A 72,089-nucleotide genomic window follows, 5' to 3' on the forward strand; every position below is an offset into this window, starting at 1 on the left:
GCATGAGGATTGAAAACATTAAAAAGAGAATTACCATATGATCCCAAAATTCCATTTCTGACTGTAAGGATTGAGAGTGAGGTCTCAAAGAGATAGTTGCACCTCCAGGTTCACAGCAGCACTATTCACCCAGAGACCACTCCAGGATTAAACAACGTGTTTGTTGAAGGAAAAAGGAAATTCCTGGACCAACTCCAGGGCCCATGGAGGAGGAGGAGGAGGAGGAGGAGGAGGAGGAGGAGGAGGAGGAGGAGGAGGGAGGAGGGGGGAGGAGGGGGGAGGAGGGGGGAGGAGGGGGGAGGAGGGGGGAGGAGGGGGGAGGAGGGGGAAAGGAGAAGGGAGTAGAGTGGAAACTTCTGATTACCTACATGGGCCCATAGGAATCACCTGCCTGAACCTTTGCAGGTGCAGTCTCCACACTTTGCGAAACACACATTCCGATCAGGGTGAGCCTGCCCATCAACATATCCAGTAGGTCATTTATATCTCCCTGCTTTTCCCCCACCAGGCCAGTCAACATATCAGGCTAGGTCCCTCAACATTTTCCTCTGGGAACAGCAAAGTCCATTATCATTTCCTATGGGAGGAGCTAGAACAAGGATGATTTGCATACAGTTTATTTGCATACATCAAAAGTCCAGGTGGGTATTCCAGCTGCCTCCATGTTCTGACAACTACAACATGGACAAACTTGAAGACATGGTAACACATGAAATAAACCAGTCACACACACACACACACACACACACACACACACACACCCCAAACGCAAATACTGCATGATTCCAGTTATACAAGGTACCTAGAGTGATCAAATTTATAGAGACAGAAAGTAGAATGGTGTTTGCCAGGGGCTTGGCAGAGGGGGGAATGGGGAGTTAGTGTTAAATGGACACAGTTCCAGTTTTGCAGGATGAGAAAGTTCTGGAGATGGATGGTGGTGACACAATTTGAATATATAATACTTAATGTTTTGAACCGTACACTTAATAATGGTTAGGATGATAAATTTTATGTTATGTTTATTTTATCATAATTAAAACCACTAAAAAGAATAAACAGAAAACTCAAGTTATTTTATAATTATTAAAAAAATTAAGTCAATGATAATAGCAAATGAATGGCACTTGCTATGGTCTGGGCACTATTCTAAATGGTTTAGACATGTTAAATCATTTGAGGTAGGTGATCACATGACTCATTCCTATTTAATGTTGAGTATACTAAATCAGAGATCAAGTAACTTGTCTGAAGTGGCATGGCTGGTAGCAGGCAAAGCTGGAATTTGAATGCAGATGGTTTAGCTTTGAGGCATATTCTCAGTAGGTAAAACAATTGTTCTTCCAAGAAAACAGCAGTCCCAAATGACCACAGCAGAGTTCTTCCACAAATTCAGGGAATAAGTCACTCTAGTTCTTCAGAAACTGTTACAGAACATTCACAAGAGTCAACATTGAACCCTGCATTTACCCAAGGAACATGAGCTCCATTTAACTTTAGATTGTCTGTGAATGTTATTTATCATTTAATGGATCCTTTCATAAATTCAGAAATATATTTGATTCTAAGTCCACATTCACAATAAAAACCTTTGCAAACTCAGAATGGAAGGAAACTTTCATAACCTGATGAAGGTAAAGATTAAGCAAGACAGTGTGGGAAGCCTGTCCCATGAAAGCAGGAATGAGGCAGGTGTGTGCCACTTCCCAACCACTCAGCATCGTCGGATGTCCTGACTCGGGAGGGACATCGGCGAAAGGCAGACCACCGGAACTGATACACAGAATATGGAAGGTAAATTGCAATTGAAAAATAAAGTTAAAAAATAAAAATAAAAAGGAGAAAGAAGAAGCTCTGAATGCTGTGGCTCAGTGGATTGAGCGTCGGCCTGCGAGCCAAGTGTCGCTGGTTCGATTCCCAGTCAGGGCACATGACTAGCTTGCCCGCCAGGTCCCCAGTTGGGGGCGCGAGTGAGAGGCAACCACACAGTGATGTTTCTCTCTCTCTCTTTCTCCTTTCCCCTCTCTCTAAAAATAAATAAATAAGTAAACAAACAAATAACTAAATAAATTAAAAAGAAAAAAGAAGAAAGAAGAAAAGGCAGACAAAATACAGGTAATGGAAAAGGAGAAACAAAATAGTTGCTAGTTGCAGGTGATATAATTGTGCATATGCAAAAGTCCAAATGATTCTACAGATAATTTCTTAGAATTGATAAAAGTTTAGGTTTCTAGGTGTAAATTTGGTGTGAAAAAAACCCTATTACATTTATATTTACTAGAAACAAAGGTAAATTAAATTATGTACAGTATAATAAGATCAAGAAATAAAATACCTCAAATAAATCTTCCAAAATATGTGCAAGATCTACTTGTACAAAGCACCTGGATTGACCCTAAGAGACCAGAAATTGTATCATTATCATTATTTTTTTAAACTAAAAAAAAAAAAAAAATCCTCACCTGAGGATATGTTTTTTGACTTTTGAGAGAGAGGTGCCCTGACTGGGGATTGAACTGCAACCTTGTATGTGTCCTGATGAGCATCGAACCTGCAACCTTTTGGTGCCCAAGAAGATGCTCCAATTAACTGGGCAACTGAGCCACCTGGTCAGGGCTCATTATTATTTTTAAAGAGAAATCAGTTTACTTGTTAAGAAAATTAATCAAATTCATGTAGCGAACCTTAGGTTATAAGGCAACAGTCCCAGTCTCTTGGTGACTGTACACTCCAGGAAAGACTTTTCCTTTCGTGCTCCCCTCTTCTTTCCTCTCTCCTCCCTCTCTCCAATAACCCCACAAATCTATCAGGTTTCACTTTGATGTTTTTCCTTTTGTTAGTTTTCATACTTCAACAGATGCCCCCTGCCCCTACCATTGTGTGATGCTCCTGGGAGCTGCTGTCTGGGTACCACTATGTGTGCGGGTGCAAGGCCCCTTCAAGCACAAGATTACCGAGAATGTGCCTAAACCATGATTCTACTATCTTGTACCTTAGAAACTTCTTATTTTAATAAGGGAAGCCACATTGCTTTCAGCAAGTGTGTAGATAATTGGGAAAAATGAGGGGGAATGGGTCATTTCATTTTCAGATGAATTCATTTTGGATAAAGGAAATTCAGGCTTTGTGCCTTACTGCTCACCAAATGCCTTCTACCTATCTTGACACTTTGCCGTCCAGACAGACACCCTTTTTGGGAAGGAGTCAGTCTACTTAAAAAAAAGGTCCGCTGAGCCAGTAGGAGCCCTGTCTACCCCTGTGGATCTTTGGAGACTTGCCTCCCACAATTAAACCATCAAGCAGGACTGGATCTCCCTTCATCCTGGTTTGAGCTTAATTTAGCCAGACCTGAGTAACCATTCTGGACTCACTGGCTGGCAGTCATGCTGGTGCCCCAACACTTGTTTGCAACCTGCCCCAGAGCTGACCCATGTACTATTTCCTTTGAGTGCTTCTTCAGCTTTTGAGTGTTGGTTTAAATCTCACATTATTCTTTAAAAAAAAAAACTAAACAAAAAATTCTCACCCAAGGATATGTTTATTGATCTGAGAGAGAAGAGAGAGAGAGAGAGAGGGAGACCGATTGCCTCCTGTATGCACCCCAGCACTCCAACTGTGGATCAAACCTGCAACCTAGGTATGTGCCATGACCGGGAATCAAACCCACAACCTTTTGGTGTTTAGGATGATGCCCCAACCAACTGAGCCACCTGGCCAGGGTTCGTATTATTCTTTTGTTGCAGATGTAGACATGCATTTCTAGTTGACCAGGGAGTATTACTTTTTAAGATTAATAGGCAAGATAAATAGTTAAAATCAACTTTACTGCAAGGTGATAATAAACGTGATTGAGTTATGATCTAAATTTCCTCTTACTTCTTGTGTGTTACCGTTGTATGTTTTATTTTATTCTTTTGTAATTAAATGACATGTAGTAGGGGAGGAATCTGAATATTAATGAGCTAGCTGAAGACATGTTGTAGCTCTGAGGTTAAACAATGTGTGGTTGAGTCACGAGTTAAGAAGGACTTGGAGACGCAGTAGGGGACTAGTAGGAGGACTCAAATCCAGATCTTTGGGAAGAAATCAAGCCACCTTCTGCTGCCTGTGACGCTTTCTGTTTATCCACCACTCTTTGATATTTTGCAAAATTCAGTATCATCTTAAATTTCCATATAACTTAATCTGCTTGGACATAAAGCAAATATCTTAAGTATTTATTCATGCTTTTATTCCTCTTGAAATTATACACTCATGTTTTATTTTTGTCTACGATGCCTTTAGGGCTGGGAGTTCAGAAGGCACTGAGGCTTTGAAGTCTCCATGCCATAAATCTCCCCTCACCACCTCCTTGGATGCAAGTCAGGCCTTTTCTTTGTCTCTCACCTGCTTGTCCTTGAATTCGTGGCATTACATTCAACAAAAACCTCCCAAATAGCCCTTTAAACAAAGGGTCTCTCCATTGACACTCACATCTAGATTTCTGCCTCAAATTGGAACCTCACTGAAGCCTAGAACCTGGATCTGATTTGGCAGTAACTCAGCTTCCACGTGTGGCATGAGAGGCGAGTGCAGTTGAACTAAATGACCCCTTTTCACTCAATCAGAACAGAAGGGCTTGAAGGAACCCACAAGGTCTGGACCTCAGTAAGCAGGATGAAATCTTTGTCATGTAATTTTTATTATGAGAAATCTCAGCATCACAGTGGAGAGAGTGGACAGCCTTATCTAGTTCCTAATTTCAAGGGGAATGCTTTCAGTTTCTGTCCATTGAGTATGATGTTGGCTTCAGGCTTCTCATATATAGCCTTAATTATGTTAAGGTATGCTCCCTCTATTTCCATTTTGCTGAGTGTTTTCATCATAAATGGGTGTTGTACTTTATCGAATGCTTTTTCAGCATCTATTGATATGATCATGTGATTTTTGTCTTTCATTTTCTTTAGGTGATGTATTATATTTATTAATTTGTGAATATTAAACCATCCTTGCATCCCTGGGATGAATCCCACTTGATTGTGGTGTATGATCTTTTTGATGTATTGCTGGATCCTGTTTGCCAATATTTTATTAAGGATTTTAGCATCTATGTTCATCAGTGATATTGGCCTGTAGTTTTCTTTCTTTGTTGTGGCTTGACCTGGTTTTGAGATTAGGGTAATACTGGCTTCATAGAACGAGTTTGGGAGTCTTCCCTCTTCTTGGATTTTTTTGGAATAGTTTGAGGAGGGTAGGAGTTAGTTCTTCCCTAAATGTTTTGTAAAATTCACCTGTGAAGCCATCCGGTCCAGGGCTTTTGTGTGCAGGGAGATTTTTGATTACTGTTTCAATTTCCTTCTTTGTTATTGGTCTGTTGAGACTTTCTACTTCTGCTTGATTCAGTTTTGGAAGGTTATATGTTTCTAGAAATTTTTCCATTTCTTCTAGGTTGTCAAATTTCTTGCCATACAGTTGTTTGTAGTAATTTCTTATTATTGTTTGTATTTCTGTGGTATCAGTTGTGATTTCTCCTCTTTCGCTTCTGATTTTGTTTTTTTGAGTCTTCTCTATTTTTTTCTTGATGAGCCTGGCTAGAGGTTTGTCGATTTTGTTTATTTTTTTTGAAGAACCAGCTCCTAGTTTTGTTGATCTTTTGGGTTGTTTGTTTAATCTCTATGCCATTTAATTCTGCTCTGATCTTGATGATGATCCTTCTTTCTTTTTGCCCTAGGCTTTGTTTGTTGTTGTTGTTCTAGTTCTTGTAGCTTTAGGGTTAGATTTCTTTATTTGAGATTCTTCTATCCTTTTCAGATATGCCCGTATTACTATGAACTTCCCTCTTAGGACTGCTTTTGCTGTGTCCCATAGGTTTTGGGTTGTTGTGTGTTCATTTTCATTAGTTTCTAGAAATTTCTTGATTTCCTCTTTGATGTCATTGTTAACCCATTCATTATTTAATAGCACGTTATTCATTCTCCATGAGTTTGGGTGTCTTTGATTTTTTTCTCTGAGGTTGATTTTTAGTTTCAAGGCATTGTGGTCTGAAAAGATGCTTGATATAATTTCAATTTTCTTGAATTTGTTGAGGTTTGTTTTGCGTCCTATCATGTGGCCTATCTTTGAAAATGTCCCATGTGCATTTGAAAAGAATGTATATTTTGCTTCTTTGGGGTGGAAAGTTCTATATATATCAGTTAAGTCCATGTGGTTTAGTGTGTTGTTTAATGCCTGTATATCCTTGGTGTTTCTTTGTTTTGATGATCTGTCTATTGTTGATAATGCAGTGTTGAAGTCCCCTACTATGAGTGTGTTGTTGTTAATATCTTTCTTGTGGTCTTCTAGTATTTGCTTTATGTATTTGGGTGCTCCTATGTTGGGTGCATATATGTTTATCAGTGTTATATCTTCTTGATGGATTATTCCTTTAAGTATTATGAAATGTCCTTCTTTGTCTCTTTTTATTGCCCTTGCTTTGAAATTTGTTTTGTCTGATATGAGGACTGCTACCCTGGCTTTTTTTTCAGGTCCGTTTGCTTGGAATATTTTTTTATATATCTTTACTTTCAGTCTATGTAAATCTTTTGTTTTGAGGTGTGTTTCTTGTAGACAGCAAATATGTGGGTCCTGTTTTCTTATTCATTCCGTTACCCTATGTCTTTTAATTGGAGCATTTAATCCATTTACATTTAAGGTTATTATTGATGTGTATTTATTCATTTCCCTTTGTACCTCTGTTCCTCTCCTCTCTTTTTTTCTTCTTCTTTTTTTTCTTAGAACATTCGCTTTAGCATCTCTTGCAATGCTGGTTTGGCGGAGATGTATTCTTTTAGTCTTCCTTTGTCTGAGAAACTTCTTATTTCACCTTCCATTTTGAATGAGAGCCTTGCTGGGTAGAGTATTCTTGGTTGTAGGCCTTTGTTTTTCATTGTTTGAAATATTTTTTGCCATTCTTTTCTGGCTTGTAGTGTTTCTGTTGAGAAATCAATTGATAGTCTTATCAGAGCTCCCTTGTATGTTATTTGCTGTTTTTCTCTTGCTGCTTTTAGGATTCTCTCTTTGTCTTGGAATGTTGCCATTTTAATTATGATATGCCTTGGAGTGGGTGTTTGGGGGTTCCTCTTCATTGGAACTCTCTGTGCTTCCTGAAGTTGTGTAACATTTTCTTTCATCAAGTTGGGAAAATTTTCTGTCACTATTTCTCCTATCAGTTTTTCTATTCCTTGTTCTTCTGATCCCTCTTTAATTCCAATTATTCTGATATTGTTTTTCCTTATGCTATCCTGTAATTCCCTTATTTCTTCTTCATACTTTTTCAATCTTTTTTCATTTTGCTGTATTGTCTGGGAATTTTTCTCTACATTATCTTCTAACTCGCTAATCTGATCCTCTGCTTCGTTTAGTCTGCTTTTGACTGATTCTACTGTGTTTTTCAGTTCAGAGATTGAATTCTTCATTTCTTCCTGGTTCTTGTTAATAGTTTCTATGTCTTTTTTTATGCTGGTGTAGTTCTCTGCAAGTTCCCTGTAATTTTCTTGGAGCTGCTGGTAACTTCCTTGGAGGTTGTTATAGTTATTTTTAAGGTTGTTGAGTATATTGAGCTTCTTCACCATCATTGTTTTGAATTCTGTGTCTGACATTTGGGCTATGTCTATTTCATCTACCTCTCTTTCTGGGGATTCCTCTTTTCTTTTCATTGAGAGGTTATTTCTGCATCTTACCATGTTGGATTCTTCTTGTTTGTTTCTATTTTTGGGGTTTGTCTGCTTTGCCCCCCACCTTTGTGGTATGAGATTCTTTATGGGAGATCTGGGGGTTTCAGTGGTGCAGTCTCTTTGATCTCCTGAACCTGATGTTCTTGGGTTACCCTTTATGTTGTTTGTTTATGCTGTCTGGTTATATTTCAGATGATCTTTGGTAGGATCTTCCTTCTGGCTAGTTGATTGAGAGTCACTCTATCCACTTTGTCTTCAGTTCTTTTGTGGAGATGCTGTTAAAAACATAAACACACAGCCCAGGCAGAAGACCCACACCCTCAAAAATATCCCCCACCCTCTATCCCGCTATTGTCAGCCAACGAGCCAGTATTAATATAAATGTAGAGAGATTAGAGCTTTTATACTATAGGAAGAATAGATAAGAGTTGTTTTTAGGGAGGAAAATATAATTTTTGAGAGAGGGGATGATAGATTAATAATAGTTGAGACTATGCAAGACAGTAGGTAATATTTACATTGTATGTTAATAACAACAGAAGAAAAGAATGGAAAAATTCAGAATATAGTAAGAAAGTGGGATTGTATAGTATTGGATTTATATAGCAATTATATTCTATTTATTTAGAGTGAAAGGGAGGCTAAACTAGACAGACAAACAAATAAACAATGATTAAAGAGGAAGGATGAGAAGGAGAGATTGTATGAAACAAATTAGAGATAAAGTTCTTTTTTTTTCTCCCCTTCCTCTCTTCTCTTCTTTTTTCCCTTTTTTAAGGAAGGGGAAAAAAAAAAAAAAGGAATGTTTTTACTCAGTTCAGCCTTCGTGTGTCGTCTTCTTTTTCTGCATCCCCAGCTGGTCTAACGTGGCGGGTCAGAGGTTCTTGTTCCTTGCAGCAGCGGTGTGCGCCCGCGGTGGCCGGCACGGCGCACTTTCTTGGTGCCCAATGGGGCCAGCCGAGGTGCCTCTGTGCATGCGCCCCTGCGCACGCAGGGCAGCCCAAGAGCTTGCCTCGGGCCTGCTGAGCTGCTCTCCAGGAGCTGGTCTCTCGCCTCCCAGGGCGGGGCCCCAGACACTTGGGCACAGTGGAAGTGAGCGACTGGAGCCTATTGAAGCCGGCCAAGGTGCTTCTGCGCTCGCGTGCCCGTGTGCACATAAGGCAGCTCGAGAGCTAGCCTCAGTCCTGCCGAGCCTCGTTCCGGGAGTTGGTCTCTCGCCTCTTAGGGTGGGGCCCTGGACACTTGTGCACAGTGAATGTGAGCATCTGTGAGTTGCTGCCACCCACTGTGCCCACACCGCAGCCGCCCACCATTCCCACACCCGCCTGGGTGGGCACAAGCAGAGCTTGAGCAAGTGGTCTGCGCTCCGGCCTGGCGCCCACTGGAGCTGGCCAGGGGTGTCTGCGCATGGTCTTCTGCATGTTCAGTGGGCCGTCCCTGTGCCCGTTGGGGCACTGACCTTATGTCTGTTGGGGTGTGTCTGAGGGGCACTTGGACACGCAGCCCTGCGCACCTGGGCCAGTGAATGAGGGCACTTCCCTATGCACACCTGTGCAACCCAAGGGGAGGGTTGGGGAGTGGACAAGCACACCTCTGTGCCTGCACTCCTCAAGAATGTCCTACCACCCCCAAACTTTCAACCCCTCTCCGCAGTCCAAAAGAGAAAAATATAAAGGAAAATTACATTCTCACTTGCACAGCAGTATGCTGTCTCCTGTTCTTCAGTACAAATGCCACCTGGTTGAGTACTGTCTCTGACAGTGGGCAGAGATCCGCTCTCCTCCCGACTCCTCTCTGGGGAAGCCTGTAGTCGCCAAAAAGCCTTTGTGTACTTCCAGCCGCAGCTCAGGCAGCCACCCCAGTCAGAAATCCCGTCTCGTCCCTTTTTCCTCTGCTATCCTCACTAAACAGGGTGTTCCCACAGGGTTTTCTCTAATCCAGCAGTGCCAAGGCTCAACTCCTGCTAGTGTCCAGCTGTTCACTGAGATGTTCTGCCTGCAATTAGTCCAAACTACAGATGGGTCTCGGGAGTCGGAAAGCGCAGCCTCCCCTCACTCCTCTGCCATCTTCTCTAACCCCATATTTCTATTCTACAGAAAGAATACATGATTATACAAAGATTTATGCTCCAGAATGGAAACTGGAGTCATATTTGTAGCTGAAAATCACAAAAGCCTAGATATTCATTAATGGTGATGATAAGATGGAATGACATGTAGCCATTTAAAAAATACGTGGATTTGGAAGAAAGATGCACATGAAATATTTTTTAAGTAAAAATGGGAAGTGGGATGGGTACGTGGAGTGTACTTTAAAAATTCAAACAGCAAACTATGGGATTTTGGGTAACTTTGGGTACCTTCCTTCAATTATTAAAAAAAGAAAGAAAAAAAAAATCCGAAACAATGCTGCAGGGCAGGATGAAAAACCTAAGGCCAAAGAAAGATGCTTGGGGAAACTTTGAGCCAACACTGCTCTCTGCTGGTAATATTGTGCCATGCACCGGCTTGGTTTGCTGGGCTCCCAGATGCGAGGTACCTGGCGTGCCTGGACCAGACTCGCAGCCGCTGTGAAACGGCAGGGAAGCCGCCGGAAGCGAGTCTAGTTGAGCGACCTTCAGACCTGTGCTGCATGTCAGAATTACTCAGGCTGCACCCAAAGAGAGCCGAACTGAGCAGGTTTGTCTTTGGGACCAGGAATCTGTGTTGATGAAAAATCCCCCAGGTGTTGCTAAAGTGAGATATGGGTTCTTGTCCCCAACCTTCTGAGCCCGTCGCTGAATTTAGTTGTGCCCCGTTACATAGGAGGTTTTAAAATTTTTATTTTATTATTTTATTTTTTATTTTTAGCAGAATCAGGTCTAGAACTCAGATCCCTTGATTCTTAGTTTAGAAAATCCTTTTTAATTCTTCCCCATGTCCTCCCTTGACGTTTGGCTGTGGGAACTGTCCTGTTTCATTTTCCACCCCAAAACCACATTTTGCCAGAAATGACCTTGCCCATCTTGATGGCCTTTCTTTTTCTGGGTGCACCAGGGAGTTTTCTGGACTTTAGCCCTTTGTTCACCTCTTCAGTTGAGCCACAGGGGTCCTGGAGATCCTGTACCGCTAAGTTAGAAATCCAGTCCCCTTTACCTTAGTTTCCTGGAGGCTCCTAGACATAGGCCCCGCATTGGAGGCCTTGGCCAGAATCAGGCTCATTAGCTGTGAAATGTTGGGCAGGAGAGAGCCTTTAAAGTGGTATCATCCGTCATAGGGTGGAGAAAGGGTCAAGTGGGGTAACTTGTGTACCACATCTAGCCTCAGTGTGTGACATCTGGTAACTGTTTTCTCTTCTTTTTCTAATGTGAACGGCAGCACTGAGGGCAGCTAGAAGGCACAGTGGCCCCAGAGCCCTGGTGACAAAGGCAGTGCCACAAGTGGACCCCATTTATTTCAGAGTGGCTCACTCCCTGCACCTGAGGGAGGATGTATAGAAATAAAGGCACCAAATAAAAGTAGTTTCTAATTTCAAAGTTAAAACATTTTTTTCATAAAAAATGAAAACATCTTTTCTCTTTTATCAGTATCTTCACATCAAAAGTGAAAACCCCATAAATGAGAGTTTTATGAGAAAACTACTTTATGCCCAGTACATTTCTAAACTAACGAAGTGACTTTAGATCCTTGAGGTGCATTAAAATGTCAAAAGTATTCAAGTACTTGAGAAAGAAGATCAAAGCTGGAGGCATCACACCCTCCTGATTTCAAACTATATTTCAAAGCCATAGTGATCAAACCAGTGTGGCATTGGCATAAAAACAGACAATGTAGTGAGAAATTCTCTGTTTTGTACTTCCGAGTCAATGGCAAAGGGATAGTCCCTCTCTAATAAGACAGACTCCAGAATATCCAGTGTTTGTACATGAAAGAAGGTCCTGGTGGGGGGTGGGAGGGGATACTAAGTGAAGTGATCTCAGTCTTGCTTCTTACATTATAGTCATCTTAGGGTAGAGCCTCCAGTCTCAGGAATTTGCTTCTCTGCATTTAACTCTCCCTCCCCTTAGCTAGGATAAGCTGGGACTTGAAAGGAACAGTGAATTTTACCATATAGAGAGCAAAGGGAATTAAGCAGCGACTATAAGGGATAAAATAAATATGCTTGCAGAGTAGAGCCCACCCAAAGTAGCTTGCTGTCTGGGGCTCCCAGGCCCTGTCCCACTCACTTGGGACCTTTGGAGGAAAAGAGGGTCCTTCTAAGGCATACTCTTTTTTAATCTTTAATACCTTTTCCTTTCCTTTTTGAGACAGGCTCATTCCCTAGGTCCCAGGCAGGAAGCAGCCTTGTTTCTAGCACAGGTCTAATTGGATTCCAACGGTTTCACATGGCACAATGAGCAGAGCGTTTGAGTAGCCAAAATGACATGTGCAATGAGGTGGGAGGCTGGTGAGCCAGGCATGTCCACCCTCCCATTTGCCTCTGATAAGACGTCCTTTTGACTACGAGTACTGACTTACTGTGATATCTTTTAGAATGCATATTTACATTTTAACGACACTTTCAATGCTTTAGTGCGAAGGGATGACTGTGGCCTGGGATAGCAGTGTGTTCTTGCGAGTGCTTGCCTGCATGCGTGTGTGCTCCTGTGTAGCTGTGGAATGGTGAACAGTGATTCACCTAGTGTCCATCTGATCCCACAGAGCTCTGTGTCATGTATGTTCAGTGGCATGGGTACTAAAGGCGCTCAAGCATGGGTTAATGGAGAATTAAATGATGTTCCCCCTACACTGGGGACATGGGTTTGAGGACTGGGAAGCAAGGGCTCTGAGGCCTAAGGACAAGGAGAATGTGGCTTTAGGAGTTTCACTTGGCCTCCAACAATCAAATTTGAAGATGCCTATAATCTCCTTATGCTTCTGGAGTATAAGCTGCTAGCATTTTTTTTCTTTCCATACAGCCGCCTGTTCCTCTGCCAGCCCTAACCCTAACCCAACCCTAATCCATATGCAACCATAACCCAAATCCAACCCTACCCCATATCCAACCCTAAGCCCACCCTAACCCAAACCCAACCCTAAGTGAACCCTAACCCATATCCAACCATAACTTAAATGCTGAACCCTTCCCATGTACCCCCACCCCCACTCCCCTCCCCAGCCCCTGGCCTGGTTGCTGCCTCCTCTGGGAATTGTGAGTAAAAAAACCGTCTTCATTGCATTGTCTCCTAGTCTGTTGGCTTCACTGTGCCTGAATAATAATAACACTTACTTTAAAAACCACACAAAGAAGTTAGAGCTTCAGTTTTTCTAAAAAAAAATTTTTTTTATTTTTCAATCACAGTTGACATACATCATTATATTAGTATCAGGTGTATGCCCCAGTGATTAGACATTATATAACTTGTAAAGTGATCACCCTAATAAATCTCTTACCCATTTGACATCATACCTAGTCACTACAATATTATTAACTATATTCCCTTTGCTGTTCTCACATTCCCATGACTGTTCTGTAACTGCCAATCTGTACTTCTTACTCCCTTCACCTTTTTCCTCTAACCCCCTCTCCCATCTGGCAACCATCAAAATGTCTTGTGTAACTATGAATCTGTTTCTCTCCTGCTTGTTCATTTATTTTGTTTTTTAGATTCAATTGTTGATATATATGTATTTATTGCCTTTTTATTATTCATATTTTTATATATTTATCTTTCTTTTTAAAGAAAACCCTTTAACATTTTATGTACTACTGGTTTGGTAGTGATAAACTCCTTTAGCTTTTTCTTGTCTGGGAAGCTCTTTATCTCTCCTTTGATTCTAAATGATAGCTTTGTTGGGTAGAGTAATCTTGGTTGTAGGTCCCTGTTTTTCATTACTTTGAATATTTCTTGCCAGACTCTTCTGGCCTGCAAAGTTTCTGTTGAGAAATCAGCTGACAGTTTTATGAGAGCTCCTTTGTAGGTAACTAAATTCTTTTCTCTTGCTGCTTTTTAAGATTCTTTGTCTTTAACCTTTGGCATTTTAATTATGATGTGTCTTGGTGTGGGTCTATTTGGGTTTATCTTGTTTGGGACTCTCTGTGCTTCCTTGACTTCTATGTTTATTTCCTTCACCCAGTTAGGGAAGTTTTCTGTCATTTTTAGCATAGGTTTTTAATTTCTTGTTCTTTTTATTCTCCTTCTTGTACCCATATGAAGAGAATGTTGGTACACTTGAAGTTGTCTCAGAGGCTCCTAGTACTATCATATTTTTTGGTTCCCTTTTACCTCTTGCTCTTTTCATTGGGTGTTTTCTGTTTTCTTATCTTCCAAATAACTGATTTGATTCTAAGCTTTCTCCACTCTATTGTTGATTCTCTGTAATGTATTCTTCATTTCTGAGTGGTTCTTGTTTTCTAGTTCCATTTTTAAGTTTCCTATCTCTTTGTTGAAGTTCTAAGTTCATCTACTCTTCCCTTAACTTCATTGAGCATCCTTATAACCAGTGTTTTGAACTCTGCATCTAAGTAGATTACTTGTCTCCATTTTGTTTAGCTCTTTTTCTGGAGTTTTGTTCTGTTATTTTATTTGGGACATGTTTCTTTGTCTCCTTATTTTGGCAGCTTCTCTGTGTTTCTTTCTGTGTATTGTGTAGAACTGCTATGTCTCTTGGGCTTGGTAGAGTAACCTAGTGTAGTAGGTGTCATGTAGGGTCCAGTGGCACAGCTTTGCTGATCACCCAAGCTGGGCACTCCAGGTGTGTCCTGCCATATTGGCTGTGTACACCCTTCTGTTGCAGTTGAGCCTTAATTGCTGTTGGCACATCAATGGAAGGGATTTACCTCCAGGAAGACTGACTGCATGACGTGACTATGTTCACCGTGGAGGACCAGCTGTGCAGGGGCCCAGAGCACAGAGCAGGACTTACCTCAGTGGGACACTGGTGTCTGCTGAGTCCATCCCTTGAGTGTATCACTTGTGGAGGTGGTTGGTTGGTGCTTTGCTGTGGTCTCAAGCTGTCCACTGGGTGAGCTGGCTCTGGGGCCTCCCAGGAGGTGTAGGCCAAGGTCAGCCACCACCTGTGTTTTGCTGGCATGAGCTAAAAAGTGATTTACAGATGGCTGGTACTTGTTCTAGACTTGGAGGTGCCTAGAAGAGGCCAGGCTGCAAACCAAGGCCAGCTGCCACTAGTGGGAGGTACAGGGCACACCGAGGCCAGATACTGCTTTTTTGGTAGACATTAGGAAAGCCTGAAACATGAGTCAAAACAGGCTGTTTGCATGGAAAAGCCACTGGACACCGCTTTGGTGGGCCTGCAAGTTGGGTGGGGCAAGTTCTCAGGGAATCACCAGGGCTGGGTGAACAGTGTAAGCTGACTTGATGGAGTCTCAGATATGGTCTGTAGGGGAAGGGCTCAGAAAAAGAACAATGGTCTCTGCCAGCACTTCCGGCTGGGAGAAAGCTGCCCCTCCAGCTCTCACCCTGATGCTAGACATTTCGTTCGTCCCTATGTGTCCCTGGTGCCTTTTTAGCTGCTACCACAGTGTTGAAGCTCAGAGGGAGTGAGTCTGAGTAAGTCTGTGTGCTGGCCCTTTAAAGAGAACTCCCTGGGACTTCAGAAGCCCCCGTCAGCCTCAGTCCTCACTGGTTTTAGAGCCAAAAGCTATGGTGACATCTCTTCCTGGCCCCGGAACCCTGGCCTGGGAGGCTTGGTATGGGACTGGAATCCCTCGCTGCTCAGGTGGGAACTCCACAGCTGAGATATCCCTCCTGGTTTTAACTGCCCCACGTGGGTGTGGGACCAGCTTGTTTTGCATCTCTGCCCCTCCTACCATCTCAATGTAGTTTCATTTTTATATCCTTAGTTGAAGAACTTCCATTCAGCTAGATTTCAGGCAATTCTGAATGGTGGTTGTTCTCCAGTTTAGCTGTAATTTGACACAGTTGTGGGAGGATTCACATATCACCTTTATCTGTCCTGCCATCTTGACCAGAAGTCAGACTTTCAGGGTTTTTTTTTTTTTGTCACTAAAATGAGAGCTTGGATTCTATGGATGTTTTGGAGTCTCCTTTTAATAAGACCTGAGATAGGCTTGGCCGGTAGTATATCTGCTGCCTCCCCCACCTCCAACTCTCTCAGGAGCCCTAACCCTGGGGATCCTCCCCTCCCCAGTCACTTGAGGGGCAAAAGGAGGTCACTGTGCTCATGCTGGTGGGCACATTTCCTAGCAACCCCCAAAGAAAAAGATGGGATTAGAATTCTGAATGCAAGTCAGATAACACTCATATCTTTTTTGAAACTAAAAGGTTCCACAAAATACTAAATTCAATTGCTTGAATATGGAACTATTAATCACCCAAATAAAAAAATCTCCATTTATTATGACTTGGCAACAGGAATCTTTAATGCTTTACTTTCCCAGAAGCACAGAAGTGCCCTCAGAGGCCTGTTGTTCCCCCCCGCCCCCCACCCCCACCCCAGAATCCCTTCTACGGTGCCTTCCTCTATCTTTTATTGTGGTAACAATGAATATTTAAGTGTACAAGCCAGTCTTGTTAAGCACAGGCATAATGTTCACAGCAATCTCTGGAACTTATTCACCTTGGGTAATGCAATGTCACACCCTGTGAACGACAGTTCCCCATTCCCCCAGCCCAGCTTCTGCCACCACCACTGTGTCCTCTGATTCTAGGAGCCTCACTATTTTAGATGTTTTATGTAAGTGGAACCTTGCAGTATTTGTCCTACTCTCTACGGTGCCTTGCTGGCAGTTTTCTGGACTCTGGTGTTGTTGTGACTTGCTGAATGGATGCCTGGGACTGGGCGCAGGCCATCAGGTGCAGCTGCTCGCATGGGTCACATGGGCTCCAGATCGTCTTAGAGCTGGACTGCTGTCCCTGTGGTCCTAGGCAGAGGCTAGCATGTAGCTTCTTTCACTGTTGGAGAGAGGTCCTGGGTCTGTAGTAGCCAGAAGAACAGTTTTACCTTGTAAATCCTCTAGATGGTGCTATTTGTCAAGTGTGAGTGTCTTGTCTCTTCTCTCTTTTTTTTTTTCCCCCCTCTTCTTTCCTTGTGTTGAATCTGTTGGCCTCTCCCAGTGGCCCCCATGCCCGAGCTAGCATCCATTGGTTCAGTTGAAAGTTACAGTTGTCAGACTTGGTGAGTGGCATCAGAGGTGATTCCAAATGGAAAGAACCCTCACCTCTGGGTAGTCCAAAGTGGTTTCCGGTAGGAATGTGATATATGCCTTGTTCATGTCTGTGGCATGTGGTTCTCATTTGTCATCGTGTGACTCTATGGTCAGTCATTCTGTGTGCACGAAGGTAGCTGGGCCTGGTGGGAGGAGTGAAGATGCCAGGCTTTAGTGCGACACTCCGGACCCAACAAGGACTCCCTATGAGCAACTTCTTAGTAGAGGGACGCTCACTGTACTTTACTTGGGGTCCTGAGACACATCCATGTGAATGCTCGTCAAGTTACAGGCATCTTATTTCTTCCCAGGAAGTGCTTTATGTTGAGGAAGTGACTGTGGAGGGAACTCAGAGCCTTTGGAGGAGAAAAGTTGGGTTGCCCATTGATGAAAACGGATGGCCTGCATTGTGAGGTGCTGTTGGCAACATATCATGGCTTCGTTCTATAATTTGGGGCTGTAGGTGGTCATCTGCTGGTGAGATAGGTCTTCAGGGGAACTGGGGGGGGGGGGGGGGCGAGCAGGCTCAGGCTTCCTGGTGCCCTGGGTTTTCCAGGTATGAAATGGGAAGGGAGGAGAGAGATGGTCAGGAAAGGAACAGTCATTATCCAGGTAATTAGTTAGGTTGGATCTGTAGTTCTCAGTTTTCTCTTCATTTTAATTTCCATGTGATAGTCTGAAGTAAGCCTTATCTTGATAAAAACAAAGGCAGGAGAACTGAAGAAGGAAAGAAGGATGACAAGTGAGCAGAGTCTCTCTCTCTCTCCCTGTCCTCAATGCTGGCCACAGGCAGGCAAACCTTAGCTGCTGTCTCACACCCCTCTACAGAGTGGTGCTATTGCTCACGTAGGTGATCGGAACACACAATGCATGAGACATATCTGATTTCTTGGAGAGGCCCAGGGTTCTAGTTTGTCTTACCTGTGTACGTGATCAAGTTCTTCTAAGATGTTGGCTGATAAAGGCTTAAAATATCACTTCTCCTAGGGATTTTTGCACTTTAAGAACTCTTGATGAAATCTAAACTTCTTAGCTTTTTATTCAATGTCATCTATGCTCTGTTCCCAGTCTTACATTCCTAAACCTGTTTCCATTTACATGCCTTTCAAGGCAGTGAGGGCACTGGGCAGTAAGCTCTTCTGAGGCAGGATGTGATTTACTTTTTGGTATTTGTACTACACACCCAATGAATCCCTGAATTTGTACCCTATGTAGTCCCCTCTGTTGCTGAATCTGGATTGACCCTATGACTTGCCTGGACAAATAAAATCTGGTGGAAGCGATCTTGTGCCAGTTCTGGGTCATGGCCATAGACTCATTGTAGCTTTTGCTTTTGCTCTCTTCTGTCTTGATTGCTTTGCAAGACAACCTGGCTTGGCTTCCCTGAGGATGTGAGTTCTTGAGGAGAAGAGGCCCTGGAGTATGACACACTATGAGGAGAGGGACATCTAGCAGCTGGCCTGTTGCAGTCATCCAGGGGCCAGATGCTGTGTGAGGCCTTCCTGGATTTCCCAGCCCTGGAGGAACCGTGAGCTGATTGCAGAGTAGAGAGAAGCCGTGCTCCTGAGCCCAGTGTAGAATCTGCATTGAACAACTCTGTGGTTGCTGTCTTCCCAGCCGCTAAGCTCTGGGCTATTTGTTACATTGCAGTAGTGCTGCTATAGTATAGTCAGTTGTCTTGTGTCAGCACGACACATAGGGTCTCGTTGGTTGGCTCACTATTTTCCAGGCATGCTTCACATATTTACACCTTCTCATGCTCCCAACCTGGAAATTCAACTTGGAAAAATGGATTTTCCCCTTTTATTTATCAAAATACAATCGATCCTGCCTTCTCTGACACCCCCACTAGAACTGATGCTTCTCATTCTAAACTCCTGTGGTGCTTCTTGCTATTTGGCACAGCCTGTCCTTATGCATATGTCTTCACAGCATGGTTACATTTTAAACTCCTGAAGGGCAAGTTCTACTTTTCAAACATCTTTATGGAACTATAATTCACATGCTAACAAATTGACCCACTTGAAGCATGCAGTTCAATGGGTCTTAGCATATATGCAGTGTTGGGCAACTATCACTGCAGCCTACATTTAGAACACTAGCACTGCTCCAAAAACAAATGCCATACCCATTAGAAGTCACTACTCATTCAAACCAACCCCTGGCCCAAGGCAACCAGTCATCTATTTAGGTCTATACAGATTTAGGATCTTTTTGTTTAAAATTTATTTTTATTTACTTTTCATGTTTTTGGTCAAGCAGCAGAAGTCCAATTGCTTAGTATTGATAAATAGAGTAAAACCTCTAAAACATTTTTAAGACCCCCCAAGAATGACAATGCAGTGGTCCAATTTCACATTTCAGGTTTGGTGATAGGAGCCGAGACAAGTTTAGTTTCGAACGGTTTCTAAGACCCCTCCTACACTGCCCCATATCTGCAGGTCTGTTATTCAGTCTCCAGAGAGAGCAGAGTATACTGGGCAAGAAGCGTGATGGGATCCTGGGTCAAACTTTGCCTCTGCTCATTACTAATTCTGTGTTTGAAGGCTAGTGACCAGCTTCCTCAGTGATCAGACTTCATGGGGTTAGTGTGGGGACCAGATGAGATGACACACAGGAGACACCTTCTGTTGTTCCAGTGAAGTTATTTTCCTTCTCATAATGCTTGTCCCATGAGCTCCTTTCACTACATAGTGAGTTGACAGTGGTGTGGTTCTCCAGGCCCTTCACCATAGCTACCACCTGGCCTGTGCTCCAGGTGGGTATCCTGCCCGAGTGAGGAATGGGTGGGCCAAGGCACTAGGGGCAGGTGGGGACTGGGGACAGTGTTATGGTACCAGGGGGACAACATGATACCCTAGGACAGACATTCCCAGACTTTTCATCAGTGCCTTCGAAAGATGAGACTTTGGACATTGGCTCCTCCTTTTCCAGTTCCCCTCGAGGGTGACTTTTTGGAGACACATGTCTTGGCCGCCATTTAGTTGCAGTTTGGGTTGGTTGCAGATTGTTCATCTTTTTATATGGATTGACTGACATCTGAGATCTGTGCAGAAAAAGTCCAGCCTTTGTGAATATAACGAGAAGAGTTTGCATGACATAGATGTAAGCTGACAACCAAGGAGAGTGGACTGGAATGCACATGTGTGAACAATGACAACTTCACCATACTGGTCAGTAGGGGTGGTAGATGCTGTTGAGTGAGCATGTGTACTGCGTGGCTGTCACATTCAAAATGACTGAGTAGAGCAACGAATCTATCTGCATTAAATTTCACATTAAGCTTGTATATTCCTCTGCAGAAACTATTCATGTGATTCAGAAGCTTGCAGCTATGGGCAGCTGGTGATTGGCAACTTCATCAGGACAACATGCCTGCTCATGCACCACATTGTATGCGGAGCTTTTTGGTGAAACATCAAATCACCCAGGTGACTCAGCAACCCCTCAGCCCAGATTTGTCATCCTGCGACTTCTGGCTTTTCCAAAAACTAAAAACACCTTTGAAAGGGAAGATATTTCAGACTGTTGATGAGATTCAGGAAAATACAACAAGGCAGCTGATGGTGATTGGAAGAACTGTGTGAGGTCCCAAGGAGCCTACTTTGAAGGGGACTGAAATGTCATCATCCTATGTGCAATGTTTCTTGTGCCTTCTTCAGTAAGTGTCTCTATTTTTCATATTACATGGCTGGATATCTTCTGATCAGATCTTGTGGATTTGCTCACACAGAATCTGACTATGCCTTTTGGTGGTTTGGTCTCCCTAGGAGAAATAGCAGAGAAAGACAAATGCGGGTAAACACTGAGCAGGCTCCTCTGAGTGTGCTGGTGGACTTGATGTGTTCTGTTCTCTGGTCTAGCACCTTGCACAACATTTACAGGTGGGGTCGTCTGTCTTATCCTGAGCTCCTGTGAAGAGGAGAGGCCAAACAGAGCCCCACATGCAATGTTGATTATCTTCCCCTGACTTCCTTACAGCTGCTGGGGATCCCCACCTCTGGCCCCAAGGGGTGCGGAGAAAACAACACAAGCAGGGAGGGCAGCTTCTTCAGGGTCAGGGCATTCCTGGGACAGAGTTACTCCCTGTCATGATGGAGGCAGGAACCCTGGCTGAGGCTGAGAGGCAGGGCCACTCTTTTGATTGGTCTTATGCAACAAAATCAGCATGTTCACTGGGCTTCTTATATTTGGTTCTCACTCTGGGGAAAGAAGAGCAAGGAGGGCCATTTGGTTCTCAGTTTTCACCTAGTCCTGTACACAATACCCCTAGCTCCAAAGTTTGCCCCCTACTGTCCCCCACACCCATCAGATGTTTTGGTGAAGTTCTGGACACTCCACTGTGGATTCTGGGGTCTCTCCATCTTCACTCTGACCAGCTGCTAGCTGCTGCTCCACATAGCACCCCACCCACCCAGACACGGTGTAGGGCATGGCAGCCTGGTGAGGAATGGAGCATTTCAGACATGGTTCCTTTTACTAATTGGTAAGAGAGTTCTCATCAGCAGCCTGGTGGCTTCTGTGGGTTGGAGGGCACCTACCTGCAATTCTAGCTCTGTCTTTGGTTGGAAGGACTCAACATGAGCTTCATTAGCTTCTTTCTTCTCAGCCAGAGTCCAAGGGTGAAAGAGAGGAAGCTGTTGTAGGTGCCGGTCCTGCGTCAGAGTGCAGGAATAGGGGTTGCGGACGTGAGGATGTGAGCAGGAACATGCAGGAGACTGCTGTCCTATCCCTTTGATTGTTTCTCCCCCTCCTTTTCCCACTGGCATCCCCCAACATTCATAAAAATAGGAAGCGAAGTCATCACACGCATGCATGCCTCCCTCTATGACGTACCTCTGGATCATCACTTCCCGCTTCTGAGTCACCAGGAAGGTAATTTCCCTCTGGTGCTAAGTATCCCGAGGAATACTCTGACCCCTCAACATCCGCCTAGTTTCCTCTCTTCTCTCCCTTCTTTAACGCACCCCCCCCCAAAAAAAACCTTAACTAAACAAACACAGTCCAGCTGCTGAGCTGAGCTGCTGCAGGCTCACAGAACACATGGGGCATGGCTGCCCTCAGCCCGTTAGGGAGGATGGCTGAGTGCCCAGATTTAATTGGATAGGTAATTACAAGTGAAGATGACTCTTGAGTGCCGCTCCTTCTGCAACAAGATCTGTCCTAGATCTTGCCTACTAGGGAAGGGGGGAGGTATTTGGCTGCCCCCCAAAGTAATGAATCAAACTGCAGAAATAAGATCCTCCAGGAGGATGACACTGGAAGGATTTGTTAGTCAACTGAGGCAAACCTTCAAAGAGCCAGCTCTGTGGACAGCCCCTCATTGCACTGTTCCCCCCACTCTGTTCCCCTCCCTGTTCCCTTCCTTTCCAAGCCTCCCTTCTGCCCTCTCTCCATCTCCCTTAAATCATGCACTGCACTGGTTCTTTGCCCATTTTTCTCTCTCTGATCTTCACAGAGGGGATGGGATTAATGGGACCAGGAATATGAACCAAATGCTTGGGGCTCACTAGTTCATGTCACACCCCCTTATTGACTATCTACTTTGTGACAAGTGCTTTGCTAGGTCTTGGGGCTCTGAGTGTGGAAGATACTCTGTGGCCTTCAAGGATCTCACAGTTAGCCATTCACCTGTGGACAGACACTGGGGATGTACTATGATGTTTTAAATAAAACATGGGCAAGATTAGGGGCTGCGACAGTTAGGCTGCATTCAAAACTAGAGAAGCAACAGGAGGCAGGAGGCATCTTTGGTGGACTCGCATGGATGGGAAAAGGGGCGTCCTCTCTGCTCAGGTTGGCAGTGAGGAAGCTGTGGTGGAGGTGGGGAGAGGCAAGTGAGTTTGTAAAGCCTTAGGACCCAGACAGTGTTCCTACCTGATAGCCTCAGTTTTTGTTTTTGTTTTTGCTGAAGTGAGAAGGGAGGCGGGACTGGAGAGGGGGCCAGGTAGAGGTGAGGTGAGAAGAACAAAGAACAGAGGGACCCCTACAAGCTCTGCTGGGGAAGCTGGGGAATGCAGGCTGGTGACCTGGCTGCAGTGCGTGATTTCCTTCTGCCACCCTCTCTAGGGCTCCTACTATCTTCATAGTCTCTTGTTTTCCTTGCTCTCCAAGCTGTTAAATTAGGATTGGGACTAGAATTGAGAGATTTTAAACTCTGCCATGGGCCCTGGCTGGTGTGGCTCAGTGGACTGAGCACCAGCCAGCGAACTGAAGGGCTGTTGGTTAATTCCCCGTCAGGGACCATGCCTGGGTTTCAGGCCCGGTCTCTGGATTGTGGCGTGCCATTGACTGATGCATCTCTTGCATATCGATGTTTCTCTCCCCCTTCTTCTTCCCTCCTTCCCCTCTCTCCAAAAATAAATTAACAAAATCTTTAAAAAATATCTAGAGAACTTCATTGAGTCATCTTTCAGAATGCCACCCACCTACCTCTCTGAAGAGTGCAGCCTCTGCCTTGTGGCCACAGCCTGGGCTTGGGGACAAGAGGACTGTCCAGGGCTTGATACTGACTGGACCCAGGCAGGCGATGGGACAGCTTGTAGCCTGGGGGTGTCAGGAGCTGTGACATAAGGCAAGGTCAGCCTAAATGAGAGTGATGCAGGCAAAGCTCGTGGCACAGACGGTGGCTGCCTTTAGTGTCCAGGCTGTTAGCGGTCCTGCTGTCCTCTGCCGGTCCCACTCTGGCCTTGGGCACTGGAGTCGCTCCCATCCACTTACTCTTAATCCCTTCCTAATGGCCTGGTGGTGAGAAGATCTCAGGTGTCGCAGGCTGGTCTGGTGAGTGCTCCTGCCACTCTGTGTGTGTTTTCTGGGTGCGGCCGGCCCGATACAATTTCATGCGTTATTTGGGCTCACTCGCTGGGGTTATTCTGAGAGTGTGGCTTTGTGAGGCTTCTGGGAGCATTCTGGGAATTATGTAACTGCTGCGGTCTGGCACTCTGAAGCCCACGCCTCCAGCAGTGCGTGGCCTGAAACCGGCAGAAGGTTTATTGGGAAAACTGGTAAAATGCAGCTGATTCTGTTCCCAGAGGAGAGAGGAAGGCTCTTCTCTCTCTGGAGATTTAAGAGAGTCTGAAACCCACTACACGGTTTCATTGGTGTCACTATCTTCTTTCTCAGCCTATTCCAGCTACCCTGGATGTTTTCTTTTCTGCCTCGGGACCTTGGCACATGAGGCTTTTTCAGAATGAGAGACTGTTCCCTCCAATCTCCATCTGGCTAATTCTTACAGTTTGAGTCTCAGATTAAGTGTCATTTGCTTATAGAGATGCTATCTTTGCTGAATTTGTAGCCTGCATGAGATCATCCTTGTGCTTGGAGCTTCTTGGTAGGCGAAGAAGGAAGCAGAATGAGTCCCAAAGATCTTGTCACACAGGAGAGAAAATGCTAGTTCTTCATGAGGGAGGGTTTTCTTTGGTACTGCGTTCCTTTACAGGGCCTTGCTTGGGAATCATAAGCTAATAAATGGCAGATGGCCCTCAACATAAATCACGTGATTTAAGTAAACAAAAAATTCCAGCAGGTCCCTGTTTCAGAGACATCTAATGGAGGAGGTGGCCAGGGAAGGCTTCACAGAGGAAGCAGACCTTTCCTTTGTAGATGGGGAGGATTTGGGGTGGCCTCGGCAGGACTGGATAAGGATGTTATGAGAGCATGTAAGAATGCCTGATATGTTGCCCAGCATGTGTAGGCACCTGATATACCTTAGTTTCGATTTTTCTAGTCCCTGACAGTTAGTGTTAGTCTCAGTAACACATGCCTCTGCTGTGGCATCCAGTGTGGCCTGTAGGCTAATCCACAGAGGGGATAATCCTTGCTCACAGCTTGTGTCCACATCCCCTTTTATTTATTTATTAATGTTTCCTCTAGCATTTAATTTGGTCCTACTCAATAAACACCTGTCGTCAGATGGCTTCACCATTATTTTATCCCACTATAGAAATGCATCAGAGGAATAGACATTCCAATAATTGAAATATAAAGTTGGTGCAAAAATAATGTCCGATTTCAAAGTCTATTTTAAAAATGAAGGAGCCCATGATTATGAAAATATTTATTCATTAACATAACTTTCTTTGCTTTCTAGAACCTCATTCCATCTGTCAACTGGCTTATCAATGCCATGCTCGTAAAATTCTTTAGCTTTTGAAGCAAAATATAAATTCAACTCATTTTCAACCTCTTCTCTTAATGTCAACCTAAGACCATCAAAATGGTTCTGTAGTCCCCGAAACAAGTGATAATTAGAGGGAGCAAGGTCAGGAGAATATAAAGGAAGAAGCAATATTTCCTAACCAAGCTCTTTAAAGAAATTTTTGTTGAGTTGAGCTGTGTGAGGATGAGCATTATCGTGATGGAAGATGACACCCTTTCTGTTGACTAAGGAGGGTCACTTTTGGTTCAAAGCTGCTTGCAAATGACAAAGTTGTTCACAGTAAAAATTAGCAGTAATTGTTTGATTGTTGTCTAACAGTTCATAATGGACAATTCCTTCCATATCCCACCATACACTCAACATAATCTTCTTTGGATGAAGTCCTCCTCTTGGTTGTTGAACTCTTCTTCCTCCTCGACTGATCCATGATTGGTGGTGTTTAACGTATGGTAAAGGATCCACTTCTCAGCACCTGTAACAAGCCTACCTAAAAGTGGTGCCTGAAGGTGTCGAGAAAGCAATGATTCACAGCAAGCAACACGCTGTTGCAGATTCTCTGGAGACAGTTCGTGTGCGACCCATTTTCCAACTACTTAAATCTTTCGATCCTTTTCAGTTGGCAAGTTCCCTAGAGGTAATGGTGGGGTTTTCTGTGACAACAGCTTCCAACACTTCGGAATCAAGTTTTTTTGAATGACCCTCTTTTGGCTCATTTTTCAAACTGAAATCCCCACTTCAGAAACAGGAAAACCATGTCCTGCAACTTCTTTCAGTCACTGCATCATCCCCATAAGCGCTATGAATAGACTTTGCTGCTGTATTTCATTGGCACCTTTATGAAACTCATAGAGTAAAACATTTCTAATGTAGTCTTTAGATGGGATGAACATGGGTACAAATATTGCAGATGATTATGAACAATACTTCAATAATTTAAAAAATAAGGTATAAATTAGTCACTGTGACCTCAAAAAATTATAATAAGAGGCACAAATTTAATAAATACTATCTAAAACTTTCTTTTAAAAAAGTTGGACATTACTTTTGCACCAATCTGATAGTTTCTGTTCTTCCAGAAACACAATATCCAAAGTTTTCTGTCCCACATACTCAAAACATTTTCTTCAACCTTTTAATCTACATTCAGGAGCATCCTTGGTGAACTATGTTGGGACTGACTTCTTTAAATTCTGCAGCAGTGAATGACACACATGTCCTGGAAGGCAGACAGAGATGCAAGCATAGAGCCTCCCATCCGCACCGATATTTCCTTTCTGGGGGAGCTTTAACAGGGGTATTGGCAGGTGCCAGCTATGCTATGTCTTTAGCCACTTGTCTAAACCAGGAATGAGGTTGATTCCCCAGCAAGGATAGTATTAGAGAAAAAAGGAATTCCTCAGATCTGTACCACACTTCATTATGCTGGTGAAGCAGATCTTATCAGTGCAGGAAGTGTCCAGGTCCATGAGGGATGGACAGAAGAGGGCTTCTGGTCACAGAGCACGATCCTCTTCCCATCAGGTAGTTGGTAAACTTTCTCTATACTACCATCTTTCTTGGCCATTTCCTCTTCATAGCTCATTGCCATGTCATGAGAGGTTTCCTGAATGTCTGTGACTATCTTTCTGTTTGCAGCACTAAGCAGGCTGATGCCATCTATGGCCCTTCAACAGCATCATGAGGTAGTCGGTGAGGACAAGGCCAGCCAAATTAGCTGCTGGACACCATGAGGCAGAGAGTAACTTTCAAAGGCGGGCACACACTGGGTAACCCAGCACCCGAATTCATCACACAGCCAGTTGCAAAGCTAGGAGCAAGGAGAGCCCACACCCCCTGGATGAACAGATAGAGACTGGAACCCCCAGATGCTCACACTTCGGTGATCTGTCGTCAGTCAGCTATTGGGTTCAGTGCTGGCTGTAATCAAGACTGCGCTTTAGCATCAGGTTGTGGTCATAGATATGCTTCCACGAGATCTCCTGTGCCCCAGCAAGTGCTGAGAACAGTTCCACAGTGCAGCTGACCGACAGCGAGCTTCTCCTGCCTTGCGCGGTCATCCACGCACAGCTCCAGCACGCCCCTGCCACCCTGCTCTGGCTGCTGGCATGGCAGATACTTGGTAGATGAACTGGGGCTCCTGGGCCCCAGCCAGGCCCTCCTGGACAACTCCTGAGCCTTGAGCGTCACCATCAGTAGCTGGTAGTAGCTCACGCGGCTGCAGCGCCCGCTCCGGTTAGCGGCCCGGCCACTGGCCCCTTCCGCCAGGGCAGCCAGGAGGGCGGAGAGTGTGCAGCGCAGCCCTTGGCGGGGCGGTTACGAGGTTCCAGCGTTGCTCGGTGACAGATGGCTGAGACACTGCGTCACAAAGGCCTCCCCAGCAAGGGCTCCCAGCACCCGAGGCTTGCTAGTGCGTCCGCTGTGGGGCAGGAACATCCCGCGGCCCATAGACTCTCGGAACGCACAGGGCGCTGTGAAATTTGCTCACCACTGGGTCTCAGTGGGGCTTCTCCGCTTCCTTTTTACCCACCCAAACATCTACCCCTCTGCACCTCAGGATGTGTGACAAGCGAGGGGCTGAGGGTGCCTGGTGAGCGAGTGGAAAGTGAAGAGCTGCTTTGCTGTTTTGCCTTGGGGACAGTAACTCCTCTGACCTTAGCTGATCGGTTATCATCCACTATGCTGGAAAAAGCAACAGAAAACTGGCTGCAAGCGCATGGGGAGGAAGTGGGAAAGTGGCAATCAATCGAGAGAGATGAGGAGCTGGACCAGTTCATTTAAAAGTCTGTTCCAAAAACATCTAACTTCGTTTCTTTACATTGTCAAGAAGGCTTTTAAAGCCCAGCTGCCTCTTATTAATACTGTTTGGGCTGCTCCCCTTCCCGCCAGCCTTGCTCTTGGGCTGTGGCAGCATGAATGGCCTGGTGGCAGTGGCGGGCACGCTGAGTGATGCCAGTGCCGGAGCCTGGCCTTCAGATCTCAGCCCAAGCAGCTGAGAACACAGCGCCTTGGTCCCTTTCCAGTGAGGAGGTGAATGCTCTGCCCATGGCCCTAGGAGGCCTGCCAGGCCCCAGGAGGACCCACAGGATGGAGGGAGAGCGCAGGGCCCCTGCTCCGGGTGGCCTGTGCACCCCAGGGCTGTGAGTATCTCTCAGCATGAGGTGGGGGAGAGGAGAATGCATCTTGGGGATCACAGAGCCTGGAGTTTAAATGTAGACATTTGCTAGTTATGTGATCTTGGGCCAGTTAACTGGTCTCTGAACAGTGTTTCCTCAAGTGTCCCTCCGATGGGAGTGATAACACCAATGTCCTGCTAAGGGGATTGTTGGGATACAATGTGTTTCTTTGTACAAAGGGCCCAGCACAGATGGGGTCTGGTGCATCCTAGGTAGTCAAAAATGTTTTCTCTCTGCCTCCCTCTGCCATAGCTTTCCTTTCTCCCTCCTTCTCTTCCCTTTGTTCCTCTCTTCCTCTCTCCTTTCCTTCTTCTCCTTCTGAGAAAACTAACACATAACTGTGGGAATGGGGTAGGTGTGAAATCAATAAGGAGTATCCCCCAAAGGCTTAGGAATAGAGGGACCAAGCACTTCTGAAAGGTGAGGTGCTCGGAGGGGCCAGAAAAACAGAAAGCCTGGTGGAAAGTTTGGATAAAGAACACTTGGGTACTCATATTCATTCTCTCTTCAGGCCACCAGGCAGCTGTCCTTCTACTTGCTGCTTCTCCCCACCCCCAAGATTGTGATGTAGTCTGACACTCAGGCAATGGGCTGAAAATGGGCTCTCAGTGAGGTTTTGCACCCTGAACAGTGAGATTCCCTTAGCCTGTTCTCCTGCAGAGCCCACTCAGCATGGGCAGCCAGGCAAGGAGACTGGACATGGCATTTCGGGAATATTGGCCTGCCCCTAGCAAAAGGCCAGACAGAATCAAGGGGTCCCCCTCAAATTCTGGTGAAGTTCACCAGGCAATGAACCCTGCTCATGCATAAAGAACCTCTAACAAGTGTTTAGTTTCTCACCATTAGGTCTGAAAAGAAGAGACTAAGACTAACCAAAGATTTAAGGCAAGATTATAATGGGTGGAATGGAGACCCTGACAAATAAATGAATGGAAAAAACAAAGACACAATGTAGGGATTGTAATGAAAATTTAAAATGCAATGATTAATGCTATCCAAGGGATAAGAGGAAATATATCTATGGAACAAGAACAGAGTGTTATATAAAGAAACATTCAGAGAATGGAAAGGGGCTTTCAAAGTTAAAATGTGAGATTAGACATTTTAAAAGTCTATAGATAATGTTGAGGAAACCTCCCAGGGTGTGGAACTAAAAGACTAAGTTAGGAAAAATAGAAAAATGGGAAAAGTAGAGAATCAGTCCAGAAGGTCTAACATCTGACTATTAAGAGCTCCAGAAAGAAAAAAGAAAGACAATAGAGGGGATTAATTAGCAAAGAAATTGGAACAAAATTTCTGAAATCCTGGATTTCTAGTCTAACAGGGACCAGTAAGTGCCTAGCATAATGGATGAAAAATAATCCTCATGCAACGCATGCTATTGTGAAGTATCAGGACCCTAACAATACAGAGAACTTTCCAAAATCTGCCAGAGAGAAATGCAACAGGTTATATGCAGAGGACCAGGAATCAGAATGGCATGGGGCTTCTCAGCAATTTGGAGATGGTGTAGCAGTGCCTTCAACATTCTGAGGAAAAATGATTTCAACCTAGAATGCTAGTCCTAACAAAATGACCAGTCAACGGTGAAGATGGTCTCAAAAATAATGTGCTTTCTTCCATCTTTTTTCAGAAAGCTACTGTAGGATGTTTTCCACAAAAATGAGGATGTAAACCAAGAAACAGGAAGACTTAGAATCTAGGGATCAAAAGACTATCCTGAGACTTCTGGCCAAGATGGAGGCTTAGACTGACATGCTCTGGCTCCCTCCACAATTAAGAAAGACTACAACTACTGCAGAACCAGAAATAACCAGAAGTTCCAGAAAATAAAGCTACATAGAAGTCCAACGTATGAAGTTATAAACAAGTTGTGCTCATCCAGATGGGTAGGTGGGGCAGAGAGGTCAAGCTGTGCTAGTGGCTGCAGTGACAAGTGGCGGGACTGTGGTAAGCACAGACACCCATATTTAAGGGGAGGAGAAAAGCGCCCGGGGACCACACCTGGATGCAGACTGAACCCATCAGCTCGCAATTCCAATGCCAGGGAAGGCAGACCCCCATTGTCTCAGACTGTGAGGTCCAGAGGGCATGGGGATGGAAGAGGAGGCTCACGGTCTCTCAGCGGAGAGTAATGACAGGAATGCATCTTGAACCCCCGCCCCCACACAAAGCACCACAGTGTGGTGAGAAGGGTTGCCCGGTAGTGAGGAGTGCACAGGGCTCTGCCCCCAATAGTGTAGGAGTTGTGTCAGCCCCACCCAAGAAGGAAAGACAAATGAAAACGGTCAGGATGGCAGGAATCATGATTGAAATACCAATCACGCAGGTGACCAAAAAGCAAATACTTGAATTAACCGATGAACAGGTAGATAATCTTTCTGAGGCTCAGTTCAGAGCTATAGTTATCAGACAGCTTACAGAAATAACAGTGGGAATTAATCAAGATGGGGAAGGAATGAAGGCTACTCCTGCTGAAATGAATAAAAACACATACAAGACAAGTGGTGAGGAAAGAAAAACCAGGGATCAAATCAACAAATCAGAACATATGGAAGGAACAAACAGTCAACCAGTGCAGAAAGAGGAAACGAAAAGTGAGGAAAATGAGGAGAGGCTCAGAAACCTCTGGGACAGCTATAAGCGGGCCAACGTCCAAATTATAGGGTTGCCGGAAGGTGAAGAAGAACTAGAAATTGAAAAATTATGTGAAAAAATAACGAAGCAGAACTTCCGTAACTTGGGGAAAGAAATAGACTGACAGGTCCAGGAAGCACAGAGAGTTCCAGAAAAACTGGACCCAGGGAGAATCACACCAAGACACATTATCATCAAAATGTCCAAAATTAAAGATAAAGGGAGAATCTTAAAGGCAGCAAGAGAGAAGAAAATAATTATGTACAAAGGGGTCCCAATTAGACTATCAGCTGATTTCTCAAAAGAGACTCTGCAGGCAAGAAGGGACTGGCAAGAAATATTCAAAGTAATGAAAAGCAAAAACCTACAGCCATGATTACTCTATCCAGTGAAGCTGTCATTCAGAATAGAAGGACAGAGAAAGTGCTTCCAGGACAAAGTAAAACTGAAGGATTTCATTAGATCCAAACCATTGTTATGAGATGTTAAAAGGACTTGTTTAGAAGAAGGAGGATCAAAACTATGAACATTAAAATGAAAACTGTATCAGAACAACCAACATCAGAAGCTAGGGAATTGAAACAAAGGCAAACTAAGTAGGCAACAAGAGTGGAAAAATAAATATAAGTATGGGGAACATATTGGCGGGAGGTCAGCTGAGATGGGGAAGGGGGAAAAGGGAGGGAGATGATGCAGGAATTAAGAAGCATAGTAGGAAGGAATAGAGTAGACAGGAAGATGTTAACTATATGCACAACCAATGCACATGGACTAAGGGGGGGGGCAACTGGAGGGAGAAGGGTCACTGGGTGGAGGGGAGCAAAGGGAAAAGAAATTGGGACAACTGTAACAGCATAATCAATAAAACATATTTTAAAAAATGAATCTAAGGATCGGGGCAATAAAACCGAGGGAAAAAATTAGTGGGATGATGGTCAAGGGAAGCCCAGGATAAAAGGGGGCCGTGGCTTGAAGAGCAGTCCTTATTTATGAAAGTGATGGTAGAGGGATTATATGAGAAGAAATTAAACGTGGAGCTGAATTATAGATAAATATGTAGAAAGATAGAATATTTAAAAAGGGGCAATTATGTAAAACAAAATGTGTATAAGGAAAGGCATAGTCAGAGTACACTAAATGCATGAAAAATATGTAGACATATTCATATAAATGTTTAATAATAATTTCACCACTAATCATGATGTAACTCTATGGGGAGGGTGGGGAGAGGGAACAGGGCTGCATGCATGCCTGGTGAGGGCTGGGGAGAGGCTGGTAAAGAGAATCGTACATACATCTTCCACAGTAGAATGACAAAAGATAATGTCAAAAATTAAAATGTTAAAAAAGAGTGTACATGTGCTATTTAGAGAAATGGAGACCACAGAAAAATATTAAAAAACTTGTTAAGCTATATAGCATTGTTGAACTTCAAAAGCTATGCCTGTGCATTACTTTGATTAAAAAATGGGAAGTGAGAAAAAAAAAGGGAAGTGAGAAGTGTTTATTACACAACTGGAATGTGAAGACCATGTGCTGGAAGTGGGGTCTAGAGTTATAGCTACTTCTCCTCCTTTTCCTTCTTCTTTTTCTTCTTCTTCTTTTTAAAGATGGGAGAGCCCTGGCTGGTGTGGCTCAGTGGATTGCGTGCTGGCCTGCAAACCAAATGGTTGCTGGTTCAATTCCCAGTCCGGGCACATGCCTGGGTTGCAGGCCAGGTCTGCAGTTGGGGGTGTGCAAGAGGCAACCACACATTGATGTTTCTCTCCCTCTCTTTTTCCCTCCCTTCCCCTCTCTAAAAATAAATAATTAAAATCTTAAAAAAAAAAAAAAGATGGGAGAGGCTCAGGAGCATTTATATGCTAAATTCTAAGGGGAATGTTAGAGAGACAAAAATCCAGAAAAAAGGGTGAGAATTAATGTTGCAGGCACAGGATCTGAAGCCGAGGTAGGTGGATGGATTAACTTCAGAAGAAAGGTCCAGGAGGAAGGGCAGATACAAATGCAGACACATTTGGGAACCTGGGGGAGTGCCCACTCAAGAGCATCTATTTTCTTGGTAAAAGAAGAGGCATGGCACATTGTTAGAGGGAAGGCGTGGTTGGGGAGATGGTTTGAGGAAAGTGTTCAAGTTATGGTTAGGATTAGTATTAAAAAAAGAATGGAATCATTACTGTAGAGACGAGGGTCGGAGAGTTGACCTGGAGCAGTAAGAACTGAGAGTGGAAATGATACATTTGGAATGGCACACCTTCCTGGCTATGAATTTTCTCTAGGAATCTCTGTGAACTTGGGGGATGTGACTGGTGGGGATACTGGGGTTTGCTAGGTGATCATGGAACAGGATGGGACAAGGAAGCTGAGAGTGAGAGAAAGGGAGGTTGAGGTTCTGACACACAGGGCAAGACTGAAGACTGGACAAGGAGGAGGTGATGTGGAGAAGTGCGGACAGACTTGGAGAAAAGCTTCAACGCCAAAAAGTTTTCACTGGAGCTGGACGCTGGAGCCTAGGAAGCTGAGATTTTGGCCATGCTGGTGTGGACCATCAACCTGGGGATGATGAGGCCAGGGTGCTGGGAGGGCTGTCTGCCAGGATCAGTGGGTGCTTATGGTGGGGAGAAGCTAGTGAACCAGTGTCCAAAGTCTGATGCGTCTCCTAAGACTTATTAGGTGGTCAAAACATGAGTGCTCTGTGGAGAGGCAGGGAGTGGCAGAGCCAGACAGCGTGAGAGTCAAAGGGAGGATCAAAACTGACAATGAGAGGCTGGGGGAGATCTAGAATATAGGGCATGGGAATGTGTACACTCCACAGTCTAGATGGTAGAGGGAGAGTCACGTCCTGACAAGGGTCAGTGTCAGATGAAGCCAGCTGGGGGAGGGAGCACCTTGCAAAGATGTGGGTGGGGTTTGCAGACGGTGTATTGTGGGAGCACTGGGAAGGAGGTTAGCAGGGAGCAGATGAGTCAGCTGGGAGCCGAGGGGGATGCACTGTGGATGAAGGTCTAGGAGGGATGAGCAGCATGGAACTACCTGGTTTTAAGAGTTTGAAACATAAATTTGGTGCAAAAATAATGTCCAATTTCGAGGTCTATTTTAAAAATGAAAAAGCCCATGATTATGAAAATACTTATTTGTTAACATAACCTGTCAGTTTAATACTTTTTAAGTGGCTAACACAAAGCGAGCAGCTTCTGATTGGCACAACTAAGCTCAACTTACTCGAGGACAGGGTATTTCTAAGAATCTTGTCTTTCTTCAGGGCTAAGATCAGGCTGAGGTAGGACTATAGTAAAATGAAATCCATCATCTCTTGGGACGGCCCCACGTGGAGCTTCTTCAACTTACTGTTGGACTCCCAACATTTAGCATCTCCCAGGGTTTCCTTGACAGCATCCCACCTCTCCCTGCCCCATTTCCTGCTTCCTGAGTCCTGCTGGGGCTAATCACACAGCTGGGTGTATTAACATCCTACAAATTCACAGGAGCTTGCTTCCTATATTAGCAAGAAAAACAGAGGCAAAAAGGCATGGCTTTCTCATAAACTTTTCTAACTTGATCCACAGCTACACTTTCCTGCCGGTTTTCTGCAGTCCTAGGGCTTACTTGTGCTCCACGTTCAGGTCCACGTGCTTTTCCTGTGGTTTTGGCCACATCTCCTATCACAACCGGCACTGCCGCCTTCATCATCCCTCTCCCTCCTCCCCTGGACGTGTGGGCCTCACTCCAGTGTTATACAGACGTGAGTGCCTCTTGCTTTCGCTGCCGGAGTCGTCCCAATTTTTTGTGGCTACCTCTGGTTGGAGTGAAGATGGGCTCTCGTTCCCAAAATAAAGCTGGAAGTACTGCTTGAATTTCAGTGTGATCTTCCACCAGTTTAAACTAAAACGAAGCCCACTTGCCAAGGTAAGCAACATAATGAAGGCTTATTTGAGGAGAGCCTCTTCCTTCTCCAGTCTGTTGCAAAAGCAGTAAAACCTACCATTGGCTTGTTAAGCAGTTTCCTACCATGGTAGCTGCAAATGCCTTCAAGTCTTGGCCAGCTGACAACAGATTTTATTACATTTTTCTTCGTTTCAAAATGCCCTCTCCACGGAATGGGGGAGGACAGGTTCCATGTAATTTTGATACATACAGTGATCTTTCGATAAGTCTTACTGTGAGGTTCTTGAGAGCAGGATACCTGTCTTATTATCCTGGTGCTCTCAGTCTCTCCACAGTCTGGCCTCTTGGAAGGCTTTCCGACACACATGCCTGTGGACTGTGCAAAGGAGTTCCAAGGTTTAATGAGAATTTTCTAACCTTTTGTTTCTTTTGTCGGTAGTCTACGTCAAGTTTGGAGCATGGGTTTTCATCTAGCACAGGTCTCTCCTTCCTGGGAGGTTCAGCACCATGATATGTGGAGCTTTGGAATTCTACATCCATCCTGTAGAACATTTCAAAGGGGGAAAAGGGGTTGTTGGCAAGTATTAACTGAGGTCTTACAATGTGCTTGCCCACCTGTTAGATGCGGGGATTCCTGGAGGAGTGAGAGACAGCGCTCCTAGAATTTACATTCTGCTCTCCATTCTTCATCTTTAGGCAGTTTGGCAGGGTTCAGTTTCAACAAAAGGAGGAAAACATGGTGTGATTTTAGAGGAATTCTTATTCCAACCTGATATTTAAAATGAACTTTAGAGTTGTATTATTGATCACTTCAATCTCTTTTATGTACAACCTACTGGACAGATAAAATCTACTAGTGTTTAACACTGTTATATGAAAAAAGGAGTTGAGAGCAGTCTTCACTTTGGGAAGAGGGAAGACAATGACGCTCCTTGGCTGCTGTGTTGGGAGTAAGGGATAGCACTCAGGGCAGGGAGAAGATGAAGGCTCTGGAGGCTGGGGCCCCAGGGACTGGCCCAGAGGGGCGGGACCGTGCGGTGTCACATTTAACAGTCATTGGGACCTCAGTTCTGTCACTCACAAGTGGGTTGATCTCTTTCAACACCCCTAAAATTTTCATGGTATAACTTTAAAGATCTATAACATGGAAATTATAATACTCACTTTTTAGAGTTATTGTTAATTTCTTTTTCACCTCTACAGTTTCCCTAAGTCTGTATGACTTGTGGGTAACAGTATTATCCTCTGTTAAAATGCAAATACCCTTGGATTAGTGTATAGAAAACTGTTGTTGACCATAGACATATTGGTAGGATTTTCTTTTTTTTTTAATAAAATCTGCCACCTTGGAAAATAGAGCCAAACTCCAGGAAATGCCTCTCTTTCTAGATATGTTGAGAAGAGAGAATAAGGTTTTCACAGATGTATGAGGGGGGACCAAAAAAAACCCCTGGAATTTATTTATTAAAAATTGTATATTTATTCTTATATGTTTAAACTTCAGTCACCTTCAAAGTACTCTACACTTGATGCAATACACCTATTGAGAGTTTTTTTTTTTTCCCACAACACAAAAGAGTTTTTGAACTCGTCTGAGTCTAAACAGTTAATAGCTAATTGCTTTGAGTGTAATGAGACTTAGACAAACCTGTTATTAAATACTACTTTAGAATCTTGTTATAAAAGCACTGGGTATACATTATGAAACATTTGGGAAGTAAAATTATGAAGATGTTGAAAATGTGAAATATATAATCAAATTCATCAATAAATATTTTCTTGTGTGGATTCTAGATTTTGTATTTTTTTGTGGCAAAAACTTCTTCCCTCCAAGATTATATATAAAAACTAACATTTGTCTTTTTGTTAGGTTTCATTTTAACTTTTCTTTAAGATTGGAAGCATTGATTAAAGTACTCATCCCCCCCACACCCCTGCCTGATGGTTACTAGTTTAACTGCATATGAAATACTCTATCGTCTCAAAAAACAAAACAAAAACAAAAAAAGATATGGAAAAAATATTGCTCATATCCTACTTGCTGATAACAACTACTAATACTCTGAAATATTTGCTTTCAGTTTTTTCTTACATTTCAGGCCAACTTGAGAAGAGATGAAATCTGTTTGGCGCTCCTGCCTTCTTCTTTGGTTTCTGTCTGTCCTTCCTTTCTGCTCATCCCTCTTTCCTTCAGTTGCTTCCTACTTCCTGCTCTAGAGAAAGGATCACATTTCTTTTAGGAATGTTTTGTGAGATTAAGTCAGAGTCATTTCTACCCCAAACACCTGCATTCTCATCCTTATTTTTGACCACGGATAGAAAGGCTTCGTTCTTGTTTGCAGGCGTTCCTCCTGCACTCGCAGCCATGGGAAGAGGTGGTCCTGAGGGGCGCCAGGGCCCTGCTGCAACCACTGGCATGATGCTGACCACCGCCCAGGGTGTTGTGCTCCACATTGACCAGTGTCACCAGCCTTGACAGGTAGGCCGTCCTTTCTGCCAGTCAAGGCTCTTGCTTACAAATAACAGCATCTACTCTAGCTAGTTTTAGCAGAAAGGGACTTATTAAAGAATGCTATGTACCTTACAAAATCTCTGGGAGGACCAGAGAGCCAGACTGGATATTACACACCTAAGAACAATGCATCCAGGAACGATGCAGCTAGGAGCGACACCATGGAGCCATTCCAGGAAAAACACCAGTGCTGCCTCCACCCTCCACCTGGCACAGATCAGACTGTATCAAAAGCTCCCTCATACCTGTCCCAGCACCAGATACCTCCACCCCACTCTTGTCCCCCAATCTATCTGCCTGCAGTCAGCCCCCACACCGGCAGCCCCCTTCTGCATCCAAGTTTTATGTAGATCAGATTGATCACTTGCCTGTAACTATGCTACAAGGCAGTCTGGGAAATGTAGTGTTTTGTAGTTTACTTTGGGAAGGTGTATCAGAGTCTGCAGAGAAGCAGAGCTGATGGCATGGAGATTGTCTGTCTCTCTATATCTGTCTATCTATCTATCTATCTATCTATCTATCTATCTATCTATCTATCTATCTCTCTCCATCTATATAGAACCATCTATCTGTCTATCTAGCTACACACAGCTGATATTTGAACAATGTGGGGGTTAGGGGTGTCTACCTCTTGCACAGTTGAAAATTCACATTTAACTACAAGCATCCCTCCATGTACATGGACTCTCAACCTTGGAGTTGACTCTTGAAAAACACAGTTTTGACCATTGTGGATCAATTGAAAAAAATATTCACCTATAAGTAGACTTGCACAGTTCAATTCTGAGTTGTTCAAGGGTCAGCTGTATACACATATGGAGAGAGGGGGGGATGAGGGAAGGGAGGTGAGGGAGAGAGAGAGAGAAAGAGAGAGAGAGAGAGAGAGAGAGAGAGAGAGAGAGAGAGAGAGAGAGAGAGAGAGAGAGAGAGAGAGAGAAAGAGATTGATTTAGTATATTATGAGGGATTGGCTCATGCAATTATGAACACTGAGAAGTTCCAGGAACTCTTCTCTATAAGTTGGAGACTCGGGAAAGCCAGTGTAATCGTTCAGTCCAAGCTTAGAAGCCTGTGAAACAAAGGAACAGCTGGTGTGAATTCTAGTCCAAGCCCAAAGGCCTTAGAACTGGAGGACTGATGGCACAATATCCCACATGAGGGGAGGAGACGCCTCCCTCAGCTAGAACTGAGAGGCAGAAAATAGTCAATTTTGTCTTCTTTCACCGTTTTTTTGGGGGGGGCTCTCTTCAGATAGGATGAGGTCCACCCACATTGCGGGGGACAATCTGCTTCAGTCAGTCTAATTTTTTTCTGAAAACACCCTCAGAGACACAATAATGAATAACGTTTAACCTGGTGTCTGGGCATTCCCTGACTCAGTTGTATTGACACATAACTTTAACCAACACAGGTTAGATTCATAACATTGGATGTAGGGAGTGGATTCCTGGAGGTCACACCTATGAGTTTTGAGGCTCAAGTACCAGCTTCAGAAACCAGAAGTGAACCCTGGTGTCTGGGCCTTTGCTTGTGCCCTTCCCTAACTGGCGCATCTCCTGGTGTTTGCCTGTGATCTTAAACTTGTGGTAGGTTGGCTTCTCCTGCTCTCATCCTGACGGCACCTTATCCCATAAACTGGAGCCTCATGCAGCTCGCTCAGCCTGGTGAATGATGTTGCATGATGTAGTTTTCAGTTAAACTTTGTACCTACTACATATCAGGTTGGTGCAAAAGTAATGTCCAACTTTTTAAAAAGTTTTAGATAGTATTTATTAAATTTGTGCCTCTTCTTATAATTTCCTGAGGTCGCAGTGACTAATTTATACCTTATTTTTTCAGATTATCGAAGTACTGTTCATAATTGTCTGCAATATTTGCACCCATGTTTGTCCGATCTAAAGACCACACTAGAAATGTTTTACTCTATGAGTTTCATAAAGGTGCCAATGAAAAACAGCAGCAAAGTCTATTTAGAGCGCTTATGGGGATGATGCAGTGACTGAAAGAAGTTGTAGGAGGTGGTTTTCCTGTTTCTGAAGTGGGGATTTCAGTTTAAAAAATGAGCCAAAAGAGGGTCGTTCAAAAAAACTTGATTCTGAAGTGTTGGAAGCTGTTGTCACAGAAAACCCCACCATTACCTCTAGGGAACTTGCCAACTGAAAATGATCGGAAAGATTTAAGTAGTTGGAAAATGGGTCGCACACGAACTGTCTCCAGAGAATCTGCAACAGCGTGTTGCTTGCTGTGAATCATTGCTTTCGCGATACCTTCAGGCACCATTTTTAGGTAGGCTTGTTACTGAGAAGTGGATCCCTTACCATAACAGTATACACTGCTGATTGTGGATCAGTTGAGGAGGAAAGAATTCAACAACCAAGAGGAGGACTTCATCCAAATATCGTGTTGAGTGTATGGTGGGATATGAAAGGAATTGTCCATTACGAACTGTTAGACAACAATCAAACAATTACTGCTAATCTTTACTGTGAACAACTGTCATTTGCAAGCAGCTTTGAACCAAAAGCAACCCTTAGTCAACAGAAAGGGTGTCATCTTCCATCACAATAATGCTCATCCTCACACAACTCAACTCAACAAAAATTTCTTGAAAGAGCTTGGCTGGGAAATATTGCTTCTTCCTCCATATTCTCCTGACCTTGCTCCTTCTGATTATCACTTGTTTTGGGGAGTACACAACTGTTTTGATGGTCTTAGGTTGACATTAAGAGAAGAGGTTGAAAATGAGCTGAATTTATATTTTGCTTCAAAAGCTAAAGAATTTTACAAGTATGGCATTTATAAGCCAGATGACAGATGGAATGAGGTTCTAGAAAGCAAGGGAAGTTATGTTAATGAATCAATATTTTCATAATCATGGGCTTTTTCATTTTTAAAATAGACCTTGAAATCGGACGTTATTTTTGCACCAACCTTATATTTATGGCAATTTCTCATAAAAACTTTCTTTATTTACTTACTTTTATTTATTTTTAAAGTTGAGGTAACATTGGTTTGTAACATTGGTGTGTAACATGTAAGCTTCAGGTATGTAACGTTATAATTCAACATCTGGTACATACTCTGTTGGGCTCAGCACTGTAAGTCTAGTTTCCATCTTCTTTTATTTGAAGTGGTGGTTATTGGACACTCTCAAAAGGCAGATCTATTGGGTAATTTCATAGCTTTCCAGTTAATATGACTAGTTCTTCTATGATAAGAGCCATTTTTTTTTCTAGGGCCCCACACATATTCTCTATGCCCCTCTTCATACTGCAAGTAGTGATTTAAAAAAAAAAAATGTGACCTGTGATTTTTTTTTTGGCTTATTATGAAAATACAAGCTTCAGCTCAGAGTTCATTTGAGATGAACTTCAAATCCTGCCTTCACAGTTTTACAGTGGACAATCCCAGAGTTTCTCTGCCTGGGGGTGGTGGGACCTCAGCTCAGAGAAAGGAGCTGCTTCCTTCATGGTGAATTTAGGCAGCATGGGGCTCTTGCTTTCCTGTTGTGATCTCTGATCATGTCTGGTTAGTTTAGACAGCATGTGGGTCTTGCTATCCCACTGTATATGCATATATATTGTGAAAGGATTCCCCTCATCTAGTTAATTAACACATCCATCACCTTACATAACTTTCTTTCTGCTTTTTTTTGGGGGGGGGCAAGACTATTTAATTTTACTCACTTAGCAAATTTGAATTACATAATGTAGTGTATAACTATAGTCACTATGTTTTGCATTAGATCCATGTTTTAAAATTAGACAACCTTATTTATCTTATAGCTGAAAGTTTGTACCCTTTGCTAACCTCTCTGTTTCCCCCACCCCCAACCCTTGACAACCACTCTTACACTCTCTCTCTCTTTCTCTCTCTCTCTTTTTAGATTCCAACAATAAGTGATACCATGCAGTATCTGTCTTCCTCTGCCTGATTTAGTTCACTTAGCATAATGCCCTTTAGGTCCATCCACATTGTTGCAAATGACAGGGTTTCCTTCTTTCTTATGGACGAATAATATTCCATTACCGCATTTTTCTTTATCCATTTGCCTCTTGTGGACACTTAGGTTTTTTCCTTGTCTTTACTATTGTGAGGAATGCATTGAACATGGGTATGCAGATAGCTTTTTGATGTCCTGTTTTCAGTTCCTTTGGCTGTATATTCAGAAGTGGGTTTGCTGGGTCATAAGGAAGTTCCATTTTTAATTTTTTGAGGAAATCATGCTGTCTTCCACAGTGGCTGCACCAGTCTGCGTTCCTACCAGCAGTGCACAGGGGCTCCCTTTCCTCCACATCCTTGCCAATACTTGTTGTTTGTTGATTTGTTAAATGATGGCCATTCTGACCTGTGTGAGGAGGTATCTCACTGTGGTTTTGATTTGGATTTTTCTAATTAGTAGTATTGAGCATCTTGTCATGTACCTGTTGGTCATTTGCATGTCTTCTTTGAAATTTGTCTATTCAGTTCCTTTGTCCACTTTTAAGTGGGATTGTTTGTATTTTTGCTATTGATTTGAATGAAGAATCACTTTTCAATATGCAGTGAGGCCAAAATTGACACCTCATTTAATCATAATCACAGATACAAACTGACCCATGCCTGGGTCATATTATGCAAGTTAATTCCTGTATATCTTAAGGCACAAACTGTCCATGAGTATGCCTCTAACTCCTTCAAGGCCTTTCCTCTATTTCCTCTCTGCTCCTCTCCCTTTTTTCTCATCTATCAAAACCCCCAAAACAAAACCCTACAAAAACAGAAAGCATTACCCATACCCCACCTACAAAGGTAACCCCCACATATCAGTTTGCATCTTCTTTCTAAAGTGACCCTTATGCTGAGGGTCTGACAAGTGCTGATTTTGAAAGTTTATATAAAGAATGAAAGTACTGAGCCTGAAATATGGAGTATTACCTTCTCACCCCCAAATCTCACTTTGTGACCCTGGACTGATATGAAGGGTTAATGAGCTGTTACAAAGTTTTCCTGGCTTGGACACAACTGCTTCCTGCAGCTTTAGCTGGGTGTTGGAACGTTGGTCCTTTGTGAGGGCTACAACTGGGGTGAGGGCACTGACAATATAGAGGTGGCTGCAGTTGCAGACATTTGTAGGCACCCTGGCCAACACACTGTGTTAGGTTTAATAACAGCAAAGCAGAGTTCTGGAGTCCACCATTCCCCGTGGGGTCAGACCAGTTGAAGGTCAGATGTACTTTGGTCCGTTTCCCCAGAATTTTCTGGCATACCTGTGGACAAGTCTTCACTGGAGGTCTGTTTCTTTAGGATTATTTTGCTATCCAAAGAAGGTTCCAAAGGTTGACTGATGAGCGCTGTAAGACCGAGGTGGATTCATTTGAATTGGCAGTTTCTTTGAGTGCTCATGTTTCCTGTGTGGTTGTGGTATAGCAGAAAAAGCACCGGATGAAGAGTTGAGGACCTGGCTTGCTTACTAGGTATGTGACCTTGGACAATTGGCTCAACCCTAAAATGATGAACTTAGACTAGTAAATGACATTTAGCCTGAGCTCTAAGATGCTTACAGATCCATAAGATCATTTCAATATTTAAATATTACTCTTAAAAATCATAATTCACCTGTGAGATGGCCACACAGGCTAAATAAAGCAATAAGATTTTTTGGTTTTTGTTGAATTAGGTCATAATCATGTGATCATGTGGCAGTGTTATTGCCTGTTGCCCAGTGGCTGTGAGTGTCTGTCTAGGACATCATTTCTTGAACATCCCTGGTGAGTCTGACCCAAATCATCTGTTAGATTATCACCCTATCTGAATTAAAATACTCCTGTTAGTTCTGCCACTACTACTGATCATGGTGTCCTTGGTGGTGAATCTATGAAGTGCCTTATCACTTGATGTTCTAGAAATTTCTAGGTAGGAGAGAGGAAGATAAGGCTTCAAGGAGAACCTACCTTCTTGAATAATTATGGTCACGTGGGGTGTCTAATTATGAGGTAGGAAAGCTTGCCTCCAACAACACAATGTCTCTCTGCATTCCTGCTTGGTGCCTTTAACCGGCCAGTCTCCTTGCTCAAGAGTCATCACAAACTGGCACGTTCCATGGTGCAGGGACACCTGCATCTCCCTCCCCTCACCCCATCCCATGAATACTTACTGATTCATCTGCCAGGTAATAAGGCATTTCTTAAATCATTTGTATGAATGTACTCTGTGTAAACTAAAGTATACTTGGAAGGACCAACAATTTATAAATCTTCCCAGGGACAGGTTATCTGCACAGATAACCCAAGTGCTCAATACAAATGTATTGAAATAAATGATGTGAGTGCAATTTGCCTCATCAGTCAAAGCTAATTACTTCTGCCTGAATCATTGGAGAGTTTTGATAGTTAAAGAAGGCTAGTCTGCCATGTTAGTTTCTTAGGAAATCTATTCTTCATGGAGAATCTGGATAAATAGAATAAAAAGTACTGAAAAAGGAATGGTTAAGACACCCAAACACGCCCCTGCCACTCCCCAAAAAGTGCTCTCAGACCCACTCTCCACTTTAAAAGCTTACTTTGATGTACTTAATGTATAGCATGGAGACTATAGTTAATGGTACTGTATTATGCATTTGAAAGTTGCTAAGAGATTAGATCTCAAAAGCTCTCATTATACACATGCACACAATGTGCAACTAACTGTGTGGTGATGGATGTTAACTAAGCTCGTGGTGCTAATCATTTCACAATGTATACATATATCAAATCATTTGTTGTACACCTCAAATCAATACAATGTTATGTGTCAATTATATCTCAATTAAAACAATAAATTAAAAAAATATTGCCAAGGAGAATTGAAGACCCACTACTCGTCTTGAGCTAGGAAGATAAGTGTGCATGTTCAGTAGTAGTGGACTATTGCCAGCAACTGACCTCTTACTAACCATGTGACCTGGCTGAGATCTTTGTAAAGAATCTGGCTACCACCTTTTTGAACAGCTTGCTCCTAGAGTGAACTACCCAATGTTGTAGTTTCTGCTTTCCGGAACCTGTCCCTGTTTCTCTTTCTTTTCTCTTGTGCATCTCACAGGAGAAAAAGAGTGGATAGAAAGTTTCTAATAATAATAAGTATGTACTTCATGTCACTTTATTTTTCAAAGTATAGATTTGTAGCTGCCTTTTAAAATGTTGAATGTTTCTGAATTCTTTTTCAGGTTAGAAGTTGATGAAAATATTTTGGACATTATACATAACTAGTTCTTTTAGCATTCCTTAGCAAATCAAAATTTTATAGGCATCTCAGGAAGTTTTCTGGGAAGGTATTTCCTCATATTTGTGATATGGAGCAGAAATTTGCACTAAATTTAAATAAGAATGTCTTAAAATTGAGATTCAAACTAGTATAATTGTTACAGAAACAGGGGTGTCCAAAAAAAAAACCCCAGAGCTTGGGGCTGGGGGATGGGAAGAAGGAAACAGCTTTCAGGATACTTTCACATGCCTGAGGCTGGTGGCTGGTGTCTTTGTTATGCAAAATGGCTTTAATGCATCTAAGGCCTCAGGTAGATGGGAGGGGTCTTGGACCAGGGGATGGTATGGAAAAGGCACACAGAGCCTGCGTGAGGTTCTGTGAATGGTCAGAACTGAGTGCCATGCCCACTGCATCACAGGATGCAGTTAGGGATTTTAAAATAAGCGGCAGACCTTTTAATGAGGCTGAACATGCGGATTTAATGGGAATTGACTATGTGGTTTTTAAGGAAGGGACTTACCTTGCTGCTTTGAAATGGAAGGCTCTCCATGTGGATTACAAAGGACTAACCATGCAGTTTACAAGAAGGCTAAGAATCCACGAGGTTCTGGATTAAAAACTGGCGAGCACCTTAACACAGACCTCCCCTATTAGAATTGGATGATTGGCAGCTACTGGTAAAGATGAACTGTGTTTAGAAAGTAGGGAAATGGTATCTCTAACTTTTCTAAAACTAGCCTGGTTTGGTCGGGGGAGGCAAGGATATGTGTTTATGAGTGTTTTAAAGAACATAAGACTTAATTAACAGCAGAAGTCCACAAATAATTAGATTTATATAACTGTTAAATAAACAATTCTTTTTCTTTTCACTAAACTCTGGTATTGAGAGTTATAATTTTGGCGGCGGGCAATTGGGCCCCTAACTAAAGAGCCCATGGGTTTGTTTCAGTTGGAGCAACCCAGGGGTTCTGTAACATAATGACATGTGATTTGCACATAAACAAGTTATACTTTTTAAAATTCCACTCTATTTTTTTTAAAGCAAGTGGTTTAACAGCATCTGATTTTTTTAAAAGAATTTAAATTATAAATAAAAAAATTTAGTAAAATAAACTTGGAAGTACAAAAAGTATAAAGAGCCAGAAATTAAAGACCTTAAGTCCTAACTCAGAGAGGCAATCACTATTAACACTTCCTTCCAGTCTTTTTCTCTTCATGGTCTGGGAAGCTGCTATGATACAGGATAGGCTTGGTTATGATATTATAACAAGCACCTCTGAATTTCCATCTTGCCAGACAGACTTCGGCATTTTAGACAGAAACATTGTCACATACTCTGCCTTCTTCTACTTTTCACAAGTCATCAAACATTTCCGTTAGAGCCACAATACAAAGAAACAAAAATCTTTGAACATTTAAATAGCTTCCAAATGTTTCATTTGCATAAACTCTTCTGCCGTGCATATTTATGAATCTGTCATTTGTACAAGGATAGTCTCTTAAATATTTTTGAGATCTATGGTGGTCGATATTCAGCTGCCTTTAACATATCCACGCAGGCGTGACAAGCACAATAGGTAACAGCTGGCACAGCACAGGCCCTGGCCAACCAGAGCGAACACTAGATTGCTGGGCTAACTCCCACACAGACCTCCCTCAGCCCCATCCCCGAGCCTTGCTCATGTCCTTCCTGGGTCTGCAGTGTCCTCCCAAGTCCTTCAAGATGAAGTTCATGTCCATCTTGTGCAAGAAGCTTTGTCCTGCTGCTCCAGCTCTTATTGGTTGCTCTCCTGAGTTCCTACAACACCTACTATTTGGATGATATAAGCTTCCACTGCCCCATGTTGTTTCCTTATTTCATGCCTGTTGAGTGATTCTCCTCAGTTACACCAGAAGGTCAAGAACCAACACCGAGCCTTCTCCTAAACCCCAGAGCACTGGCATAAAGCTGAACAAATACTGGTATCCTGGTGCTCACTCAGGTGTGCTCCTTTTGAAAACCAGTCCTGTCTATATGCAAATATGTGAATTATCTTGTTAATACCTGTCTGTGGGTAACTTGGACTCTTAAATTCTCTGACTACTTCAGCATTCTTTGCAATATGAAGCCTCCATACTGTGGATGAAAGGGGCTACATACTACACCGGACAAGCTCAGGGGAGGCCTGCATGGCGGCCTTGCGAACTCGGAGACCAAAAGTAACCACAGAGGATGGTCTGAAACTAAAACTTTCTAACTAAAGGCAGGTCATGACAGGCAGGCATGTTCTGGGCTAGAACCTTTCATGGCAAAGGTCAGTCTTTACCTTCACTGAGACTGTCTATTGTCTTTTTGCATGTAAGATAACATACCTTTGGAATGTCAAATTTCCTTTTTCTGGACCCCTGTAAGTACAGGCACTGCACCGGAGGGGTGGGGCACAAATCCCCTTATTGTTATTGTGATCATGTTAATTGTTGCATGCTAACTACCCTGCACCCACCTGTGTAAAAGAAGTCCGTGTCTATCATTTTGTTCTTTATCCAATCCCAGAGGTTCCCCTCACCCTCTGCTTTTTCCCACCTTTCTAATCTATCACCAACGGATTTCACGTAACCCCCTTATGCCTTCTCTTTGGATTGTAATATATAAAATAAGGGACAAAAATGCCATTTTCCGGAGCATTTTCTCAATCTTTTGAGGTTTTGCTTCCCAGCAACTGTCATCAGTTTGGCTCAAATAAACTAAAAAATTCTTACAGATTTGGAAATTTTTTATGCTGACAATACCTTTTTATTGTTTCTGCTTCTAAAAGTATTCCTCAAAGAGTGTTGTTCTGGGGAACTTGTTAAAATTGCAGATTTCTGGGCCTCCCTTCAGAGTCCCTGGTGGAGGGTGGGGGGCAGGAGGCTGCCTTTTGACAGGCTTCCCCGATTCTTCTAATGAGGCTCACCTTGATTTCTCCATTTCTAAGGACACCTTACACACGTGCGGTGACTGTGTTTGTTCACCTCCTGCTGTCCGTAACTGCCCCCCTACCTTTCGTTTTAAGATTTGCTGTCTTAAAGGTGTGCCCTTATTATTATTGTTTGACTTTCTGAGACCATCAACTTGAACTTAATCTGGCCTGTCATCTTTTCCTTGTTAGGCCTGCTGAGAATAAACACAAACCTTTATAAAGGGAAGTGTGCAGTCTTGGGTTTCACTTTCTTTTCTACAGAAGAGACTTTTACTCATTTGAGGCTTTCTGGATTAAAAGAAAAAGAAGAAAGAAAGAAATTCAGCCCCCTCCCCAACCCCCTTCTTTGTGGGAAGGTGCAAATGAGGAGCTAATTATTTTGTCAGGAATACAAAAGGCAGGTCTTAGTATTTCTCCCCCAGAGCAGTGGCGTAGTCTATGAGTTTATGCTGGTGGGTTTTGTAACTTCTGTTTTTTTTTAAAAAGCAGGTTTTAGTGTCTTCCAGCAGTTTGTGGGATTGGAGTAGCATTATCTATGTGCACGAGTATGCCCTCAGATTTAGAAAATGCCCACTGTGTCTTCCAAAATGGGCCTCCAATAGACTCGTGGAAGCAGATTGGCTGGGGTCCTTTGTAGATTATGAAGTCAGAGGCACCCGTTGCTTCAATGACAAGCAGTCAGCATGCCATTTATAGGTTGTAAGCATTATGCCAGTGCTCTGGGGTTTAGGAGAAGGCTCAGGATTGGTTCTTGACCTTCTGGTGTAACTGAGAAGAATTGATCAACATGCATGAAATAAGAGAAAACACGTGGCAGTGGAAGCTTACCGGGTCTATCCGGAAAAAGTTCAGCCATTGTTAGTGTAACAAGGTGGGGCAGGAATCCCCAAATTCCCCACAGCCTATAGTTTTGGGGAAGGAGGAAGGAGATAATAAAGCTTTTAAGGTACTTTGCATATCTATGGCTGGTAGCTAGTTTCTTAGTTATGCAGATAGTTGTGGCCACTGCCTGGCACCAGAGAAATGGGAGGAACTTTGACCATAGAGCTGTGACAGTGCTCACAGGGCCTGCATGAGATTTCTGCAGGTGGTCATGACTGGTTACCATACACACTGTGTCATGGGCTGCAGTTAGGATTTAAATGAAAGGCGGCAGCCATTTGGGCACTGGGCCAAATGGTTTGAAAGGCTGCAGAGGGACCCCACTAGCCGTCCATGAGGTCTGGTGTGTAAGAGAGCCATGGTGTGGCAGCTATGTAGTTTGTAGTGAAGCTGGTTCATGGTGAGAAGGAAGAAGCAGCTATGCAGTTCATAGGGATGATCCAGCCCTGTAGCCTAGGCCAGTAAGAAAGCAGGCATGCTGCTGCTTTGACCGTGCCTGCTCCGGCTGATTCTGACGCTGCCAAGGACTCCGCCTTGCAGACCTTGACTCTCTCTAGACTCTTGGAACTTGGGACATGTGAGGAAGACTTTCATAGGACCTGTTCCTTTCTTGGATGTCGCCTCTAGACTCTTGGAACTTGGGACATGTGAGGAAGACTTTCTTAGGACCTGTTCCTTTCTTGGATGTCGCCATGATCCAGTGTAACATGGCACATGCTTTTCTGGACTATTATATACAGGCTGATAACAATGTACCCCAGATACTGAAGGAGAGAGCTGACAGATAAGGGATGGGGAACTATTTGGTTTGGTTTTGGTTTATAGCCTTTTGGGGAACAAAGGAAGGGCTGGGTCTCATGGAAGAACAGGGCTCCAAGCTGGAGTGCTCCCAGCCCCTCAAGGTTGAAATATTATAAATGAAGACCTGTTTTTCTCAACACTGATAATTGAGTCTTACACCAAGGCACCACATAAATGAGGCCCCCTTTCTCAGTAACATTAGTATAATGAGAATGGTTTGTATGACATCCACGTAGACTGGCAGCCAAGGGAAGTGGACTGGAATGCACATATATGAACAATGATGACTTCACTGTACTAGTCTTTGGGGGTGGTAGACGCCGTTGAGTGAGCATGTGTACTGCGTGGCTGTCACATTCAAAATGATGAGCATGTAGAGCAACAAATCTGCATCAAATTTTGCATTAAGCTTGAATTCTCCTCTGTGGAAACTATCCGGATGACTCAGAAGGCCTTAGCTATGGGCAGCTGGTGACTGGCAGCTTCATCATGACAACATGCCTGCTCATGCATCATGTCTCGTGAAGAGTTTTTTGGCACAACATCAAATAACTCAAGTGACTCAACCCCCCTACAGCCCAAATTTGGCACCCTGAGACTTCTGGCTTTTACCAACACTAAAATCACCTTTGAGAGGAAAGAGGTTTCAGATTGTCAGTGAGATTCAGGAAAATATAATGGGACAGCTGATGGCGATTAGTAGAACTGTGTGAGGTCCCAAGGAGCCTACTTTGAAGGGGACTGAGGTGTCATTGCCCTATGTACAATTTTCTTGTATTTTCTTCAATAAGTGTCTCTATCTTTCATATTACATAGCTGGATACCTTCTGGACAGAAGGTTTCCACATAATAGGTGCTGTAGGAACTCAGAAGAGAGAAGAACCAGTGAGAGCTGGAGTGGCAGGGCAAAGCTTCTTGGATAGGAAGGACATGAGCTTCACCTTGAAGGACTTGGGAGGACACTGCAGACCCAGAAAGGATGTGAGTGCGGCTCAGGGATGGGGCTGAGGGTGGTCTGTGTGGGAATTAGCCCAGCAACAGTGAGGGATCTTCCATTTTGGACTCATGGGGGTGGGGAGACCAAGCTGAGATGAGCCCTGAAAGGCAGGCAGAGAAGCTAAAAACAAAACAGGAAATAGGGGGTAGTCAAATGTTTCTGTATGGGGTAAGTGACATGTTTAAAGAAAAAAGCTTTTGTGGTTTTCTGGAAATGACTTTATGACCCAGGATTTTATTACAGTTCAGCAATTTAGCAACTACCTTGCTGAGCTCTGAGCTGCTTCTTCCTCTTAGATTTGGCTTTTCTGCTTTATAAGGTGCTGATGCTGATTTTTTTGTAGCCCCTATGCCCAGGGATCAGCCAGTCAGAAAGGATGGACCTTTGTGTTGGAGCAGGTTCCTGAGTGTGCCTTGGCCCAGGGGTTAACCTTTTACTTGCCAGACCAAGGGAAGTGTGGGTGACTCAGGGGGAGGTCAGAGCAGTGGCTTTTTACCAGGCTTTTATTTTTCTGAACCATTTGGGAAATATTTCAGTATCTTAATAGTTAATGCCACTTACATTAGAGAGGACTGACTGGATATCAGCTTCTCGTTCATATTTAATTCTTGGTGATAAGTTTTCTTCATTTTGCAGCTGAAAGTAGACAACAGAAAGGCTAAATGCTATGCTTGATATCAGATCACATGGAAAAAAAAAAGAGAGAAATAGTGCTGTATTAGATTTAGTCCTTGGTTGATAGTGCCTGTTTTATCTTGGTAAAAGATTTCCTGAATGTTAAGCCCTTTTCAGAAGAAGGTTGAATAAAGGGAGGAGAGCAGAGATGGCAAGAAGAAGCCAGTATTTCAGTCTCCCAGCCGCATAACTGAACATTCTCACCCACTGCCGGCTGCAAAGCTAGAACCTCTGCCTGCGGGCAGCCAGGTCTTTGGGAGGTCTGTGTGCTGCGGGGACCTCTTACATGGATCTCAGCCTCTTCCTGTGGAATGGATAAATCGATGAGTGATAAATGAGAAAAGGGGGACTGAAGGGAGAGCTGAGAGACTCTGGCTCTAGCTCCAGCTTCACTATGAAACCCGGGGCCGGCGTATCTTTCTGGTCCCTATTTTCTTGCTTCTAAAATGGAGACAGCTTCCCTAGCCAGGTGGCTCAGTTGGGTGGAGCATTGGCCATACACCAAAAGTCTGCAGATTTGATTCCCAGTCAGGGCACATAAAGGAGGCAACAGAGCAACACTTCTCTCTCCCATCAATGTTTGTCTCTCTCTCTCTTTTCCTTGCTCTCTCTCTAAAATCAATAAACATATCCTTGGGTAAAGATTTAAAAAGTAAAAAAATGGAGAAAATTCTTCCTGCACTCCACTGCGCTGTGGGATCTGATGAGATGATACCTGTGTGTACCCTTGTGAGCTGTAACATTTCAAGTAGAAAGAAACATTCCTGTGCCTGTCCACTCTAACTGTGCTTTCCAGAGAACCATAGTCTAGATAATTAGTTTTCAGTCAGTGCAGTAGCCTCTGCTTTTCTCAGGTGGGTCTTTCCCCCCATGTTGGAGCAGGTGCAGTGGTTGCCTGTGTGCTCTGGGCTGGCTCTGTGACTGTCCTGTGGGGGTGAGTGGACTTGTGTGGGGAACGGGAGCTCCAAGGCCTGTGGGGGCTCCTTGGGCAGTTGTCACCAGTCAAACCTGTGATCCAACGCTCCCTGGGGTTTTGAAAGCACGGGTACTTGGGAGACTAGACTGTTGACCACCAGAATCCTTGAGCATCTGACTCCTGACCATGAACTTACATTTCTCCCAGTAAAATGGTCTCTTATGACCTGGATGAGCCAGAGGGGGACTGGTATTGGCTGGACCTCCCGCCAGGGTCGTCATCAAGCCATGAGAGCATCTCCCTGTACAAGGGCTGGAGGGGAGCAGGGTCTGGATTGCTCTGACTTCAGTTTTCTTTATTCCCATAGTCACTTCCAGGCAGCCCTCTCCCTGACATGAGAAATAGGGCCTCTGTTTATGGACTTGTACACTAACTTAGCTTTTGGGGTTCTTGTGCACACTGCAGGGGAAAGTCCAGCTGAGGCTCTTTGTGAATGCCCAGGGGAACTTGGATTTGGGGCAAGAACAGCCCCATTGCTATTCTAGCTGCAGTATTCGGGGGTCGTGAATGTCAGGCAGCCCAGCTTGCCACTCAAAATGTTCTGAGCTGTAGGTCTCACGTCTTAAATGAGAGTAATGATCTTTGTCCACCCCATCCCCGCTCCTAGGGTTTGTTATAAAGATTTAAATGAGATACCGGATATTGAGGAAGCACTTTCACATCATAAAGAGTGATATAAGCTGAGGTCTCACTGCTACATAGCAGGAATATTTGCGGAAAGGAGGAGTCCTGGGCCCTCAGACTCTGCTAGTGTGAAACTTTAGGGGTATTGTCAGCGTCCCTAGGGGACAGCTAGGTTAGCCCGGCTACCCCTCATACCTCTGGGAACGATGCTCCAAGGATGGCAACAAGTTACCTGGGGTGAGCAAAAAAGAAGTGGTATGAGCAGCTCGCCCTTTAGACTACCAGGAGTTATTCATGTAGCCAGGCGAGGGGATGAGGACAGTAGCCCATCCTAGTTTTCCTTTTCAGGCTGGACTCATGTGTGTGCAAATGTTTCTTGAGGGACCTGTGTGAGGGTCTGGGCATGAGAACAGAATAGACACAGCCTTGCGGTGAGCTGCTCATATTCCAGTCTAGAGACAGCTGACAGCTGGAAGGCCCACGTGGCCTACCTGCCTGCAATCCCATTTCCAGAAAAGGTGAAGTTGCTCTAATCCTAGGAAGAGCTGGAGCAGAACTGTCCCTGGGTTGGTTCAGAGTTGGGTCTCAACTGGCACTTTTATTTTTATGTGCTAGATTGGGCCAAAATGGACTCTCCCAGGTCCCCTTTCTTTCGTGTGTTTGAAAGGATATGAGATCTACATTTGGGCCTATTAACACTCATTCATCATGGACTATTGGCACGGATTTTTATCCCAGAGTGATTTCCTGCCTGGGGAGGCGGCTTATCCGAGGCAGGGGCTACATGCACTGCTCTGCTCTTGTTTTGCTTTGTGACCGGGGCTAATCTGCATGTCCTTTCTATTACCCTCATCTTCGGACTTAAAAGATAATGTCCATTTAATTTTAAAGGCAGAAACTAAACAAAAACTAAAACCCACTAATCTTCCAAAACAGAAAAATAAATGTGCCTTTTGAAAAGAGGAAATTGTTTTTTATTAGGTGTAAAGACCAACAAAAAAAGCTCCCAACATCTCTAAGGCCTGGAAGTTGCCATGAACTGCTGACCTCATTCCGTTAGGTTGGCAAACAGTCTCCCCAAGCCTGCCATGCAAACAAAACATTAAACTTGACTTGTGCCATGAGCAGCTTTGCCTCACATCACATTGAGAGATGTTTCCATACCTCCTGAGAGTGTTGGTGTAGTTTTGGTACATGTTTTTTTATAAGGGACATTCATTGGTAGATTCATAAAGTATGCAGGCCTGGACTTTGAGGGACAATAGTGTAATTACATCACATGAGAAATAAGGAAACTGCAGCTCAGAAAGGGAGTCATTTGCCCAAGTCACAAGGGCTTGATTGTCATTGCCGGCTCCATATTCCACGTGCTCCTCTGCATTCCCCAGTGCTCGGCTGGGGCTGGATGACTAGATCCGGCCAGTGGGCTCTCAGCAGAAATAAACATAAGTCAGCATGAAGCAAACATCTGTTGTGTTAAGCCACCGAGAGCTGGAGACATTTAGTTATTAAGGGATAACCTAACTTTCTCAGATCTGACACAAACCAACTTTGCAAAGCTATCCTGAGAAAGTTGTCTTTTAGTGACTGGGAGGCACTATAGTGCAGCAGTTTTAAGACAAACTTCGCTTTCTATAGGCTTTAGAGTCTGGCTGCTAGAGACCTCAGGTCCACTACTAATTAGCGGTGTGATTTTTGAGCAATTTACTTAACCTCTTGTGCCTCAGTTCTTCATCTATTATAAAGTGCGACTATTAATAATGACTCTTATCACTGACTTGTTAGGTAGATTAGATAACACAAGAAAAGCCCTTTTCGCAGTGCCTATTGCAGAGTAAGCATTCACATATGTTAGCTCATATTATTTACTGAACATGTGCTTTCTGTAAAAGACACTGTACTGGGCTTTTCAGATGCTCTTGGAATAAATTGACTTGAATCCTTGTCATGTGTCAGCACCCAGTAACCCCACAGCCAAATGCACATCATGTAAGACAAATCCCAGCTTGTAGACATGGAAAATATGTGCCCTCTGGGTCAGGAGCCCCAAGTTCCAACCTCTTTCTGCGAAATTGGCACCTACGTCTCCAGGCTGGTATTGGAGTATGCTTGCCTCACAGAGGAACCAAGTCAATTTTAACATTCACAAATATTTACTTTCAGATGAAGATTGGTATTGGAAATTAGGTTAGGTAACAACCAATATAAGTAGAAGATTTCAAAATACCCAAGGGCTATGGTTGAAGTGAATGAGTACTCTTCTTTAGGAAAAAAATAATCTTACAAGGGGCAAATAATAAAACTCTGGTTTCAAATAAATGGATCATATACCCTAGTTTTACCAAATGCCTTGAGATATATTTACTTATTGAAAAGCGTGCACCACTCTTCTGCTATGAGGCTGGTGTTGGTTTGAGAGGGGCGCTGGGACCCAGGACTTAGAAGCGCGGGGTCTGTGTACCTTTGCATCACTTGGGAACAGCCTGTACTTGATATTGTAGCACTGCCCTGGCCCTGCAAGTCTGTCAGAGTGCCTCTTCAGAATCTGCATTTCTAACTTTAGTTATTTCCTACAGACTGAAAGGGAAGAAAACAACCAGACATCATCAGATAATCCCTAGGACTTAGTTTCTAGAGTAAAGATTGTGATCAGTGGAACACTTCCCTTTGTGTCTCTCAGGTTCTATCACAAACTTAAAAGCAGCTCAGAAATGAGGACCATATTTTCTCTTTTATGTAAGATAATTTTTTACATAGGAAAGGCGCGGTTGTGACTAATGGTCCTTGTGGGATAATTCTTCCCCACAATCCCCAGCAATATCCTCTGTCGTGTGAACCACCTTGTTGTTAAAAATATTCCCACCCCGGGCATTTCCATCGAGTAAAAAACAGCCTGTCTACGAGATGAGCTTTGCATACGTCTTTCTGTCTTAGTTTCTTTCTGAGAGGTTATTTTTTAAAACTACATAAAAAAAATCACTATCCTGCTTTGGAGGTGATTAGAAGATAAATCTGAGATGGGAAGAGTGTCATAAAAATTAAAAAAATAGTGCTTTCCACTTTTCAGAACACTCATTTTCACGGTGTCACTTGATTCTCCTAGCATCTCTGTGAAGGGAGTTGAGTAGATGTTTTAAGTCTCCTTTTCCAGACAGAGGCACTGAAGCATGCGGAGCCTCAGAAACAGGAAATCAATTGCAAAGTCAAGACCCAAACCCAAGCAATGTGCACAAGTGATACTGCGGAACAGATAGCTCTTTGTTAACCTCATGGGACCCGTGGTTGCTTTCCTAGCTGCCACTGATTAGGAGTGTGATCTTTAATGGATCACTTGAAATTCTTGAACCTCCATTCTCCTCATTTACACGATGATGGGGCTAGATGAATGTCCTTTAAAATTCCAAATGTCTGCCCTGACTGGTGTGGCCCAGTGGGTTGGGCATCATCCTGCAAAGCAAGAGATCACAGGTTCGATTCCCAGTCAGGGCACATGCCTGGGTTGTGTGTTCAGTCCTCGGTTGGGGTGTGTAGGAGAGGCAACCGATTAATCTTTCTTTCTCACATTGATGTTTCTCCTCCACTCTTTCTCCCTCCCTCCCCTCCCTCTTAAAACAAATAAATAAAATCTTTAAAATCCCAAACTTCCATGGTTCTTTCCATCCTATAAGGTAGTGGCGTGGGGTGGGGGTGGAGAGGTCATGTACGTGTTGGGAGGGACTGAAGGCATTGCTGGAGAATAACAAGGTGCCTCCCAGGAGAATGGAAAGCCTCATCATCTGCCTGTTGATATCCAGGGTCTGCCTTTTCTCCCCTTTCAAGGTGCCAGGCCTCTGAGAGGTGCCCAGCATGTCAGACATATGAGTCACACACCGGGCCATGTTGGCCACAAGCAGAAAGAGGAATGAATAATGCCTTTGTAGCTGAGGGATTTCTAAATCCTATCACACTGGAATGCCTGAGCTGGGTGGGTGAAGGGCGCTATCAAGAGCAGGAGTCCTTTAAGAAAAGAGGAAGGCCGTGTGGTGACTTGGCAGGGAGACCAGCACTGAGGAGGCCCTGCAAGCATCGGGAGGAAATTCCAAGTGCAAATAAGACTCCCTTCCACTCTTTTCCCACAGGGGTGGCTAACATTGACAGATTTCAATTTTCCCCCTTTAATTAACACTCACATCTCTCTTGTAGGCTGAGGTTTATCTTCCCCTGGATCTCCTAGAGCCTTTGGAAAATGTTGAGCTAGTACAACAAAGGACACACCCCTCAGAAGATAAATGCCTGCTTTTCAACGAAGAACTGCTCTCCGGTAAAATTGTTTAATGATAATAGCATGAAAAGGTCCAAAGAAAGGGTTTTGTCTTGTCTTTCATTTGGGGTGGTGATCTGGAGTCAACAATGAGGGAAGAGATCAGCTCTGTGCGTGTGCCTGTGTGTGTGCGTGTGTGCGTGTGTGTGCAGTGAGAAGTAACAGCAGAGGTCTATGGGTTGTGGCCATGTGAACTTGGATGAGTCACTTCTCCTTACTCAACTGTAAAGGAAGGAATCAGAGAAACTATTTTAAATGCCCTGTAATGCAGTCTTTAGTTCCAATGTGGCCCCTTGGAGTTGCTGTGCTTTTAAGGCTGTCCCTACCCTCCCCACTGCCCCTCGAAGACTCCCCTCCTGAGGGGAACTTGACCTCTCAGAGCAGCTTCACCAAGGAGTCTGGGTAATTTTTCCTGGACATCTTTAAAATGGAAGCTTTGAAAACTTTCACTTCTGAGAGTTGAGTAGGTTCTTCTTTTTGTTTTTTTTTTCATCCCCACCAGAGGACATGCCCACCAACTCTAGAGAGAGGGGACATAAGGGAGAGAGACACAGGGACAGAAACAGTGATGTGAGAGAGAAACGCTGATTGGTTGCCTCCTGTATGCACCCTGACTGGGACAAAACCCTCAACCCAGACATGTGCCCTGACTGGGAGTCAGACCCGTGACCTTTGGTCTATAGGACAATGCTCCAACCAACTGAGCCACACTGGCCAGGGCAGTTGAGTGGGCTCTTTCTTGGAGACAAGACTGGCTAAAATCTGTGGTTCTTCAAGATTGCTGGTTAACAAAATAAAACAAAACTGACTCTGATCCACACCCTAGTCCCATGGAATCCCTAGGGGTTATCTCTGAAATCTATATATTTAAATCAATTTTGCAGGTTGGAACCTATTCTCCTCTGGTTCTTTGAGAACAACGTTGTTATTAGCAGAGCTCCCAACATTGAAGTGAGGCAGGACTAGCCAAAAAGTTGATGCTACCCCATCCCACAAAGCTGTCCGGACTACTGCTCTTTGGATTGACTTCTCACAACCCCTCACCACACCGGTGCTCACTCACCTTGGTCTCTGTGCTCCTACTTCTTGCCCCACCTCAAATGTCATTTTCCGTCCTCTTGGACTTTCTAAGTTCACTCAGTTTCTGCAGCCCAGCTCAAGTTCCTCTTCCTCCAAATACCATCTCTAGAAGGTCACCTAGCCCAAATTTATTGTTTGTCCTTGCGCATTTTCCCAAAATCCATTGTGCACTCCCATCTTGCACTTTGCCTTGGCAAGCTCAAGCTTGTGAGTCTCTGCCTTCTGGAGTGTGAGTGAACAGAGGGCGGGTGCCTGGGGCGACTCTTTCTCTGGCATCTTCCTTGGTGTTCACGTGAAGGAGGAGCATCCTGGGGACAGAGAGGCAGGTGGAGATAAGTGAGGCGAGTCACATGCCTTCGGCACCTGCAGGAGAGGACCGAGTATGCCTGCACTTTCTTCCTGGAAAATGCAACGATGCCCTCCCATGCTCCCTACAGGCACATGGCGACTTTCTTCCCCTTCAAGGATGATGTTAATGTTGTAATTTGGCTTGCATCATTTAAAAGAAAGTAAGAGTCGACTCTGCTTATTGTCAGTTAGCACATGGTTACACTGGTTCTGAGTCGTTCTAGATCTGAGCTGTCCAATGTGGTATCTACTAACAACAGGTGGCTGTTGAAATTTAAGTTAATTAAAATGAAATAAAAATTTAACATCCCGCTTTTTAGTTGCACTAATCACTTCACAAGTGCTCACTAACCGTATATGGCAAGTGGCTACCGTACTGAATAGTGCGATAAAGAACGTTTTGATCATTATAGAAAGTCCCGTTGGACGGCACCGGTCCAGGCTGCCTGGTGGCAAACCATGGCTTCTCCATCCATTTGCTGTTTGATTTTGGGTAAATTACTTAGTCTTTCTGTGTCCCAGCTTCCTCATTTATAAAGTGGAGAAAATAATAGTCTCTACACATAAGAATGTTGAGGTTCAAATAATATAATCCATGAAAAGTGAGTGGCAGAAAATAAAACTCAGTGTTCCTGTAGCAACAACAATAGCCTATATTATTGGCTCTGTTGTATCTGAATCCTCTCTCCCCACCACAAAGGTCGGCTCTGGTGCTGAACACTAGGTAGCCTCTCAATGTAGTTATTACATGCTCAGTGTTAACTCTTGAGAGAAGAAAGAGCTCAATTGAAAGGGAGCGAGAAGGTTACTTGGCACAGCCAGCTCTATTGAGTCAAGACTGCATTTTCCTCTGTGTACGTGCAGTGACTTGGATCTGCTGTTGAACCAGAGGACAGTTTGATGCTTTCACCTTTTCTAAAAGGACAGAAATTTCCCTGATTGTGGGCTTTCAGCCAAGGGTGAGTATGTATTGAACTTCTCCGTTCTCTCTCTTTTTTTCCCACACTGAGAGCATATTCCTTCTTAAGAGGAAGTTTGTTTTCCGTGTCCTGGAAATGTCAGGCTCCCCAGAGGACTGAAGGGTGGACCTGTCTCTGCCGAATGTCTCTTCCTCTGATGCAGTGGGTGACCCCCCTGTTTGTTTTGAATGACATCAGCTGAGCCGTAATCAAAGTACTCATGCCTGACTCACTGCGCACTGTGGAGAATTGACTTCCAGTGGAGCGGGGTGGGGGTGAGACGGAGGAAATGGCCTCTGGCATGTGAACGACTTTTTGACTTTTGACTCAGACATTGTCATTGTGGTCAGGATCCAGCATTCCCCTGCTTTCTTTGAGCATCTGTGCACCCCCTTGAAGCTTCTTGACTTCATTCCTTGCCAGCCGACAGTAAGCTCACCCTGGGCTTCACAGGTCCCCACAGGACAGCTCAATAGATTGCATCAGGAGGGAGCTGGGGTGCCAGGATACTTTGCAGAATGTACCAAGAGGCTGGTCTCTGAACGGTAAATTCCTATCAATACACAGGAGCTGGGACGCATGAGTAGGCGCATTTTGGCATTTGGTGGTGAGTTATTGGGGGAGAGAAGGCAGTGTTTGAGACTTCAGAAGCCAACTTAGCATGAGGGGAGCTAACCTTGAATGGCTTTCAGAGCAGAGATGTCAGCTGTTTCCCAGCTTCTCAGCCCTCAAGTCTCCCTTGTAATTATAACTCATTGTTCCCTGAACTTCCTTTTCCATAGGACAGTGTCTCAAGGGTGGATCTGTCTCAGGCTGGGCAGGGCTTCCAGGAGTAGTCTTGAGAGTGCTCAAACACGTGTGCTGAGATTTTCCCAGGGCTCCTTAAAGTCTGACTGATGAGTTGTCTGAGAGCCAAACTCAGCCCAGCCAGGTGAAAATTTGTTTGCCGTGGGGGCTCTTCCCTGCTGAAAGTACTGCTATCCCCCCACCTTGTCCATCATCTGGAATTCAGCACTGCAAAAGGGTTTCACTTTTTAATTTGCTAAGTGTTATTTGTTCCAATCACTAAATTTCCCAACTTTTCCACTGGAACAGATCAGAAAATCTCCTTTAAATATTTCAGGTGTTCTCTCTCCTTCAGGGAGCCTCCCTCACCCATTCTAGTCCAACTGCTTTCTTCTCTCTAGCGCCCTGCAGAAATGCCATCCTGTGCTTCTCTTCATTATCATGCTGTGGGCCCCTTCTCCCTTGGCCTGTGCTTTGGAGCCCTGTTACTTGAACTCCCTGTCTTCCTCTGCTTGCTTAACTCTTTGTTATGGACAAGGGTTCACCCAGTATCTTCTGGAAAACATACCTGAGAAAACAATTTTGGGGGTATACTGAATGTCTAAAATATCTTTATTTCACTCGCATACTTGACTGATAGTTTGGGTGGGGACATAATTCTAGATAAGCATCAATTTTCTCTCACATTTTGATGATATTGCTACATTTTTTCTAGCTATGTGTTGCTAAAATTTTTAATTTTATAAAAATCCTCACTTGAGGACATTTTATCCTTGCTTTTAAAGAGAGAGGAAAAGAGAGCGTATGGGAGAGAGAGAAGCCTCTACGTGAGAGAGAAGTATCAATAGGTTGCCTCCCACACACGCCAGACCAGAGGTTGAATCTGCAACCTAGGCATGTGTCTTGACTGGGAATCAAACCTACAATCTTTTGGTTATGGGATGATGCTCCAACCAACGGAGCCATACTGGCCAGGGCATTGCTAACATTTTAAATGACATTGATACATCTTTTGTAAAGGAACATATTTTTACTCTCCACATACTTTTAGGTTCTGTCCTTGTCCCTGGTATTCAGAAATGTCACATGGTGCGCCTTAATTTTTTTTTTTTTTAACTCATTGCCCTGCTTATTAAGTGGGCTTTTCAATCTCAAAACTCTCACATTCCTCAGTCCTTGAAATTATTATTATCGTGTAATCGTTGCTCAATTTTCTGCTTTCTTTTTCTAGAATTCTTGTTATTTGGCCATTGTATACACTGGATTGATCCTCTTGTTTGCTTACTTACCTCACCAATTTTCTTTCTTTATTTGTTCTACTTTCTAGGATCTTTCCTCATTTTTGCTGAATTTAAAAATTTTCCTGTTATGTTTTTCAAGAGCTCTTCTCTTACATTCTAAATGTTCCCCCTTTTTTATAGTGCCATGTTCATGGCAATCCCCAATAGTTCTTATTTTGGGGATGATACCAACCATAAAATATTGCTTTTAGTCCTGTGCATAACGTTCAAACAAAAACAAATTGGGATTTGGTGCTCAGTGCTGGGCATGAAATGTAACCTAAACATTTGTTTTCATGACTAACTCCAGGGAAATATTTCTTCAGTTCTTCTGCCCTAAGTCTTACAACTGAAGGGGTTGTCTTGAAATGCCACGAATGTCCAGCGGCCTCTCTGAGGACTTAAAGCCTGGCACTATGTAGGTGAGTGCAAGACGTGCGTGATGGGAGCACTTATGTAAATGTAAAAAATTTTGTCAAACAATTCTCTCAGCGTGAATGCAATAGATTCTTGCATAATAAAGGATCATTTTCTAATAGTACCCAGTATCCATTTCTTGCTCCTCTTCAGGTATAAATTGTGGTTTTAGAATTATTCACAGATCAGCATAATATTTGCAACTGTTGCTCATGGCAGCTGAAGAACATTTTACAATTTTAAACAGAAATACCCTTAAATGTGTGTATGAGAAGTTTTAGACGTAACTTTGTGAAATGTGACACTAATTATTCATTGGCAATTAGGTGGAGTTTGAATTGGGAATAGGTTTATTTTTATAACATATGTCATAGTAATATCTGATTACATTTAAAATAAAACTAAAGCCACCTGTACTTAAATAATTTTGATAGAAACTTTGAAATCTTTTATTAAAAATCTGATTTTTTTGTTTTATAATTCTAATAGATCAATTTTGAAAGCTTTATGAAAAATAATTTTTGAAACCTATTATGCATATTTAAAAAATTTGGACATTCACTTTATACTTTTATTGATGATACATTTGAATTTTGTAAACTTTAATATAATTATATTTTATTTATTATTATTATTGTCAATAGAATCACATACATGTAAAAAAAGTCTCAATTATAACACATTGGTTTTACTAAAATGAGGGCAAGAATAATAAAGTTTGTGGAATAAATAAGTAATAAATAAGTCATGTATGATTTTCTTACTAATCACTTCTAAGCCAGCAACAAGATACCTGACGACAATAATAATTACATTCAGTTATTGTTGATATTTTTCTGAATTTCAGTCATTTAAACCCTAGCTGCATTCATACTTTTCAATGTACTTTTATAAGGGCATATTTATCAAGATAAGAGGAGAGAGCATATTTTATTTAACAGTGTTAGTTTTCAATTATTTATTTATATTAAATTTATCAGGATAACATTAGTTAATAACATCACATCAGTTCCAGGCATACCACTTTGTAATGCATCTGTATACTCTATTATGAACATATGGTACATGGGGAATTCATTGTATTTCTGCCCCAGGCCCTCTCACTTGAGGACACTTGAATTTTCCCATGTCTCTTCCCCTATCATCCACCCTTCCTCTCAGTTGGCACAGGGAGGCAGAGACTATGGAAGTGCAACGGGTAATTTATGTTCTAACAACCTATTGTGGAGGTAGAGAGTCACACCAACATTCTCCACATAATCAATTGCTTATTGTGGAATGAAATGTCTAGTATCTTTGAGTTGGAACCAATGAACATAATCAGCTCCTTGGGGGACAGAGGTTATGCAGAGCTAACCTTTTTTCTCAGTGCTAGCAGAGTACTGTGCAGATTAGGGACTGTTTTTGGAAAAGATGTAATATTTGCAGGGCCTGGAAGGTAGGCAGGATTTACACACGGGATCTTGGATGGATCTAGATTGGGAATGCAGTTGTGGGCAAGGTGCAAGGGTGTACATATGTGTACATGTGCGCATATATATGAGACAGAAAGATGGGGTAGGGTGGGAGAGAAAGACAGAGATGTCAGCTTGGATGAACTGGAGGGAGTGCTGGAGCAGAGCAGCGAACAAGTGGGGTAAAATAGGGCCTCCGTTGTTGCAAGACGTTGGGAAAAAACATTATTCTCAAGTTACATTATGAACGTGTGGAACAGAGAAGCAGTGCCATTGGAAGAAGGTGATTTATGGGTAATTGTAAATTATTGTAATTACTTTCAATTGAGCAAAACAAAGTGGAACGATGAAGAGAGTGGCCTTTTGTGTGAAAATTGAGTTTTAATATCTGGAAAGTTCCAGAGAAAGCAGAAAGCAAAGTGCAACACCAACTTCACAAAAGGCATTTTTAAGAGCCAATTTTTTGAGTGTCTTTGCTTAACTATAAAGAAAGCAAATAGAAGCAGGAAGGGTGAGGGCCAGGAAAGTTTGAGATGATTTTCCCCTTGTTATATAATGAAACTTAAAAAAAAAAAAGGTAGATAAGAGCATCAATCAGCTTCTTTGCTTTTGGGCCAAGTTGAAGTGTCCTCTGTTCTGTTTGCTCATTTTTAAAGAGCTTAATGTTAAAAAACTCTATTCCATTCAGTTCTTCCTTTATACTCTTAGAAAAGGCAACACCTGTCAAAGAAAATCTTGTGATCAGTTTTTATTAAAATGAGTAAAAGAGGGAACTGGGTGAGTTAATCCCCAGCACTGCTTTCTGGCCCTAATGGGAGGATGAGGAGCAGGTCTAAAGCTCTTTTGTTTTCTAAAATGCAATAAACAGGCTCCCCATGGTTGGGAAATGCCCTATAAATGACAGTCATTGAATAACAGCAAGAAGTTCCAGGACTGACTCTATTAATTGGCTGCAAGACTTTGAAACACATTCTTGGGGGGTCCTATTTTCTTATTCAAAACCAAGAAGGAATTGCAATAGATTATCTCAAAGGTACACTTCAGAAAAGAGATACAGGGCCCAGGGGGAAGTAGCAAAGGGTCCTGACAAGGAAGTCTTGGGTGCTAGGTGTGATTTTTGCTACTGAAGTGTTGTTTCTAAGTCTTGTCAGATGATCAAGCTAGAAAAAATGTGCATGTATACGCACCTATTATCTACACACACCTATAAATATTTTTGTATCTAACCATTTGTGTTAAGCTAAACATTTGTTCATGCTGATATCTCCAACTCTTTTCCAGGTGGATCAGTCTAACCTCCTTCCCTTGCTTCTTGGTAACCTGCTACTCCAACAGAGAAGACCAGGCTCCCACTATCTGCCATCCATTTATTGAAATGTTCATTTCTTGTATACATTTATAGTGGCATCAGAACGGTTCATCTATGGGGCATGACATCATCACCTAGGGTACAGTGCTTATGTACAGTTGCTTTTGCTTCTGACATTACAGATTTCTTTTATTTACAAAATCTGTTCTGTAGCAGCATTTCCCAGCCCCTTCAGTGCAGTTGTTTGATACATTTGTCATATAGTTGGATTGTTTCTGTCATATCATGCACTCCATTCCGGTATCCCCACAACTCCTAAATGATTTTTTGGAAGTTTGCATGCATTAAGGTTCACTGTGCCATAAAATGTTCTATGGCTTTTGACAAATGCAGAGTGTCACATATTCACCATGAAAACGTATTTTATCCACTAAACAAATCCCCTGTGATTCACGTATTGAATCCTCTCTTCTTCCCTCTGAACCCTGGAAAATATTTATATTTTTACCATTTCTATAGTCTTGCCTTTTTCAGAATGTCTTATTATTGGAATCATACAACCTTCTTTCACATAGCAATCTGCGTTTGAGCTTTCTTCATATCTTTCTACAGCTTGATAGTTCATTAAAAAAAAATCACTGAAGATTCCATTGTGTGGACGCATCAGTTTGTTCTTCCTCCCACTCATCTACTGAAGGACATTTTAGGTGCTCTTAATTTTGGTGATTGTGAATAAAGCTGCTACAGACATGCACTTGCAGGTTTTATGTGGGTATAAGTGTTCAGATCAGCTGGATGAATATCCAGGAACACAATTGCTGTAATTTATCATAAGAAGCTACCAAACTGTTCTAAAGTCTTTGTGTCATTTTGCTTTCCCATCAATGATAAGTGAGATTAATATTACTTTTTGATAGAGGGTATTTAAAAATAAAAAATTTTGACGTATCTTGGTAATTAGTAGTTTCCTATCATAAGGAGCGTGAGGGAGGAAACTCAATTTCAAGTGAATGTTTATAATGTTTCAGACACTATGATAATGATAAAAACACAAAGATGGCTCAGTGTGTAAACACTAGGGTGTCTGTGGTGATCAGGATGATAATGAAGAAAATAGCATATATATGAGAAAAGCAGGGAATTGATTGGGTCTGTGGCAAACCAAAGTACGTGCCTGGCTGCTACCTGGTTGTAGCTGCTTGTTGCCATGTGGGAACTTGGGTCCAGTGCTCCTAAATATTCTAATTTTTCAAGAGAATCTGGAAATCTGGATTTTTATATAAATGCTCCCACTTTGAAAAAGTATACCATGAACTCCATACTTTATAGTATATAATATGATAAATTTTGATCTATGTTTGCATCAGTAAAACCATCACCATAATCAAGACATCCATCACCCCAAAGTTTCCTCATTTCTTTTGGGAGGTCCTGCCTCTTGCCCCTCCCTGCCCCACCTCCCCAGGCAACCCTTGATCTCCCTTCTGCCACTATACAGTAGTTTGCATTTTCTATTGTTTTATATAAATGGAATCATACATCATATACTCTTTTTTTGTTTGCCTTCTTTGACTCAGCATAATTATTTGGAGATTTTTCCATGTTGTGATATAAATAGTGTACTCATTTATTACAGCTACATCATATTCCATTGCATGGTTACACCACACTTGGGTCTTCCTTAGGATTTCTGTCTCTGCTTACATTGCCTGTCTATTGTTACCTGATATCTGTATTATCCTTTGGAGCCCTAGCATACTTCTTGTAGTTGGTTTAAATTCCCAGTCTGATAATTCCAATATCTCTGTCACTTTCAGTCCTGATGCTTGCTCTGTCTCTTCAAATTGTGTTTTTTGATATAACTTGCAAATATTTCTTTTTGATAGCTGGACATGACCTATCAGGTAAAAGGAACAGCTGTAAATGGCCTTTGGTGATGTGGTGACCATGTGTTGGGGGAGGGCAAGAGTTCTGCTGTCCTGTGACAGGGCCATGGTGTGTTAGTGAGCCTGTGACTCTCTGACTGTGAACTTCAGTGTTTTCCAGCTCTTCCACTCCCGGCTCAGGTGAGAGCAGATTGCTCCAGTGGTCTGCAAGGAGTATTCCCTGACTCCAGTCAGTGAGGAAGAACAGTTCTGCACATTTAAAGAAGGTTTTTTTTTCCTTCCCCTGTTGGAAGCCTGAGGGGATTGTTAAAATACAAGAAGCCAGTAGAACTTGGTATGGTCAGTCTGTTTAATTTTAGCTATTCTAGTGGGTGTGTGGTGGTATCTCATTGAACATATTTTCATATATTCATTTGTGTTCCACAGATAGTCCTTTGAGAAATGTCTGTTCAAATCTTTGCCCATTCTTTCATTGAAAATTTTAAAAAAATTATTGAGTTGGAAAGTTTTAAAAGTTTTAAGTGAGATGCTAGTCCTTTGTCAGATACATGTTTTGAAATATTTTCTCACTGTCTTGTGGCTGTTCTTTTCATTTTCTTGACATAGTCTTTTGAAGGCGGATTGATTAGTCCCAGGTCTTAATTTGTAAAGGCAATTGAGTGATGACATGAGAGATTAGTGGCATTGAAGGAAAAGTTGAGTGTTATTTGTAGTTGAGAGGCACGGCACGCCAGGCAGGCCACAGGGGGGCGCACCTGGGTCAGCCAGGGGGCAGTAAAGGAAGAGGGCAAGACAGGCTGCAGTCTTCACTGGGGTGTCTGTGGGAAAGGGGAGGCAGAGTAAATAGTATATGATTGGCTAGTTTGAATAATTCCCGCAGGCTTTGGGGCCTATGAGCTGTCCTTAGTTATCTGCTCACGGGCCTTACGTTGTTAGGGCAGAGAAGATATTGGCTTGGAATTAGATAAAGGAGGAGGTTGGGGGTTTGTATTTGGGATTTATTGGATTGTATATCAAAGGTGGGCTCACTAACAAGCTGTTTAGTGTCTCTAGGGATTAGCTGCTCCTGGGAGGGGCAGTCTTTTCCCAGCCAACAAGGTTCCCAAAAGATATCTAAATATCATACAATATAGAAAATAAAAATATAATTGATACATAAATGTTTTACAATTTAGATGAGGTTCAATTTATCAATTTAAAATATATTTATACAGTTCTTATTGTTGTAGGTATGAAATCTTTGCCTAATCCAATGTCACAGAGGTATTCTGTGGTTTCTTCTAGAAGATTTATAGCTTTAGATTTTACATTTTAAATCTATGATCCATCTTAATTTAGGCTAACTTTTGTACCTGGTTTGAGATATGTATTGGAGTTCTTTTTGCATATGAATATATAATTGTTTTAGGGCCCTTTGTTGAAAAGACTATCCTTCTTTTGACTGAACTATCTGTACCTTTGTCAAAATTTAATGTCTGAAGAAAACATGGATTTATTTATAGACTTCTTCTGTCTTAATGATCTATTTGTCCATCTTTGTGTTAGTACTGCACTGTCTTATTTGGTGTAGCCTTCTACTATGTCTCAAAATTATTTCATTTTAGTCCTCCAAATAGTTAACTTGCATAGCTGTATGTCTAACAAAGAATTTAACTTGTAATTAAAATGCTTTTCAAAAAGATAACTCTGGAGTATTGTTTTGTTAATTCTAGGACTTTTGCATTTTTTCATGAATTTTTGAGTTGTTCATAAATTGTGAGCAGTTAAAAAAACTGCTTGAGTTTTGATGGGGACTTAATTGATTCTATAGACCAATATGGGGAAAAATCACAGCTTAAAAATATTGTCTTCTCACCCATGGACAAGGTATATCTCTCCATTTATCTAGGTGTTTTATTATGTTTCATCAATATTTTGTAGTTTTTGGTGTATAGATCTTGCATTTCTCTTGTCAGATTTTCCTTAAGTATTTTAATAATTTTGATGCTATTGTAAATGATATTTAACATTTTTCTATTTTTAATGATTCTTTAGTACATAGAAATAAAATTGATTTTTAAATTCTGTGTCCTTACTAAACACACTTATTCTAGTCACCTTTTTTTTTTTTTTTTTTTGCGTCTTTAGGATTTTTACATAAATAATCGTGTTGTCTGCAAATAAAGGCAGTTTTACATTTTTCCTTTTCAATCTGGATGTCTTTCATTTCTTTTTCTTGCATGATTGCACTGGCTGGAACTTTCTATATGATGTTGGATAAAAGTGGTGAGAGTGGGAATCTTTGCATTTTGATCTTTAGATATAAAGTGTTTAGTCTTTCAATCAAACCACTAATTTTGATATTAACTATAGGCTTTTTAAGATGTCCTTTTAAACCTAGTATTTTAAAAGGTTTGTTTTTTTCAGGAATGGATGTTGGATTTTGACAAATTATTTTTCTGTGTCTATTGAGATCATCATATAATTTTTTTTTTAAGTTAATGGTCTTTTTATTGGAAAAAAATAAAAAGACTAGCATTTACAACTTGGAATGGACGTAAATTGTCATTTCTTGAACAGCAATGTTGATGGTTGTGCCGCAGGCCACAGCCACAGTCTACCTCTGCTGGCTCCGGGTCGCAGTCCAGAAGGTTTTAAAAACAGAGTCCAAAGATGCTCCCTTGGTAAAAGTTTCTTTTTAAAAAATTTTTGTGACTGGTGACAGCCTGACACCCATTTCGCTCTAGATATGCAGACAACGCTAAACCAACACACGTGAGCACACCACCGAGATGCGTAGCTGTCACCGTGGATCAGGGCACATGGAAGTACAAGAGGACCACCCTGCTTGTGGGGCTACGTCGGGACGGTTTATCCTTCACCCATTTTTCTACACATATCCTGAGGTAAACCAATTTTAAATGTGTTCGCTTTCAGTAAACCTGCTACGACAATTTATACTAACAAACCGAATTAGAACCCATTTGAATAGGTTTTGAATTTGTTTTTTCGTTTTTCATTTTTAATACAAATGCCTGACTGTGCTCAATTGTCAAGCTGCATGCATGAAAAACTGGCCAGCCCAAACGGTGTATTAATCATTAGCAATGGAACTGCAAGGAGTCCACTAAGTGCTTCCTTATCATTAAGGTAGTACAAGTATTTATATTGTAAAACTGATGTGTAGCTTGATCTTTAGGGGACAGGACCACCAACCAATACATGCAGATTTTGTGTGTGTGTGGACAGAACGTACTTTTGACATTCAGTTTTGCTATATAGAAACAGAATGAGTAAATGATTTTTTTTTTTTGCAAGAGGTAAGTAAAAGATTCAATTTGATTCTTCTAGAGGGGGGAAAAAGTTGAAAGTAGGTCTTCATTTTGCAGTCATCATCTGTACGAATTCTTCATAGTTGACTTGTCCATCTCCATCAATATCTGCTTCTCTGATCATTTCATCTACTTCTTCATCTGTTAGTTTTTCTCCTAAGTTTGTCATGACATGACGTAGTTCTGCCGCACTGATGTAACCATTGCCATCCTTGTCAAAGACTCGGAATGCCTCACGGATTTCTTCTTCGCTGTCTGTATCTTTCATTTTTCTAGCCATCATAGTCAAAAATTCTGGGAAGTCAATGGTGCCATTACCGTCAGCATCCACTTCATTGATCATATCCTGCAATTCAGCTTCTGTTGGGTTCTGACCCAGTGACCGCATGACAGTGCCAAGTTCCTTTGTTGTGATGGTGCCATCGCCATCTTTGTCAAATAGGGAGAAAGCTTCCTTGAATTCAGCAATCTGTTCTTCAGTCAGCTGATCAGCCATGGTGCGAACGAAGGAAGAGCAGAGGGATCGAGGGTGGCTGCACCAGCCTAGGGGCTGTGACGGGGGAGGGGTTCCTCCGCTGCTGCTGCAGCTGCTGCTAAGGCGCGGTGCGCGCGGAGCGCTGAGCCACTGCCGCTGCTACCACCGCCTGCGCCGCCGCCCGACTGCAAGTAACAGCGCCTCGCCCGCGAGACTCCCAGCCCGAATGCCTCATCATATAATTTTTATGTTTTTATTTGTAAGTATAGTAAATTGAATAGATTGGTTTGTAAATTTAAAAAATTTTGGTTGGTCATGATCAGTTACTATTTTCATATAGTATTGGACATGATTAGTTAAAATTTGTATTAGAATTTTATATCTGAATTTTATATGTTTATGAGAAATGTTGATCTGTAGATTTAGTTTCTTATAATGTTTTTGCCTGGCTTTGGTATTGAGGTTATGTGACTCATAGAATGCATTGGAAAGTAGTCACTTTCCTTCCACTTTCTGGAGAGTTCATGTAGAATTGAAATAATTTCTTCCTTAAATCGTTGGTAGAAATAAACAGTACAGTCATTTGGGCCTGGAGTTTTTTTCTTTGAAAGTGTTTTAATTTAAATTAAATTTCTTTGTTAGACATGGAGCTGTTCAGGTTAGTTGCTACTTTTCCTTTTTTCATACCTCATTCAAGGTATTGATCTGAGAGAGGAGAGAGAGAGAGAGAGAGAGAGAGAGAGAGAGAGAGAGAGAGAGAGAGAGAGAGAGAGAGAGAGAGAGAAAGAAGAACATACATTAATGTGAGAGAGAAACATTGTGCCCGATGATGGCTGGGGATTGAACCTGAAAAGTAGGTATGTGCCCTCACTGGGAATTCCACCTGTGACATTTTTGGTATACAGGATGATGGGATGATGCTCCAACCAACAGAGACACCTGGCCAGGGCAGCTTTCTTCCTAAGTTTTAATAGTTTCTGTGTTTCAAAAATTTATCTATTTCATGCAAGTTTTCAAATCTAATGTGTGTAGAATCAACTCTTTCACATCTGACACTGGCAATTTTGTATCTCCTCCATTTTTTTCCTGATTAGTTTGGCTGGAGTTTTATCACTTCTATTGGTCTCTCAAAGAATCAGCTTTTAGTTTCATTGATTTGGTTTCATGTTCTATTTAATTGTTTTATTTTTTGATCTTTAGTATTTCTTTTGTTCATCCTACTCTGGATTTAATTTGCTCTTCTTTTTCTAATTTCTTAAGGTGGAAGCTGAGGTCATTGATTTGAGACACTTTTCTTCTTTAATATAGGCATTTGGTGACAGCAATTCCCCTTTAAGAATGATGTCAAAGAAGATGATGGAGCAGGAAGCACCAGGAATCTGTGTCTACACCTGGACAACAATAGTACTGGCAGAAACTGTCTGAAGGAAATATTTTGGAACTCTAAAGTTTACTTGAATACCTGCAGCTTCCAGGGGACAACTTGGCTGGTAAATTGCAGTTATTTTTGGTAAATTTTAGCCATCAGTGTAGTATGGCTACCCAGTCCTCACTCTTAGCCCTGTGGCAGGTAGCTGTGGGGATGGCAACCTGTGTTTTTGGTGCTGTTTGCTGTAGCTAAGGTAGGTAATAAAGACTTTCTCTCTCAAATGTTGGAATTCTCTATTCTGGTTGTGGACTTCTGCTCCAGTTGCTGAGGCATGGGCATGGAAGCTGGCTGTCACTGTTCTAACCCCCATCAGCTGCAGTGACTTCCAAGAGATCTAAAGGGCTTTCAGATATTTAAAAACAACCATAAATATAGGAAAATTTAGAAGCTATCCCATATTCCCAGAGAAGTATGTGGCTCAGAAAAGATCTGAGAAGGCATTATTTCACCTCAGGCTGATCCTGGCATAGAGATGCCCTATTAGAATAAAAAAGACAGCAAACCTTGCAACAGAAGGAGAATCTGAATTTCATAGTTACTACTTTTTAAGATTTAAACATTTACAACAAAAACTCATAAGACATACAAAAATAGAAAAGGAAAGTACTGTATAGTCCATTCAAAGGAACAAAAGAAGTTGACAGAAAATGTACCTAAGGAAGTGCAGATGTTACATGTACTAGGCAAAACCTTTAAGTCAACTTTTAAATATATTCAAAAAGCTAAATAAAGATGTGTAAA

At 42.8% G+C, this 72,089-nt stretch overlaps 1 protein-coding gene and 1 pseudogene across 1 annotated transcript; both read right to left on the minus strand.

The window, feature by feature from the left end:
• Positions 1-26,139: 26,139 nt before the first annotated feature.
• LOC150000227 (actin-related protein T3 pseudogene) lies at positions 26,140-34,459 on the minus strand (annotated as a pseudogene).
• A 34,947-nt stretch (positions 34,460-69,406) lies between these two features.
• Positions 69,407-70,144, minus strand: LOC150000228 (calmodulin-1). Its single transcript, XM_090288978.1, has one exon. It carries the CDS (start codon positions 69,938-69,940, stop codon positions 69,491-69,493), a length of 450 nt encoding a protein of 149 aa, XP_090145104.1. The 5' UTR covers positions 69,941-70,144; the 3' UTR covers positions 69,407-69,490.
• Between the last annotated feature and the right edge of the window lie 1,945 nt (positions 70,145-72,089).

This window comes from Furipterus horrens, unplaced genomic scaffold (genome assembly GCF_987537825.1).
Source record: "Furipterus horrens unplaced genomic scaffold, mFurHor1.1.pri manual_scaffold_10, whole genome shotgun sequence".
Classification (NCBI taxonomy): domain Eukaryota; kingdom Metazoa; phylum Chordata; class Mammalia; order Chiroptera; family Furipteridae; genus Furipterus; species Furipterus horrens.

Excerpts from the sequence above, each read along its gene's own strand:
- LOC150000228 (XM_090288978.1), bottom strand. The coding sequence starts at position 69,940 with ATGGCTGATCAGCTGACTGAAGAACAGATTGCTGAATTCAAGGAAGCT.